Source organism: Phacochoerus africanus, chromosome 9 (genome assembly GCF_016906955.1).
Source record: "Phacochoerus africanus isolate WHEZ1 chromosome 9, ROS_Pafr_v1, whole genome shotgun sequence".
NCBI lineage: Eukaryota > Metazoa > Chordata > Mammalia > Artiodactyla > Suidae > Phacochoerus > Phacochoerus africanus.
Window position 1 is genome coordinate 118,432,720 of NC_062552.1, and position 68,639 is coordinate 118,501,358.

Below are 68,639 nucleotides of genomic sequence, written 5' to 3' on the forward strand. Positions count from 1 at the left end.
TGGGAAATCCTGCTCTTTGTGGTTCTTGATGTCAATGGAAAATAAATCCATCACGACTTATCTGGTCTTTTAATTCCCATATTCTGGACACTGACCCATCCTACCCTCTCACTCCAGTTGTCATGGACTTAATCGTGTGCAAAACTTCGTATATTGAAGCCTTGACCTCCCCCCTCATGACTGTATTTGTACAAAGGGCCTTTAGGGCAGTAACTAAAGCTAAATGAGGTCATAAGGATGGGGCCCTAACCCCACAGAACTGGTGTCCTTCTAAGAAGAGACCAGAGCTCGCTTCTTTCCACCCTGTTCTCTCCCTCTCCCACTCCCCCTCCTCTCCCTTCTGAACTGTGTCCCCCACACGCACAGAGCCCAGGCCAAGTGAGGAATCAGCAGGAAGGCACCATCTGCGAGCAGGGAAGACAGATCTCAACAGATGCTAACCCTGATGTCACCTTGATCTTGGACTTCCAGCCTCCAGAACTGTGAGACACACGTGTCTATTGTTTAAGCCCCTCAGTCTGTAGTACTTTGTTCTGGCAGCTTGAACAGACTAATCTATGCCCTGAGGTACCCTCAGAACTTTCTCTTCCAAAGGTAGCCATCCTCAGCCCCCATTCCTTCAGAGCCCTTCTGAATGGCAATGGGGATCCAGGGGGCACCACAGACGAGCCCCAAATTCTCAATACATTCCTTGAGATCTAAGCCTGGGGCATGGTGCCTGGGGTGTCTCTACAAACACGCACATGGACTGGAGACGTCCTTCAGCATCTTGCTTAGTCCCATGTAGTTTCTTCCTTTCTCTTTGGCTGTACCTGCAGCATGCAGAAGTTCCCGGGCCAGGGATCAAACCTGTGCCACAGCTGCAGCCTAAGCTACAGCAGTGACAATACAGGATCCTTAACCCGCTGTGCCACCATGAAAGTCCTCCCACATAGTTTCATTGGGAACCCGATTGGGGGTATTATTCTAGTTTCTTGTTGCTTTTGTAACCAATTATGACAAACTTAGTGGCTTAAAGCAACACAGATTTACTCCCTTACAATTCTGGAGGTCAGACTCCAAAGTGGGATGTTGGCCAGGTTTTCTCCTGCAGTCCCTTAGCCCACAGCCCCATGACACACTCTTTCCCTCTTCCTGCTTCCCTGGTCACATTGCCTTCAGCATTTTCAGCCTCTCCTCCTGCCTCCCTTATAAGGAGCCTTGTGATTACACTCAGGACACACCTGGGAAATCTGAGGCAGCCCCCACATCTCAAGATCTTTCACTCGGCCACATCTGCAAAGTCCCTTTGGTTTTGTAAGGGCACATTCACAGGTGCCGAGTAGGACCCAGATATCTTTGGGGGGCCATTATTCATCCCATGACGGGTGGGTAACACTGATTTCCATCCTGCAGAACAGAGTTTAGGAATCTTTAGGTTAGGAGAGGAAGGACTCTTGCTTATGTCACAAGACACAATGGACTAAAAGCAAAACCAAGATAGAAGGGGCTAGTTGCCTGGTTAATGCCTCTTCCTATTATCTGTGTGTCTTTGGGCTGGTTACCTAAACTCCCTCTGCTTCCATCTTCTCACTGATTCCATGCAGATGCCAGCACCTATCTTCCGCACTTATCTCTAGATCAGAGCGAAGCTCAATATTATTCCCTTCCCCAGGTGCTTGTAAGGATGAAAAGAGATAATGGGCCATCACCTTGCCCAAAATCATAGGGAAGGGGGAGGTCTCAGAGGCTAAAGAAAGACCCTGTCCGAGGAGCATGAAGATCACTTCCTCTGGGTAACACCTGGTCCTTTCTTTCTTCTGCCAACTCCACACCTCCCATCACCCACACAACCTCCTGTGTCATGGCCACACACCATGCACCCTGGTCTTAGGAAGCCCCAGGCATGGGGACCTTGGGAATGAAACCAGGGTTGAGCCAACACCCTAACATTTGGAAATGCTCTTGAAAGTATGGGGCTGAGTTTTGAATCTCCAGTTTCAAAGTAGAAAAGAATAGTCCAACCAAGCCCATAGAAATCCTAGAGACAGACCTTTTCTATGCAGGGAGCACTGGCCTTGAAGCCGGCCACCTGGGCCCTTAGCCTCACTCGGTCCTTAATTGGTGCATGTGTCTGAAGAGTCCCTTCACCTTTCTGAGCCTCAGTTCAGTTATTGATGCAATAAGAGGGGGAAAATACAGTGAACCCTCATCGCAGCCATTGTGGGACGCTCTCAATCTGTCTAATTTCCACCAGGATGTGGCTGTAGTTTCCATGAGTCCAGCAAGCGAACAAGCCTGAACACCTTGGCCCCTCTCCCCAGATCTGCTACACACTGGCTGCAAGCAACAAAGGGATCAGCCTGGAGACAGGGAGGTTTGAGAGGGTGTCCCTTTCTTTGTGTCTGGAATGCCCGCAGCTGGCCACCTGTCCACCTTGGTCTCCCTGGGTTGCATGTGCCATGGCTGGAAAATGGTGGCCCAAAGGGGGCTTTCGAAGCAGTGAGCCTTGGTCAGAGCTCCAGTGGCTTTGGCTTGGAAGGTCTAGAAGTCCTGCCAGGACAGGACAAGACAGGGCAGGGCAGCTGGGGGCGGGGCCAGAGGAGGGGCGGAGTCAGGGCCCACCGTGGTCACTGACAGATGCTGGCTCCTGTCCAGCCAGCCCTCTGCTTTCTACGGAGCCCGACTGACTGGCGCCTCCGCTGTGTGCACGCTCGGCCACGGGGGACAGAGTAAGTACAGACACGGTGGCCCGAGGGCCCGTGGGCTCGGGGGTGAGGAATGGACTCCGGAGTTATAGCATGTGGTGGGCTTAAAAGCTGGGCAGGTGTCTCAGGATGAACAGGACCATCTCTCCATAGTGGTGGGAAGGGAACCAGGACCTCTGAGGCAGCAGGGGGAGTCCCCCCTACACCCTGCTGTGCGGTCTGGGGGGGCCACCCACCCCTCCACCCCACCCCCGCAGTAAATCTGGCCAAGCCTTAGCCTCCTGGTGCATAAGACACAAATGACCGCACTCTGGCACGGTGTGACCATGAAGATTCAACAAGTGGTAGTTCTCCCCCAAATATGATTTGTTCCCCCCCCCCAGGACTCATCTGGCATGTATGGAGACAGTTTTAGCTGGAAGTAGGGAGGGAGGGGGGCTGCTATGAATTTCCAGTGAGTAGAGACCACGGGGTCTGCCAAATATTCTGCAGCGCACAGGGCAGCCCCCACGACAACGAGTCCTCTGGCTTCAAATGCCAACAGTCCTGAGAAAGCCTGAAATAGCTAGAAGGGACAAAAATATCTGGTACCCAGGACCTGCTCCCTAAACCATAGCTGCTACTGTTTTCTCTGCCTAGAAACATGGACCTTTAGAACCAGGAAAAAAAATATGATCAAATATAGTCTGTTGTGCTGAGATAAGGCCGCCTGCTGGGAGACTGCCATCCAGCGTGGCCATGAGAGCGCCGAGACGCTGTTTGGCCATTTGTTAAATAAACAAAATGTAGATATAAAGCGAGCGGAATTTTCAGTTTTTCTAAGGATGGGGTCCTGGGCAAGAACTGCAACAATGAAAGGAAACTGCTTCCCCGCGGCCAACATCCTTTTCCACCGATGGAGAAGCCACAGCTTGAGGAATAAAGGGGACGGGAGGGAACTTTGGGAGGTGATGGATGTGTTTGTGACCTTGATGGAGGGGGGTTCACGGCTGTGTACTGCTCTCCAGACTCACCGCGTCGTGTACATTAAATATGTACAGCTTTTGGTATGTCAGTCCGACCTCAATAAAGTGGTTTTAAAAAAGAAAGAGACAGGAAAGAAGCTGAGCTTCAGTGGGGAAGTACTTCCAGGTCAACTGGCAAGTTAGCCCCAGGACAGCCAGGGCTTAGCCCAGGATGCCCAGCCTGGCTCATTCCCACCAGTGTGTGGTCTAACACCTCTGAATTACAGAGAAGGAAGTGGGGTCCGTTCATTCATTCATTCATCCGTTCATCCCTTCGCTGATGGAGCTATGAGAGAAGCAATCAAGGCCGCGGTGCCGTGGCTGTGGTGTAGGCAGCCGGCCGCTGTAGTTCCGATTTGACCCCTAGCCCAGCAACTTCCACATGCTGCAGGTGTGGCCTTAAAAAAAGAGAGAGAGAGAAACAATGACAGCCAAGAGGGCAAGGCCAAGGGTGGACAAAGTACCATTAAGAAGTGATGTTTAAGTGGAGGCCTGGACCAGAAGCTGGTCCTGGTGAGAAAGGCCGAGAGAGCTGACTGTGTGAAGGCAGGGACGGATGGGGCTTCTGTGTTAGGAATTGAAAAATAAGTGTGCCCGGCGGGGGTGGGGGGAGGGTGGGGGTGGTGGCAGCGCAGAGCAGTTCAGGGGAGGCTGGTGAGAGCCAGTCAGAGCTGGACCTCATGCGGCCGCGTGGGTTATCACACAAATCAGACTGTGATTTTACCAAGCCAATGGGCAGCAATGATGTGCTTAGGGGAGCGCCTGGACCGTGTTTGTGATGAAGGGGATTCTTCAGGACGTACCTAAGTGTGTAGAATGACACTCGGGGACAGGGGAAATGTGGGGGGAGGTGGTCTAGGTAAAAGACAAAAGGGGTTTCCAGTAGGGTGGTGGGGGACAAGGGGGGAGAGGCAGGAAGATTGCAGAGCTAAAAAGCAACAAGCTTTCGGAGTCCCCGTCATGGCTCAGTGGAAACAAATCTGACTAGCATCCATGAGGATGCAGGTTCGATTCCTGGCCTCGCTCAGTGGGTTAAGGATCCAATGTGGCTGTGGGCTGTGGTGTAGATGGCAGATGTGGCTTGCATCCCACAATGCTGTTGCTGTGGGGTATAGGCCGGCAGCTACAGCTCCAATTTGCCCCCTAGCCTGGGAACCTCCATATGCAGTGGGTGCAGCCCTAAAAATACAAAAAAAAAAAAAATAGGCATCGAGCCTTGGTGATGCCCTGGAGATGGGAGGGAGCTTAGGAAATTCCCTAGGTCACCTACTCCAGAAAACTCTGCCCCCCTCCCCCAGTCTTTAGGATCCTGGGGACGCTGTTTGGTCTTCCCCTCTCTGCCTGGGCTCCTGTCTTGTGTCTCCTCTTGTGATCAGCTGACATCGGAGGACAGACCTGGCTGAACCACACACCTCCCATGGCAGCGTCCGAAGTCCACCTCGATGGGACTTTGTTGCCTAACATTTGGAACAAATGCCAGCAGATTTTGGGTCGGGATGGTGGGGGACCAGGGGGACAACAGCCCAGGGCCTGCCTACCCCATGCCCACCCTCTGTCACCGCAAGTGCTTTGGCCCCAGGTGCCAGAAGGGCTTGATCGATCATCTGTCTTCCCTCTGACCTGTGGAGGCGTCTCTGCAGACACGCTGGCGTCAGGGGCCCAGGAGAGGGTCAGCCAGGCCAGGCTCTGCCGCACACGGTGGGGGCGGCCTCCTGAGAGCCGCCTAATGGAGCCCAGGGCTGACTCGGAGGCGGCTCCACATTGGCCCCAAACTCCATCGCAGCATTTGCACCAGAAGCCCAAGAGGGTAAGGGCAAAGCCTGGCCTTGGAAACTAGGAAAGCTGAAATGAGCACCCCCTGGCCTCTGCTCTCCGAGGTAACAACCTCTCTGACCCTCTGTTTCTTTTTCTGTATGGTTGTGACAAGGTACCAACTCCACGTTGCTGTGGAGGAGGGTAAGTGAACTAATTCAGCTAAACAGGTTAAGACCCACTAGTGGCCACTGAGGAAGGGGAAGCCCATGGTACTCCTTGGAGCCACAGAAGGGAGCCAAGAGGCAGCATGTACACCAGTCAGGGGAATCTGGATTTTAATCCTGGTTCCGTCACTCACTGGCTGAGACAAGCTATTCCAATTTTGGAAGCCTTGCTTTATTTGGCTGTAAAGTGGGTAACGATGGGATGCAGTGATATTTATAGAGTGTCTGATTGGTCCTTGATAAACAGTGGCTTCAATAAGAGAGAAGAGGGACTAAACGGAGGAAGATTTCTGGGTCCCAAACCTGCAGCCCAGGGGAGCCAGGGTGAAGCCAAGGCCCTGCTCTTGAGGGGGACTCATGGGGCAGAAGCAGCTCTGGCCCAACAGGTCGCCAGGGTTTTTGGGGGGCAGGCAGTGGTGGGGCCATAGCACCAAACAGACCTCTGTGTTTTTGTTTTTGTTTTTGTTTTTGTTTTAATGAAGAAACTGCGGCCCAAGAGGGGAAGGGCCAGGCTCAAGGTCAGCAGGCCGGCTGCAGGGCTGGGGCATGGGAGGCCCGGTCTCTCATTCCTGCACCCCGGCCAGCTGCCCCTGGGCTCCATCCAAGCAGGAAACTCCTCTGTGGTCTGTAGCTATTCTTTGAAAGCGTTTCTTTGAGGGTCATTATCAGCTCAGTGGTCATCTGTGTGTGGGGTGGGGGTGGGGGTTTGAATTGCTTCTTCAGCAGCATCTGCGATGGTAATGGTTTTAGCTGCGTAGGAGGGACCTCAGCAAAGGACACAGAGATCTCAGCACCCAGAAGGCAACTCTTAGGGTGGGAACCAAAAGGGAGTATCAGCGTGGGAGACCCAGGCATGTTTCTTAATTCTCCGCAGAGCGGGGGCTGTCTGTGGTCACGCTGAGGCACAGAAGACCAAATCTGGAGACTGTGACACAGGGGAGGGCCAGGGACGTGGGGGAAACTGAAAGGTATGGCAATTTAGAGCATGACCTGTGAGGGTCAGAACTGGGTCTGAGCCCAAGCTCTGCCACTGTTAGTAAATGCTGAGCCTCAGTTGATGCATCTGTGAAAGGGAGCCAGGAGCAGAGCCCGCCTCCGTGGGTGGGCACAAGGCCAAAGGAACTGATGTGTCCAGAGTGCCAGCGACGTACCTGAGCCTCCCACCAGCACAGGGACTGCTGGGCCACTGTATTTGGTTCAGGGTAGCTGCGGGTTCTGCAGACAGAAACTTCCAGATGAACTTCCTCTGTGACTCAGGTGCAATTTGGAGGTCAGGGGTGTGAACGTGACTCCTTGAGTCACTGAGTTTCATTCGGACAAAAGATGGGACTGCAGGCCAGCTCTGCTGACTCCCAAGTTCACCGGTCTCCCCAGCAAGCCGTGTCCAAGGCCACTGTTTGGGGCCCTTGGAGTTGGGTTTTGCATCATTCGTGTGACTCTGTGGCAGTGCCAGGGGACCTGATGACTTGGTGTCTAAAGCAGGAGAATACCCACCCGGAGGGGGTTCCCACCCAACGGGAGCTCTCCTCAGGGGTCAGGCAGGTCAGCTTGGGGTCATGTGAGAACATGTCCCCTGCATGCAGAGAAGGAAGTGGGGGGGTCTCAGCAGGTGGGGGGCTTTGGCCAGTCCCTGCCACACGGCTCACACTCACACAGCTGTGCTGGTCGCTGCTCCAAGCACGTGACATATGTTGACTCATTAAAGCCCCCCAGCCATGCCTGGTGCAGGTTTTGTCATTTCCTCCAGGTGGGTGACTGTGGCTAGGGATGTGACTTGCCCCAAAACACTTTTGGAAAAAGTTTCAGGGCTGAGACTTGAACACAGGCTGCTGGGCTGCAGAGTCTGGATCATTCACAGTGGGTAGACGGTGGGCTTTAGGAGGCCTGGGCACAGGGAGGGTTTCTGAATGGAGGGTTTTAGGGAGTTGGGTATGAGAGAGGGTGAGGCTGGAATGATGGAAGACCTCCTCGGGGCAAGGGAGAGGCAGAGACAGGGAAAGAGAGAGAGAGAGAGAGAGGGAGAGAAAGAGACAGAGAGAGAGAGACAGAGAGACAGACAAAGAGGGAGAGAGAGAGAAAGAGAGAGAGAGAGTGACAAAGAGATAGATACAGAGAGACAGAAGAGACAGAGAGAGAGAGAGAGAGAGAGAGAGAGGGACAGACAAAGACAGAGCAACAGAGACAGAGAGATAGGAGACAGACAGAGACAGACAGAAACAGAGAGGAGACTAAAGAGAGACAAAAGCCCAGGGCCTCTTCATCAGGGATGCAAAGAAGAAGAGATGCCTGGGGGCTCAAACAACATGCATTCATTGTCTCACAATCCTGGAGGCTGGAAGTCCAAGATCAAGGGCAGGCAGGGCTAGTTGCTCTTGAGGCCTTTCTCCTTGACTTGTCCCTGATTGTCTCTCATTGCTTCCTCCTCCCTGTGTCCTCATAGTCCTCACGTGGTCACCCCTCGGTCTGTCTGTCTGTGTCCTAATCTTCTTCTCTCATAAGGACACCAGTCTCATGGGATCTGGACCTGCCTATGACGTCATTTTAACTTTAATCACATCTTGACAGACCCTGTCTCTAAACACAGTCACATTCTGAGGACCTGATGTTATGACTTCAACATATGAATCTGGGGGCATGATTCAGCCCATCATGGAAGAGGAGGGAAGTCTTGCTCATGTTAAGAGGGCACAGTGCCCTCGAGAGAGAAGGGTGCTTCTGATGAAGGACAAGGGTGGCCTTGGGGGTCCCAGAGCAGCCCTGGGGAAGGAGGGGGGACCAGTGACACTGTGTGTTCAGTGACGAACCACTGCAGCCTGGCACCCTGCCCACCAATGAGTAGATGCAGAGAGTGACAAGGACAAAGCTAGCAGTACAGCAGGAACCACTGAATGGAGTTTGAGCTCATAGACGGACACCAGGTCTTGCAAATGTCACACCCCGGGACCAGGTGGCGGTTAAAGGTCATGTATAGAAACAGTGCTAGTTCCTGGCTGCCACAGAGATGCTGACCAGCCAGAACATGGGAGAAGAAGCCTCTGCACCAGGTCCCATTGCCCCACATTCCATCACCTGGTACCTTGATGTGGATGAAAGGAGGCTCCTTGCTCTGGTGGCCAGTCCCCACCTAGGGTCCCGCTCCTCTGCCTGTCCTTCCTCTCACTACCATTAGAGGTCCCCACTCCAGGTCTCTGTCTTCCAGCCCCTACTGGGCTCCCTAAACCCTGACTCCCAGCCTCTCGGGTTCATCATCTCCCTTTGGGCTGCTTGTTGGCAGTGCCATCTTCTGGAATGTCAGCTTTGCATGTTTCTTCCCGTCTTGTCTCTGAGGATGCACTGGCCGCCCACCCCCTCTGAGGGCATCTTCTACTCTTCCTTTCAGAGTGACGGGCGGCCACAATGCGGCTCTGCCTCCTCCTGTGCCTGGTGCTCCTCAGCCCGCGGGGGGCCTCCCTTGGCCGCCACCACTCCCGGGAGACCAAGAAGAGAGTCCTGAAGTTGCCTCCTGCAGTCGCCACGGTGGCCCCTGGCATCAGGGACTTTACCTTTGACCTCTACAGGACCTTGGCCGCAGCCAGCCCGGAACAGAATGTCTTCTTCTCCCCTCTGAGCATCTCCATGAGCCTGGCCATGCTCTCCCTGGGGGCTCAGTCCAGCACGAAGGCACAGATCCTGGAGGGCCTGGGTCTCAACCCCCAGGAGGGCCCAGAGGAGGAGCTCCACAGCACCTCCCAGCGGCTGCTGCGGGAGCTTGGGCAGCCCAGAGAGGATCTCCAGCTGAGCCTGGGCAACGCCCTGTTCACCAAGCCCACCCTGTCCATCCAGGAGGCCTTCCTGGGCACCCTGAGGACTCTCTACCTGGCAGATGTCTTCCCCACTGATTTTGAGGACCCAGAAGGGGCCCAGAAGCAGATCAACAATTATGTGGTGAAGCAAACGAAAGGCAAGATTGTGGACTTGGTTAAGGGCTTGGATGGCACCGAGGTCATGGTTATGGTGAATTACATATTCTTTAAAGGTAAGGCCCTTGGGCTTGAACCTTAACTTTCTCTTTTCAGTTGTTTTTGTTAAAAAAAAATAATAGACAATTCTCGCACACATGAAAAGAGTGGAAGTGGATTTAGTCCTTTTTCGTGCCTGTCAATAGAGTGAAGTCAACAGTCAGCCTCGTAGGGGTGGGTGAGCAGTGCCTTCTTATTGTGAGAGGTGATGCTAAAACCCCCGGATGATGTTTCCTCCACTGGGGAGGAGCTGGTGCCCGTGTGGGCCCCTGGGGACACGTAAAGCACAGCTTCCACACAAGCATGAGTTTGTCAAGGCCATGATGCCAAAGAAACCAACAGCTTGGCTATGCAGGGCAGGGCTGTAGGCATCAGAGGGGCCTTAGAGGGCATTTCCCAGCCGCTCCCGTGTCCTTGGATCTTTACTCCCCTGAGCTCCTTGGGGCTGTTTCCTCAACCAGGAAATATTGGGACAAGAGCCTGTTCCTCTGAGCAGTCTTTCCCTCCTTCCCCAAGCCCTGGCCTCTCCCCTTCTCTGTCTCCCGGATGTTTCTTGTAAATATCCCTAACCATCTCAGCTTGTACACCTGCTTCTCCTTCCAGATACAGAGCCCCTGAGCACCCTGGGTGGAGCCTGGCTGAGGATGGGGAGGGGAGGGGCAGTGGGGAGGAAGGGGAAGGGAAGGAGGAAAGTAGTTAAATCATTAACCAAGCCCTCCTCTTCCTATGGTCACCCATGGTGAGTGTCAAGCTTGGATTCTAAGATTTCTTGTCCCCCTGGTCCAGGGCTAGGCTGCAGAGGACAGCTGTAAAATAAGCTGAGCGAGCCATTGGGGCGAGATCTATATCTGGTAACTGCTAAGAAGATGGGGAGAACGACTTGCATCGTCTTGAACAAAGTGTCCCATATGAAGCAGACAGACCAAGAAGCATAATCAGAGATTTCCCAGCAGGAAAAATCATGTATTTTCAGGAACTTTAGAAACTTCTTTCCCAAACCTCAATCGAAATCCAATACTGAGAGAAGAGTGAAAAACAGAATATATTGGAGTTCCCATTATGGCTCAGCGGTAACAAGCCTGACTAGTATCCATGAGGATTCTGGTTTGACCCCTGACCTCGCTCAGTGGGTTAAGGATCCAGCATTGCCATGAGCTGTGGTGTAGGTTGCAGACAAGGCTCAGATCCCGTGTTGCTATGACTGTGGCATAGACTGGCAGCTGCAACTCCAGTTCGACCTCTAGCCTGGGAACTTCCATATGCCACAGGCGCAGCCCTAAAAAGACAAAAGAAGAGAAAAAAAAAAGAAAGAAAGAAAAGAATAAGTGGCCCAGATATCCTGTAGCTTCGTCAGCCACGTGTATTACCCTCTTCACTTGGTTATTTGACCTTGAGAAACAACATTTGAGAAAATCAAACAAACAACATTAGGGGTGAAGGGCCTCTGAAGACATGAAAACTAACCCTGTGTCACAATGTGGAAGGAAAAGCCCCCCAAAAAGCTCAAGCTTGTCCCCCAAGTTAGGAAAGGGTTTGTCTTCATAACCAAGGGGTCAGCGAGACTGCCCTAGCGAGGATGCTGTCTCTGTGGGGTAGGTTTACTATCTGCACGCTTTTCACTGGCAGCTGAGAATTTCTAATTCCTTTTCCATTTTCGTCTTTAGCGAAGTGGGAGACAAGCTTCAACCACAAAATCACCCACGAGCAGGACTTCCACGTGACCTCAGAGACAGTGGTGCGGGTGCCCATGATGAAACGCGAGGACCAGTTTTACTACCTCCTGGACCGAAACCTCTCCTGCAAGGTGGTAGGGGTCCCCTACCAAGGCAATGCCACCGCCTTCTTCGTTCTCCCTCAAGAGGGCGGGATGGAGCAGGTAGAGAAGGGCCTGAAGGAGAAGACACTGAGGAAGTGGCTCAAGATGTCTATGAAAAGGTATTCATCGCAGCACGCCCAGGCCAGCCTGATCTGCACCCTGCCCGCCCCCCCACCCCCCGCCCCGCAGCAGGGTCACGCAGTGGGGGTGGGGAGGACTCACCCAGCCCTGGAGCTGCCTCCAAGCCCAGAGGCATTGTGTGAAGTCCCAGCCCCCTGGCCAGCCCAACTGGGTTTCCTGATGGGGTCATCAAAGTGGGCAGTGACCCTGGGGACAGCCTAGGTCCAAGTCCAGAGGAGGATGGGTTCCATCCAAGGCAGTGGGCTGGAGAAGTGTTATGAAGCCAAGAGGAGATGGTGGGAGTTGGAGCTCAGTCAGCCAACGCCCTGAGGGAGTCTAAGAAAAGTCCTCTTCTCCTTCCAGGCAGCTTGAGCTTTACCTCCCCAAGTTCTCCATTGAGGGCTCCTATCAGCTGGAGAAAGTCCTCCCCAAGCTGGGGATCAGAGATGTCTTCACCTCCCACGCGGACCTGACCGGCATCAGCAATACCTCCAACATCCAGGTGTCCGAGGTGAGCGCAGAAGCTTCTGAGCACCTGCTTCCACAAATTTGTGCTCCCTTCCCTTCCCTCCCCTCCCCTTCCCTCCTCTCCCATCCCATGCCATGCCATGCCATCCCATTCCAGTCCATCCTATTCTATCCCATTCCATTCCACCCTATTCCAGTCCAGTCTATTCTATTGTATTCATTTTTTTTTTTTGTCTTTTTAGGGCCACATCCACGGCATATGGAGGTTCCCAGGCTAGGAGTTGAATCGGAGCTGTAGCTGCTGTCTTACACCACAGCCACAGAAATGCCAGGTCTGAGCCACGTCTGCAACCTACACCACAGCTCATGGCAACACCGGATCCTTAACGCACCGAGTGAGGCCAGGGATCAAACTGTGTCCTCATGGATACTAGTCAGATTTGTTTCCGCTGAGTCACAATGGGAACTCCCTATTCTATTTTCTTCTATTATATTCCATCCTATTCCTTATTCCATATCTTTCTCTCCCTCCTCTTTTCCCTCAGGAACCAAAGGTTTCACTTTGCATCTTATCCTTTATGCAATGGAAAGCCATACCGAACACTCTGCCTTGGGGGTAGGCATCCTGTCTTAAGCGATCAAACTAAACATCAGGCACTAGCTCCTTCGAGCACAAGCTGTGTGATCTCCAGCAATTGCTTGGCCTTTCTGAGCCTTCTTTCTCTCCATAAACTTGGGGAGTCATACCCTCGCCTGTGAGGTGCCATGAGAACTCAGTGAAAGATGCACGTGACCTCACCTCCGAGCCCTGGGACGCAGTGATTGTTTGCTCACACCATCTCCCATCTGCTCCATGGCTCCATAGCACAGAGACTTTGACAATGATGCTGCAGGCAGAAGCCTGGCCCTTTCTCCCAGTGGTGCTTCCCAGCCTCTGTTGTCTCCCCTGCAGATGGTGCACAAAGCCGTGGTGGAGGTGGACGAGTCGGGAACCAAAGCGGCTGCAGCCACGGGGACCATCTTTATGTTCAGATCTGCCCGGATAAGCTCTCAAAGGATAGTGTTCAACAGGCCCTTTCTGATGTTCATTGTGGAGAACAGCAAGAACATCCTTTTTGTGGGCAAAGTGACCCACCCTTGAGGCGGGGATGTCTCCTGAAAGGCACAGGCTTCCATAGTGAAAGGTGAGGGTGCCTTGTGGCTGTCTATCTGCTAGCAGCTGGTGATTTACACAGGTTTAGTTGACTGATGAGGTTTTCACAGATGATAATAATAATAATAATAATAATGGTAACATTGAAATACTGATGATTGCTTCTTTTCACACAATTGCAAGACATGAATGCCCTAGAGAACATTCGGTACTGCCCTCATCTATTTAATGGAGATTAACACCGAGGCTAGGAGAAGCTGGTTGACTTGCCTGAGGCCACACAGCATGTTGGTGGCCGAGAGAAGCCCAGAGTCCAGGTCCCTGCTGCCCAGCCCAATACCACTGAGCTCTGAGAAGGGTTGTTCCAGTAGCTATTGCCAGCAGAAAGTGTATTCCCAAGCCTAGTACCCCAACTGTCGGCAGTACCAGCTATCAGCTCATTAAGGTTGGCAAAGAACACCAGAATGAGAGTTTGAAATGGGGCTCCTGTCCCAGCTGTGTGACATTGGGTGATCCTGTCCCTCTCTGGACTTTGCTTTCCCTCATAGATACAGTGAAGGGTCAGGTCAAGGATGGAAGGATCCTTGAAATCATATAAAAAGGCTAGAATGTTCCCCAATAATTACAGTTAATTTAGTCCTTTTGAGTGTTGCTCATCCTTCAAAAAAAGCAGGGGGCCAGCAAGGTGGAAATGGCCATCCCAGGATTGTACTGTCCTTGGGATTAATTTTCAACCTCATGGGCTTGGCTAGGAGTGGGAGAAGGGAGGCCTGTTGCAAACACTGAAGACCCTGGTGACTAACTGTGGATTTTAGTGCCAGCAATAACAATAAAGCATTTTGCAAACACTCGGTGTCATTGTCCCTGTGGAAGTAGCTCTGGGAACAGTGACATTAATAGTTTACCCTGTTCCAGGCTGGGGGCTAGGCGCTTCACCTGGATGGTTGCATCTGCCCGCACAATATCCCCATGAGGCAGGCACTGCTATTATCCCCGTTTGACAGATGGGGAGGGCGAGGCTTGCAGAGAACAGGTAGTCTGCCCAGTAGCCCAGTTCCTCAGTGGTGAAGATAGGACTTGACCCTGGGACTGTGGTCCCAGGACCACACTCTCAGCCCTGTGCTCTGCTGCAGAGGAGATGTGACCCAGAAACAGAAGCCCAGGTCAAGTGCATCATGGCAGCAGCTCCCCTGTCATCCAAGTAAGCTCATTCTCCTTCATGAAATCCACTGTGCTTCCTCGTCCATCCAATGAAGGGGATTCGATGCTTTCCAGAATCCAGGAATGAAGGAGCCAATGAGCCCTTCACTCAGTCTCAGACCGTCACCCAATCAGTTGCCCCCAAGTCTGACCCCGAGTGCCTGTCACCCCAACTTGTATGCTCCTAGCTTGCTTTCTGTTGAGCCAGAGCCTTGACCCCAGAGACTCAGCTGGGTGCCTCTTAGGGTCAGAACCCCAAGCTTGACCATCCCCCAAAGTACTGAGCACCTACTATGTGCCAGTGGTGGGGACACTTTACACCTGGGATCTCATTAATTCCTCAACAACCTGCATGGCCCAGCAGTGTCCTCACTGCACAGAGCACTTGCCCAGAGCCCCCCAGCTGGTGACAGCGAGAGGCCAGGCTGAGGGACGCAGATGGCACAGGTGTTGGCTGGTGGCAGGGCAGACAGCTGCCACCAGACCAGGAGGCTTGTCTGCGTTTGTGCTTCCAGCTTGGGATGCCCTGGAAGATGGGGCCTCCTCGTGTCTGCTCCGTGTGCCTTTTCCTTTCGTAACGCCTGGTCTCTTTGAGCAAATATCTCCCTGAGAGTGGACTCAGCCAGTCCAAGGTCAGGGGGAGGCACTGGCTGTGTCCTGTGTGTAAGGCCAAGGTCCAGCACTGTCTAAAGTTCATTCAGCAAAGAGTCACAAAACAACTCCTGTGTGGGGGGATCTGGACAGCTGGGGCAGCCTCTGTTGGTGTCATGGAGGGAAGTGCCCAGTGGCAGGTCATCGTGGCTCATGTAACTCAACTGTCACACAGTCCTGGGAGGAAGAAATTGATATAGCAGCTGAGAGAGAGAGAGGAGAGAGAGATGAGAGAGGGGGGAGAGAGAGAGAGAGAGAGAGAGAGAGAGGAGAGAGAGAGGAGAGAGGGGAGAGAGAGAGAGGAGAGAGGGAGAGAGAGGAGAGAGGGGAGAGAGAGAGAGGAGAGAGGAGAGAGAGGAGAGAGAGAGAGGGGAGAGAGAGAGGAGAGAGGGAGAGAGAGGGGAGAGGGAGAGAGGAGAGGAGAGAGGGGATAGAGAGAGAGAGAGGACAGAGGGACCGAGCACGCACCAGCTTCTGAAGGATCAGGAAAGGAAAGTTTTTGTGGACGGAGTGACACTGAGCTGATCTTGAAGAGTAAGTAGAGCCTCAGAGATGGCAGTTCAGCTCTGGGACCAGGGCCAGGAGTTTTGTCCAGGCAAAGGAAACTTCTGGAAAAGAGCATGAGGTCGAGCGGGTGGTGTGTACAGGAAATCGTGGCGATGTGAGGAGAGCACGGAGCAAAGAGGGGATGGGGCTTGTGGTCCGGTGACAGGGACCCCGAACACCAGGTCTGGGTTTTCTCTTCCCTCTCATCTCGATTTTGATTTTCGCACGGTTTGGTGGTCCCCGCCACACCCAAATCCTTCCCCGGACCCCTCCTGGCAGGTCCCTGCCTCTGCCCTCCGCACATCCGTAGATGCCTCACTCCGCCCTCCAGGGGGCGCTCACACCCGCTTCTCCAGGGGCCCCCATTCGCCCCTTCCTGCAATTGACCTCGTTCATCTGGTAAAATAAGGACTGCAAGGGCACCTACATTACAGGCATGGCTGTCCCCCCAGGCCCCTCTTTCTCAGCCCCTCTGCTCATTCGCTAGGGCCGTAATGATGGTAACAAATAACCATAGACAGGGAGGCTGAACAACAGAAATTTACTATCTGGAAGTCCTGGAGACTGGAAGTCTTGAGAGAAGGTGTTGGCAAGACTGGCTCCTTCTGAGGTCTCTTTTTCTTTTCTTTCCTTTCCCTCTTTTTTTTTTTTTTTTTTCTTTCTAGGGCTGCACCTGCAGCATATGGAAGTTCCCAGGCCAGGGGTTGAATTGGAACTGCAGCAGCTGGCCTATGCCACAGCCACGGTCACACCCGATTTGAGCCATCTTTGTGGCCTATGCCGAAGCTTGCAGCCATGCATGATCCTTAACGCTTTAAGTGAGACCAGGATCCAGCCCGGATCCTCACAGACACTATGTCAGGTTCTTAACCCTCTGAGCCACAATGGTAACTCCTGAGGCTTTTCTTACTCTTGCAGACGGCGGTCTTCTTTCTGTGTCCTCACATGGGCTTCCCTGTGAGTGTCTGTGTCCCATTCTCTTCCTCTCCCAGTCGCCACCAGTCACACTGGATTGGGGCCCACCCTAATTTTAACTTAATCACCTCCAAAGACAGCCGCATTCTGAGGTCCGGGGAGTTATAACTCCAGCATATGAATTGGGGGGGACACAATTCGACCCACAGCAGTCACCCTACCTTTGAGTTCCTGCAGCTAAGGTCAAGTTCATGCCCATTCTTAGGAAGCTACTTCCATTTTCCTCTCTGACCACATGCACTTTGGGGCCCTCCCTGGTGAACTCCACAGCCACCCCGAAGCAGAGTCCTAGGGCCCAGGACTCTCTCCCTGCAGAGACCCAGCAAGAACAACCTCATCTCCAGAGAAGGCTCTTCATGCGCCATTGACAGCCTTGCTCTGACTATACTTGTTTATTTAGCGCTTTGATGCAAAGGCTACTGTTCATGCATACGTCCAGGGAATCAGGCACCGCAAGGGTGTAAGGGTGAGCCCAGCAGAAGCAGGCCCTGGCAATAATCACGGATCACAAACTGTGATGCGGGTAATTCTTTTACCCAGGAATGTTCACTGACTAGCCACTGGCACTGTTCTGGGTGCTGGAGGTAAATGAAGAAAACAGAGATCTCTGCTCTGGAGAAGCTGCATTCTAGTATGGAGAGACAATAAAACTAAAAAAAAAATAACAAAGAATAAAATAGGAAAGTAAAACATTCCCTGGTCCGTTGATGACAGGCGCTGTGGAGTGTCACATGCTCAGTGACATCCGTCTATGCACCGAACCCAGGAAGTGAAGAATAGTAGCGATTGGTGGAGAGACCTGACACCCACATCCTTGACTGTGCGGTCAAGGTCACCTTCACCAGTGATGTGTGGGGTTGATATCCTGTGTCCTCTGAAGTGGGGTGATGAGAGGGGAACATCTCCTCCGTGGGATCGGCCCCCAAACATGTAACCTCACTGGGACCCTGAGAAACCACCACTCAGCAAAATACCTGACCAGGAGTGCTCCTCGAGAAAGTCAAGGCCAGGCAAAACAAGGAAAGCCTGACGCTGTGAACGGAAGGTTTGTGTCCAAACCCTCAGAATGCATGCGTTGAAAGCCTCACCCCCGATTGCTAGAAGGTGGGCTCACTGGGGGGTGATGAGAGGGTGGCACCCTCATGATAAGGATTGGTGCCCCTCCGAGAGACCCAGAGTGCTCCCCTGCCTCTTCCCCTGTGGCGGCAGGAGCGGAAACGAGCCCTCACCTGACCATGCCGGCTCCCTGACCGCCAGGCTGGACACCCAGCTTCCAGAACCGCAGAGAGTACATTCGCGCCGTGTATAAGCCACTCCGTCGCTGGTGTCGTGTTATGGCCTCCCAGACGGACTAAGACATCGAGACGCGGTCCCAGGCCAGAGCAAACTCAGGGGACCCGGAAACTAAATGGAATGCGGTTTCCCGGATGGGATCCACAGGAGAAAAAGGACATTAGCGAGAAACCGGGTGAAGTCCGAGTAAATCTGTACCACAACGAGGTTCATTGCTTAGTTTTGAGAAATAGATCATGGTTACATAAGACATGATAAAAAAAAAAAAAGGAAAAGATTAAAAAAAGGAGTTCCCATCATGGCTCAGTGGTTAACAAACCTGACTAGTATCCCTGAGGACACAGGTTCGATCCCTGGCCTCGCTCAGTGGGTGAAGGATCCGGCGTTGCTGTGAGCTGTGGTGCAGGTCACAGACGCAGCTTGGATCTGGCATTGCTGTGGCTGTGGTGTAGCCTGGCAGCTGCAGCTCTGATTCGACCCCTAGCCTGGGAACTTCCTTGTGCCACAGGAGCGGCCTTAAGAAGACAGGAGAAAAAAAAGAGTGGCTGTAGCATGAATGAGCAGCTAGTGGCCTCAGGCCAAGGGCTGAACACTCGAGACAGGTGCCGTGGCCTCACTCAGGCTCCAAAGGCTGGTGTCCCTTCAGCTTCTGACTTCACTCCATGCCATCATACTGCTGGGTTTCTTCAGCCTTGGAAAGAGGCTCCTAAAGACCTTGGCCCTGACCCCAGTAAAGCCAGAATGCACCTTCCACCTTCCCCACGGCGGCCCACCCGGGTCAGTTACCAACCCAGCTTCCTGGACCCGTGAGTCAGTAGAAATGGATAAGAGGCCAGAAGAGGACTTCAGGTAAGGCTTGACTGGGACTCAGGCTGAAGCCCAAGGCAGCGTGAACAAGCAACGGTCTCCCTTGCTCGCTCCCTGATGGGCAGGGGGCGAGCTGGTCCCTTACTCAGGGTGAGGGCAACCTGTGGGTGGGGCCGGAGCGGGGGGCTTAGGTGTCTGCCCACTCCCTGGTGGTGCTGAGGGCAGGGGCAGGCGCCGTCCTCTGCTTCTGCTCCTGACACTTCGGGAGTGGCTGTTGGGTTTGGGGGCTGTTCGCCTCTTGTCGTTCGTAAGTGCCCCCAGTAGGCACGTGCATGTACGCGGTTCCTGTCAACCCTTAGCGATCCTTGGTATTCTGTGGCTGGAGGGGACGTTTGTCTAGGTGCCATCACGGCAAGAAAGGGTCCCAGGGCCCAGCCGGTCTCAGGTCCATTTCAAGTCAAAGAAACCTGCCCAGCCACAGCGTTGGGGTGCAGGGTCGGCCACCCCAAATACACCTCAATGGCACACTGATTATTCTGAATTCAGTTACTCAAGAAATGGCCAGTGCGGGAGGGGCACTTTGACCCTCCTCTCGGTGTCCCTGAAAGCAGGGGGGGAGAAAAGGCACGCTCCCAGAGTTCCCGTTGTGGCCCTGTGGTAATGAACCCAACTAGGATCCACGAGGTTGCACGTTCGCTCCCTGGCCTCGCTCAGTGGGTTAAGGATCTGGCATTGCTGTGAGCTTGTGGTGTAGGTCCCAGACGTGGCTTGGATCCCGAGTTGCTGTGGCTGTGGTGTAGGCCGGCAGCTGCAGCTCCAATTCGACCCCTAGCCTGGAAATCTCCATGTGCCTCGGGCGTGGCTCTAAAAAGCAAAAGCACAAAAAAAAAAAAAAAGAAAGAAAGAAAAAAAGAAAGGGGCCCGCCCTTCATCTGGAGGTAGAAGGACGCCCTTACTGTCAGAGACAGGGAATTTGAGGCCAAGGAGCCTGTGCAAACAAACCTTGTTACTTCTTGAATGTGCTGTCCCAGGCCCCACAACGCTGTTTACATTTTTCGCTAATCGAGTATTTCTTTGTCCTATCAACTCCTCACATATTTATTGTTTCTCAGTCTAAAAAGTATGAAGGCTACTGTTTTGGTCACCTTTTAGCTTCCATTTCTGTGAGACCACCATGCACAGGAATTAAAATTTCTTTCTTTTTCTCAGCAGCGTCCTTTTGAGTCTCCCCTTTGCTTCAGCAGGACGCAGTAACACTCAGCTTCTGCGACTATACTTCCTTTCACCAAAGCACATAGGTATATAAAGCGCGCGCGTGTGTGTGTGTGTGTGTGTGTGTGTGTGTGTGTGTATCAAATGTCCTGACTTCCACACACGCTGCGATGGGAAGAGGCCTTCAAGCGAGGATGAGATCATTTCCAAGAGGGACTTTTGTGTTGGGTCGGCAGCAAAGTCCACCTGGACATGGTTGAACGTGCCAGTCCCTCTAGCGCCATCCACATGTCCCAAGCAGTCCTCATTTAAGGGACAGTATTTGCCATGGCGCTTGTAACAGCATGGGAGTGTGCGGTCTGCTGATGACGGCGTTTGCTTTAGGAAGCAGTTGCGAATGCCACCAGTTGTTCTTCTTTCACAAGGTCCTACTTGAGTCACTTAAAAAAAAAAACCTCTTTGACATTGTCCATTTGAAACAAACCAGGTCTGGAGTTCCTGTTGTGGCCCAGTGGAAACGAACGCAACTAGGATCCGTGAGGATGCCGGTTCCATCCCTGGCCTCGCTCCGTGGGTTAAGGATCCGGCGTTGCGGTGAGCTGTGGTGTAAGTCGCAGACGTGGCTCAGATCCCGAGTTGCCGTGGCTGTGGCGTAGGCTGGTGGCTATAGCTCCAGTTCCATCCCTAGCCTGGGAAGCTCCATATGCTCTGCATGCGGCCCTGAAAAGCAAATTCGATAAATAAACAAGTAAGTAAATAAATGAATAAGATGAAAAATGAACCAGGTCTTTGGAACAGTGTTTCCTTCTTTCATAAAGCAGGAGGGTTGCGCATTATTTTATAATTTAATTTCGGTTAACTTCATTGTATTTGTGAGTTTAGTTGTATCAGCTTATATTCGGAATACCCACATGTATATAGATAGGTGTGTTAATTAATACACATACAGGGTACAAAAGCTTTTTCAAGTGTGGACTCTTTTAAACACCCAGAAATATAGAAAATAGTACAACAGATGCCCGTGGGCTCAAAAACCAAAGAAACGGGTGACTTAACAAATGAAAAGAAAATGTGTTCCTTTATCTCCAGTTAATATCTCTCATGTCAATTTTATTTTAAATCTTTAAATTTCTTTCTTTCTTTCTTTCTTTCATCTTTTTAGGGCCGCACCTGTGGCAAATGGAAGTCCCCAGGCTAGGGATGAAATTGGAGCTGCAGCTGCCGTCTATACCACAGCCGTGGCAACACCCCATCTGAGCCGCATCTGCAAACTACACCGCAGTTTGTGGCAACGCCAAATCCTGAACCCACTGAGTGAGGCCAGGGGTCAAACCCACATCCTCACAGAGACAAGGTTGGGTTCTTAACCCACTGGGCCACAGCGGGAACTCCATCATGTCAACTTCATTATTGGTTCGGCCACCAGAACTCAAGAGGGGGAAATTTCTACCTGCCCAGCAGAAGTCACAGGTGGGAGTGGTGAATGACAGAGACAAAGTTCCCATTCGGCTGGGACCCCAGCTCCCCTAGAGGACACAGACTTCCCTGCATAGATCCACAGACAACTGATAACTTAAAAAGGCAATGACTCCAGTACCTATACAGGAATTATAACCCCAAGATTATACTTTTCTTTATATGCTCAAGCACAGAGATGTCTTCCTATTTTTTACAACAAAGAGCCTGGGAGAACTACCATGTGACCCAGCAATTCCACTCCTGGGTATATATCTGGAAAAAAAAAAAAAACCACTCATTCGAAAGATACATGCACCTCCAATCTTCATGGCAGCATTATTTGCAGTAGCCAAGACATGGAAGCCACTAAATGTGCATCAACAGACGCATGGATAAAGATGTATGTGTATATACAATGGAGTGCTACTCAGCCACAGGAAATAACGAAAATTTGCCACTTGCAATAACTGGGGTGGACTCGGAGGGTGTTGTGCTATGTGGAATAAGGCAGAGAAAGACAAATACTGTCTGATACCATTTATACATAGAATCTAAAAAATACAGCAATGTAGTGAACATAACAAAAAGGAAAGAGACTCACAGATTTAGAGAACAGACTAGCTGCCAGTGGGGAGGGAGAAGGGTCAGGGGCAACATAGGGGGAGGAGATTAAGAGGCGCAAACGATGACCATGAACCATGCTCTAAGGACATACTGTACAAGGCAGGCTATTTAGTTCGCACATTTTAGCAACGCAAGTGGCGTATAACGCTTCCCTTGGTGAATCCCTATAGTGACTACCTCTATCCTGGAACCTGGGGGATAGGGTACCTCAAGTACCCTTTAAAAAAGACAAGGCAGAAAGAACAAGGTAAAGTGGAATGGAAAAAGGGAAGAAAAAGGAAGAAAAACATGGGAGGTGTACTTCAACTGAAAGAGGCAGAAAGAACAGCGACAATTAGAATGTTGAAAAAAAAGTAGAAGATGGAGAAGAAAAAAAGGAAAAAGCAGGGGAGGGTAGAGGAGCCGGGGTTTGGCATCGGGTTGAATGTTCCCAAACTCCACCAACTCCATCTCAGGGTCCTTGGATAAGTCATGAGACTAAGACGTCAAAATTTTTCCTTTTTTTAAAAAAAAAAATGTTATTGTAGTTGATGTATAATGTTCTGTCAATTTCTGCTGTACAACGAAGTGACCCAGTCGTACATTGCATATTATATGTATAACGTCAGAAAAAGAACATATATGTGTGTGTGTGTTTCCTCACATTATCCTCTATCTTGTTCCATCACAGGTGACTAGATATAATTCCCGGTGCTAGACAGTAGGGTCTCATTGCTTATCCACTCCAAACGCAATAACTGCAGTCCAGCCCACTCCCTCCCCTTCTGCCAGGCAACCGGGTAGCAGTTCTCCATGCCCATGAGTTTGTTTGCTTGTTTTTTTTCCCCTGTGGATAGTTTCGTCTGTGCCACATATTAGATTCTGGATGCAAGAAATACCATATGGTATTTGTATCTCTCGTTCTGACTTACTTCACTTAGAATGAGAGTCTCTAGTTCCATCCATGTTGCTGCAAATGGCATTATTTCGTTCTTTTCATGGCTGAGTAGTATTCCATTGTGTATGGAATATGCAATCCATTCATCTGTCAGGGAACATTTAGGGGTGTTTTTGTCCGGGCTATTGTGAACAGTGCTGCAGTGAACAGAGGGATGAAGGTATCTTTTTCTTCGTCTTTCTTTTTTTGCTTTTTAGGGCCACACCCAAGGCATCTGTATGGAAGTTTCCAGGCGAGGCATCAAATTGGAGCTACTGCTGCCGGTCTACACCACAGCCACAGCAACACCATATCTGAGCCACATCTGCAACTTACACTGCAGTTGATGGCAATGCTGCATCCTTCACCCACTGATCCAGGCCAGGGATTGAACCTGCATCCTCATGGGTACCAGTCGGGTTTGTTACTGCTCGCTGAACCACAGCGGGAACTCTCAGTGTATGTCTTTCAATGAACGTTTTGTCCAGATATGTGCCCAGGAGTGGGATTGCTGGGTCATACAGTAGTTCTAAATTTAGTTTTCTGAGGTACCTCCATTCTGTTTTGATCTGAGAACAGAACTGACTGTGGTTAGCTTTGCTTCTGTTCTGTGTCATAATTTCCTTATGACCAGGCCCCAAAGGACACAGTGAATCAACCATCCTTGCATGAGCAGTGCTTATGGAATTGAAAAAAAAAAAAAAAAAGCCTGTATGAATACGTTGGACAAAGCAGGGCAATGAAGGCTGTAAGAACTCAGAGAATGAGCTGAGAGATGGCCAGAGGTGTCATGCATGGGGCCCTGAGTCTTTGTCTGGAACTCCAGGGGACGGAGGGCCCCCAGGACACGTGAGCCCTCCTTGGGCATCCTCAGTGGCACTTAGGAAAGATAGAACATGCCCACCTTCACATGAAATGGAGGCTTAGACTAAGTCAGTTCAGTTTAAGGAAATGATGGCTCTTTGGGGGGGCTGGGGAATTGGGGGACACTCACGTAAAATTGATAGTCATTATGGTCAGTGTCCATTCTTATTTTCCCTCAAAGGCACCCCCCCACCCCAACTTTTAGCTAGAACCCAACGTAGAACTCCGCACTGCCCAGACTCGGCCAGCTACGTGTGGCCCTAGGATCGAGCTCTGGCCAATGGAACGGAAGTGGACATGACTTCTGCGTGGGGGCCAAGCAGAACATGTAGTTCAAAGCCAAGTTTGTGCCTATCCCTGCCGCCTTCCTTTTAACTGGAAGGTGGAGCAGCCATGAGCCATCTGAGTCGTGGCAAACAGACCTCAGGAGTAGCAGAGCAGCAGGAGAGAAGAAGTCTCGGCGCCCAAACAGGTGGCACCACCATGGCACCCCACTGCCTGCATCTGGACTTACAGGAAAGATAGATAAACGGTAGACTTGTTTCAGCCTCTATGTTGTTGGAATTCTGTGTAGCTTAAAAACATGTAGCTATTCGAGAAAAATCTGATCCCGAAAGGACGTCGACTGTCATTTCGGGAAGGATGGGACCAAACTCCTTTTAGACCCATCCCTGCTTTACAGTCGGCAGATGTCGCCCAAGCACTCAGGGGACCATCCTGTCCTGGTAAAGCTCCCCTTTGGGACGGTTCGCGTCAGCTTTAGCCAGACCGTGGTCAGGGGCGTTTCGTAGCTGCGTTTCCGGGGCGAGGCGGCGGTGCAGCCGGAGAGAGTTACCGTCAAGGGCTCGAAGTCACGCAGCTGGTGAGTAGGACTTCCCGATTCAAGTTTCCCTCATGCCGAAGCCACACCCTCGCCACGAAGCCAGTGGCTCCCAAACGCTGCTCCGCGGAACCCCCGGACGTCCTCGGTCTGTCACGTGTTGTCGTGGAGGGAGGGTGGGGACAATGAGAACTGAAGGAGGAGACTTTTCCCATGAGCCGAAGAGGGGCCTGGGATGAGCTCAGAGGGAGTCTAAGGAGACCTCGGGGCCAGGGGTGAAGGCCGGGCGGCTGTGGCAGTGAACCAGCAGTGAAGGGCAGCTGGACCAGGACGAGGGACACAGCAGGGCTCCAAAGGCAGATGGCGCCAGAGACCAGCGGCCCGGGTCACTGGTACCCTCTGCCCCCTGGGGGCGCTCAGGCTAGCGTCCCTTCTCTGGGAATGGGAATCAAGCCATACGCAAAGGGTATTATTATTACCTGTTAAAAACATAGTTGAATTTGTGTTGGGAGATTCCTATCACATCCACACGCTAATCAAGGAAAAGTGACATCAACACACCAGAGTGTGAGCTGGGGGTGTCCCAGAGTGACGCAAGAATGGGGAATACTGTCCTTTTCCGTTCTTTTGTCTTTTGATGGCCAAACCTGCAGCATATGAAAGTTCCCAGACGAGGGGTCGAACCAGAGCTGCAGCTGCCGGCCTACTCGACAGCCAGAGCCATGCTGGATCCGAGCCACATCGGTGCCCTACGCCACAGCTTGCAGCAACGCGGGATCCTTAACCCACTGAGTGATGCCAGGATCCGACCTGCACCCTCATGGATACTAGTCCGGTTCTTAACCCCGATGAGCCACAAGGGGAACTCCGTGGGGAATATTTTCCAATTCCTCCACATTCTCTGCTTTCACATGGTCCTTAATGAGGGACTCATAAGCGGGGGAAAAAAGGAACAGAAACCATAATCTTGGAAATAAAAAAGGGTTATTTTTAAGTGTCCCTGTTTATCTACTCTGAGCTTTCACACATTTCTCAGTAAGTATTTCTTAAAAAAAAAAGAAAAAGCTGTCAAGGGAAATGTCCAAAATTTACTTCTTTTTTTAAGGTACAAAAAGTGATCGGTTTGTGTAACTAAGTTATTCAAATAGTAAATGCTGTTACCAGAAATGATCAGCTGCCCATTTCCAGTCTGAGGACGGAACACTGTGTTGTCACTGCAAACATTTCCCAAACAGGGGAGGGGACCTTTGCGGGGATAAATGGGCAGCGGCCCCTGGAAAGCCCAGCATTGCGGGCAGGTGGCGGCTCTGGCTCCACTCAGCGCATCCCGCTCTGTGAGGCAGGTAAGCCCTGATGCTCCCACTCGGGGACACAGGGGCCCCTTGGCAGGAGGTTCTAGGCCTTGGCCCGGGGCCAGTGGCAGGTGGGCAGGAGGGAGGCAGGACGTGTGTCCAATGCGAGGACGGCTTTGCGCCCTCTGAGGACCTGTCCTGCCTCTGGGGCTCTTTTTCATCCTGCAAAGGGAGGGACCTGCCCCAGGGCTCCGGGGGTCCCTTCAGGCTCTGCCTCTGTGGGATGCTGCTTCGAGCCAGCTGTGCCCCTCATGCAGCTCTGCCCCCCCTCCCCTGCCAGGGCCAGACCTCCGTGAGTGCCACGAGGTGGTCTCCCTGCCTGGCACAGGGCACTGCTCTGGGCAGAGCCCATGGGGTCTCCAGGGAGACCTCCAGGGCCCCGGGCCAAGCCGACAGGCAGGTGCGTCTGTCCAGCCACTGAAGGGACAGACCCGCAAAAACGCAGCCAGCCCTCCAACCTGGCCTCGCAGACACGGGCTATTTCTCCAATAAATTTTTTGGGGGGGGAAATGGCTTAACTCTTTTTGAAAGAAATGGTTGCGTGAGACCAAAGGAAACAAAGAGTGGTGGCGATTTATTGCCTCTCTCCTGGGCTTGTCCAACAGCCTCTCCGCTGGCCTCTGCAGGAGACTCAGCTCAGCTCCCTCGCCTCCCCCTCCCTCTTCTGCTTTTCTCTCTCTTCCCCTCCTCCCTCCTAACCCCCCGCCATCCAAACATCTCTTCTAAATTCTGCGCTGAGTGGGCAGAGGCTGAAGGGAGATAATCCTGTTTCTTGAGGTCACCACCGTTGAACTCAGCCTCGTTCAGGCTTTTGTGCAGAGGCACTGAAGCCCTGTCCCCAGGGACCACAGCTTGGAGATACTGAGAGGCTTGCAGGTACTGAGAGGGGGTGGCGTGGGGAGGAGGTGACAGCCCGAGAATTCCTCTTCTTGGCCAGGCATCACTTATGTCACCTGAGCCATTCAACATGTTGCACAGAAATGGGATTTGGGGCTCAGAGAGCCTTAGTCACTTGCTTGTCACCACAGAGCCATCACAAGCGATCACAATGAAACCCTCATTCACGTCTCTGAGACCCTGAGGCCAGGCCGCTTCCTCCCCACCTGGAGGCATTTCCACGCTGATGGTGGAGACACCCACCATGTGGGCACCTGGCAGGGACTGGAAAGAACACTCCAGCAACCTGGGCCTTTCCCCCGGCCCCTAGCAGGGCCACCTAGGCTCCAGTTCTGCTCCCGATGCCTTTGGGGGCCCCGCTCCCTGAACCCTCACTGTGACCAGGCACCACGACGTGCCGGCCTGCCTGAGGTCACACTTGTCATCAAGAGGCCAGGAGGGGCCCTGTGACCCCTGAGTCAGGGCAGGGCTCCTCCCTGGGCTTCCACCTGGGGACACCCAGGGGACCTAGCGGAAAAGGAGCCCCTGCCTCCCAGTCCCCTCTGAGGGTGTCTGCTCCCCCAACAGGAGGGGGACAGGTTCTCCCTGGACAGCACCTCCCCCATCACCAGCTTCCCCACCTCGGACGGAGCCTGGCACCCCGGCTTCTCACCCTCGCTCCTCCGCGTGCCCGCTGTGGGACCTGGGAAAAGCCCCTTCCCCTCTCTGGGCCCAGTTTGTCCACTGGGGAGCCTGGGAACCATTCTCGCACTTGCTCAAAGGCTGAGAGGGAGCCCAGAGCAGCCTCCTGGATGATGGGAGCCCAGGAGTGCCTCCCCCTGGGAGGTGACAGAGCAGCAGAGACAGCAGAATATGCAGGCCACACAGGGGAAAGGGGAGGTGCTCGGGGCAGCTTCTGGCCTCTGAGACCTAAAGGAGTTTTGCTTTTCAGACATGAGGGCAGAGGGCATGTCCCTCTTCCTGGCTCTGGGGCTCCTGGTGGCTGGGCTCTGCTCCAGGGTCCACTGCCTCCCAGCGGATGACCTTGCCTCAAAGATTGTGACCCTGAAGGACCAGATCAAGAAGCTGCCAGCGCCCAACACCGCCGTCGTCTCCAGCAACACCGACTTCGCCTTCAGCCTCTACAAGCAGCTGGTTTCTTTAGACCCCAGTAAGAATGTCATCTTCTCCCCGCTGAGCGTCTCCATGGCCTTGGCCTTCCTGTCTCTGGGGGCCCGAGGCCCCACCCTGACAGAGCTCCTGGAAGGCCTCAAGTTCAACCTCACAGAGACCCCCGAGGCAGAAATCCACCAGGGCTTCCAGCACCTCCTGCAGGCCCTCAGCCAACCCAGCAACCTGCTGCAGCTGAACGTGGGCAACGCCATGTTCATTGGTGAGCGGCTGAAGCTGCTGGACAAGTTCGTCCAAGAGGCCCGTGAGCTGTACCACTCCGAGGCCTTCTCCATCAGCTTTAAGGACTCCGATGCTGCCGTAAAGTTCATCAACGACTATGTAAAGAATAAGACCAAGGGGAAAATTGTGGATTTGTTCAAAGAACTTTCCCCGGAAACAGTCCTGGTTCTGGTGAACTGCATCTACTTTAAAGGTGGGTGCCCTGTTTGGGTTCAGAGGGAAACACATGAAGTCTTGTAACTTCGGGCTTATTTCTGTCTTGCCTCAGCCAGTGTGTCCTTAGTTAAAACATTACTGGGCAGGGGGCGGGGGGGCTGCCCTTGGCCGAGGGGGGCTTGGCACCGAGGCTGTGTCCCAAACATAGGATGTGTCTATTTGGGGTTTTTCCAAGTGGCGGTTTTTGTTGCGGAAGCTAAGGGCTCGGAAGCCTCCTAAGCCTTTGCCTGGGGCAGAGGGAGACCTGTATGCTGGCTGCAGTTTTGCCTGGCTGGCAGGTGGAGGGAGCTTTGCTTTCAGATCCCTGGGGCGGGCGGGACGCCAGGTTCCTGAGCAATGAGACGCTTTTGGACACGCTCAGGAAGGGTTGCACTTGGCACACCGCGGCCTGTGCCTGACCTGGGTCAGGTTGAAGGGGACTTGGGTTCTGGGGGCAGAGGTGGGGTTGGCAGCTGGCCTCCCCCTGAGGCAGCCTCTGGGGAGCCCGGCCACCCCCGGGGTTTCAACTGTGCTCCTTGATACGTAAGCGAGTGGGCGTGGCAAGGCCCTCACGGGGAGGAAGCCTCAGGGAAGAGGAGCAGCCAGGACAGGAGGTTCTCCCAGTTTCCGGTTGGTCCAGGGCCCCTTCCCACGGATAGAAACTGAGCCTTGCCCACCTCAGCCCGGGACTCGATGATGATGAGCGGGAAGGCAGATTTCACACCGGAAGCCAGCAGCGCACAGAGAGGACCCGGAATAGATAAGGACACCAGGGCCGCTGAGGCCGGGGCGGTCAGGGGCCTAAGAGACACTGGCTGTGGGGAGGCAGGTTAGTCCCGAGCCAGGGGCTCCCGCTGGGCTCTGGCAGCGGCCAGGGCCTGCCTGGGTTTTCCTCTGTAAATGAAGGCACAGAATCGCATGTCTCTGGGAAACCATCCAGATCCGTCTTGGGATGTTTGATGTTCGAATCTCCTGTGCTTTCCTGCCCTCCCTCCCTGCCTTGTCCTGTCCTGCGAATCTGTCCCCCCACCCACCTGCCCCAGGGACACCCCAGGCAGCTCAGCTTTCCTTCCACTCATGGGCACACAGGGAAGGCTGGGAACAAAGCCGGAAGTGGGGAGACCACACACTCAGGGAAGCCCCAGGGCTCTGCTCTGCTGGAGAAGCCCCCCACTGAGTGCTCCAAACTCCCGGGGTGGGGAGACCCGAGCCTTCTCCTCTGCTGACCCTGCCCTGCCCTCCCGGGCCCCACGGGGCTCCTGCTCCAGCCTGGTCCCCAAGCCTGGGCGAAGGAGTGCCCTCCATTCCAGGCCAACGCCTAACCTCTGGTCACTCATGCTGTTCCCACAAGGACCAGCATGTCCCATTTGTCCCCAGGCCCAGCCTGCGCCCACCTCTCCCCTGCCCCCCACATCCCTCTTGGTTCCTCACGTAGCACAGTTACCCAGGCTTCCTTCCTGGCCCCTTCTCCCCCCGACCTGTGGGGATCACCCCATCCCCAAGGGCGTCCCCACCTGCCCAGGAGGATGTGCAGACCTAGGAGGCCGCCCCTAGGGGCACGTGGGGGTGTTGGTGTGTGGGGGTGTCTTCACCCCCAGGGAACAGGGCAGAGGGGGCAGAGGTAGGCAGCCCTTGCATCTCAGACTCTCGACTCTCCCTCTGCCTCCAGCCCAGTGGAAGATGCCCTTTAATCCCAACTTTACCACGGAGGCAGATTTCCACGTGAGCAAGAACAGGACGGTGAGGGTGCCCATGATGGGCATTATGGGCCGGACCGTGCCCTACTTCCGGGACGAGGAGCTGGCCTGCACGGTGGTGGAGCTCCCGTACACCAGCAACGACAGCGCCCTCTTCATCCTCCCTGACGACGGCAGGATGGCGGCCGTGGAAGCCAAGCTGCTCCCGGAGACGCTGAGGAGGTGGAGAGCCTCCCTGCACCCCAGGTGACTGTCCCCAGCACCCGGTGCTTTGCAGGGGGCGGGGGGCACCTGCCTCCTGGGCCCTTCCCTCTTGTCCTGGACTCCTGATGCCCAGCACTCGGGGCCTCACTCCCGTCCTGGGCCGGGGGCAGAGGCGGGAGAGCCCAGCCGGGAATGACCTTGCCCCTTGGTGCCTGCGTGGCCTTGGCCTGAAGTTTTCCTTTGTGTAAGGGGCCGAGGCGCCTCGCACTCGGAGAAGAACCGGACTTCAGGCATCTTCCACACCCCCCCCCCAACCCTCCCACGCGTTGACTCTGCCTCTGCCAGTCTGAGGGGGGCGCCGGGTCAGAACCCTGACTGGCATCCGGGCTCAGGGGAGGCCGGCTCTGAGGTCAGCTCCGCGCGGGCTCCGCAGGATCACTGAGGACCTACTATGTGCAGGGGCTAATTTAGATCCCGAGGGGAGGGTGGCAGACGAAGCCTTAACCCCTGCCCTGGCGCGGCTTAGTGCGTAATTGAGGAGACGGACAAGGAGCAAATGAAATGAATTCTCTGGTGTGTCGAAAGGGAAGGAATGGGGAGGGGGGCCTAGGAAAGTAAAATAAAAGGATTAGGAAATTCGACCCCAGACGTCGTTTGAGACTTTAAATAGGGTGACCGTCAGATGACGTTTGAGGTGAGGAATTGAGCCCCGAGACCATGTCAGGGAAAAGCATTCCTGGCACGGGGAACAGCCTGTGCACAGCCTCGAAGGCAGGAGGAGCCTGCTGTGACTGAGGACCAGGGAGGCCAGAGCAGCAGAAGCAGAGGGAGGGAGGGGGCAAGTTGGGAGAGGTCAGGGCCCCCGGGGAGGTCAGGTTCTGTGGGGGCTGCAGAGCCCTTGACTGCCACCCCCCTCCCCCCGCCCCCGCAATGTAAACGGAGAGTCAGCACAAGGTCTGAAGTGAGAGAATGACTGATTGGGTCACGTTCCAGCGGGATCCCCTTGGGGGCTGAGTGGAGACCAGTCTGCAGAGACAAACCTGGAGGCAGGGAGGCCAGCCTGGAGCCCAGTGCAGTCACCCAGGGGCAGCAGCTGGGGCTGGACCAGGAGGGAGCCAGGAAGTGTGAGAAGCAGGTGGATTCTGGATAAAATGTGGGCAGACACACAGGCCAGAACGTGGAAGAACAAGAGGACAACAGAGGGAGAGGCAGTGCTGGCCCTGTGTCTGCAAGAGGCACAGGGAGGGTGTGTGGGCAGCAGTGCAGGGGGTGGTGGGGGAGAGCTCCAGCCCCAGAGGCCCGCTCCCAGGCTCACAGTCCCCCAGCCACTCCCTCTGCTTCTCTGGGGCTCAGCTCCCTCCTGAGAGGGACAGTCCTTGATCCACTGTCCTGAGTGGGAGGTTCGGCAGATCCAAGGGAGTAATGGGTGTGGAAGGCAAGAGGGGGCCCTTCGATTCGTTGATTGATGTCCCCAAGGCCCTTGGATGCAGCCCCCAGCCCTCCATGTCCCCCCAAGCCCCTGCCCAGCCCTCACTTCCCTGCCCCCCACACTGTGGGGCAGCCCCTCTTTCCTCCCTCTTTGCTGCAAGTGCATCCGCCTGCCCCCCGTCCTCCTGGTTCCCAGCCAGCTCCTTCCCACCTCTGGGACTCGGGCTCCGTGGCACCTCCTCCAGCAAGCCCTCTCGGTGCCCGTGGAGCCAGTGGCCACAGCAGAGTCTCCCAGCAGCTGCGGACTCCCTGTTGGACTGAGGGAGGTTCCCGCTGCCCTGCAGGCTCCCAGGGAAGAAGCAGGACCAGGCGTGGGCACCGCCCCAGCCCCAGCCTTGGTGACTGCCTGGCCTGATAGACTCCTGCAGAGGTGAACGGAGGCCTGACGGGTTCAGGAGATGTAGCCTGGGGGGTTAAGAACCCGAGGAAAGGAACCTTCTTTTCTGGGGTAAGGCGGCAATGGGCGTGGAGCCAAGGAGGCTGTGCTGTGAGGGGTGATCAGTGGGACAGCCTCCCGAGCAGAAGTTCACGTTTATTTTCTTGTTTCCTAGACGGATAACTGCCCTCTACCTGCCACGGTTTTCCATCTCCGGGGACTATACGCTGCATGACATCCTTCCCCAGCTGGGCATTAAGAAAGTCTTCAGCCGCCAGGCTGACCTGTCAGGAATCACAGATCAAGTGCGCCTGCAAGTTTCCCAGGTCAGTCTTCACACTGGACAGTCCATCTTCCTCATCGGAGGGTGAAAAGCGAGGGCCCGAGAGACGCTCGGGTAAACCAGAACTGGCAAAGTCATTGCCTTTCTTGTAACTCAGTCCCCCTCCCTGGGTGACTCTCATGTTGTGGCCAGGTCCCCATCTGACCTGACAGGTGATGTGACCCAGAAGCCTGCCATGCGGAAGGACCCGGGGAGATCCAGCTGGGGACCCCCCAGGCCAGGCCCCATCGTGCACAGCCTGAAGAGGCAGATGATTAAACTCCTGTACCCCTCCAACTTTTCCCCTCAAAAGGAAGATCATGCTTCCTGGCTGGTGTGCGGTGCCTAGCAGAGCGGGTCAGAGGAAAGAGAGGATAGCACTGGCCATAGAGCCGTCTTGATGCAAACACACGAAGAGCCCACGGGAAGAACATCAGGGGCCCTGGCACGGAGACCTTGGAAGCAGAGTGGTCAGAGAGAATGGGGGTGACCGGGCAGCCCCCAAGTCTCCCCTGCATCCCACCTGCCAAAGGATGCCCGTGTGCCGAGGGGCCGCGTGGTCCCGGGCTGGGAAGCCGCCACATCCTCTGCAAAGTAGCCGAGGCCCCAGGGACACGGAGCTGAGGCTGGACACGTGCAAAAGGCACCCCAGCCCATCTGCTTCTTGGCCGTGGACGGGCCGTGGACGGGCCGTGGACAGTTGTCCGTAGGAAAAGGGGCTTCCTTGCCTCCTGCAGCTGGGCTGGGGGTGGGGGGGCAGCACCGTCTCTGGTTTAAGAGAGAAGGGAGCCCCTGCTCTTTGCCTCTGTGACCCCTGGGCAACTCGCTTTGAGCCTTGGAGCCTCAGTTTGCACACCCGTGCATCACAACTGCGTGACCCCACTGAAAGGTCTGTCGGGGGAACAAGCAGATTGAGCAGGCTGACGGCACAGTGACAGGCCAGCAGCTGCTGCTGGATGAGTGTCAGTCCCCTTAGAGGAGTTCTCTGGTGGGTAATGACTGGTGTCCCCGCAGGTGGTCCACAGAGCTGTGCTTGACGTGGACGAGGAGGGCACGGAAGGAGCTGCTGCCACGGGAATCAGCATAGAAGTCACATCCATAGAGTTTTTGACGGTGCGTTTCAACAGGCCCTTTCTGTTTTCCATAATTCACAAAGACACCCAGAGCATCATCTTTTCAGGGAAAGTCACCGACCCCTCCCCTCCAAGTGCCAGGTCTCCTCATTAAGGAGCTGGGTGCCCTGGTCCCTGGGGCAGCCTGGCACCACCTGCTCACCCTTGGGAAGGTGACAGTCGCCCTCTGGAGGCTCCACATGCCCAGGAGGTCTGTGCCCTGCTCCGTGGAGGCTCTGAGACCTCCCACAGCAATAAAGCATCTTTCTGAGCTGGACTCCTTCCTTCCTGTGCTTCTCTGCCCTGATCTGCCCATCTCCACCCCTGCTGCCCCCCGGGCCCCGAGGCTGAGCTCCCAACCTGCCACACACGCTCCGTTCCCAGACCCTGGCCCCTGGGCTTCGGTCTCAAAAGCAGGCCCAGGAGCAGACTCTGGACTCTGACCAAGCCCACTGGACTCAGGCCCAGAACTGGGAGGGGCCCCTGCTGCCCGACGCCCACTTCCAGGGCTCTGGCCCCAGGGCCCAGGAGGGGCCCCCAGGCTGACCCCGGCAGGGGCTCCCAACCCTGACCTCTCTTGGCCCTGCCCCTGCACCCCTGGCTCCTGCAGCTGAGCGGGCCTCCCCCCTCCCCCACGCTCTCCCCTCTGCCCCCAGCCCCCCAACCTGGGGACGGGAACTCCTTCCAGGTTCCTGGGCGAGCGGCACCCCCCTGACCAGGTCTGTGTCCTCCCCTGACAGAGGATCCCCCACCCAGAGTGGGGGTGCGAGGGAAGAGCAGCAAACACCCTCCCCCTCGCAATAAAAGGAACCCCAGGGTCCTTCACCCCCCTGATGTGACCAGGGGCTGCCTGGTCTCCAGGCACACAGCTCCAGGCACTCATGCTGACGCCACCCAGGACTGAGGGCTTGAGGGCTCTCTGCCAGGCAGGCTGCTCAGACCTCCCCCTGGAATAACCCGTGTGTGCTTGTGATGAGCACCTGAGATGCCTGCTACACCTCGGCCCATTTTACAGACGAGGCAACTGAGGGACGGAGAGGCTCCGTCATTCCCCCCAAGGCCACACTATGGCTCCTAATTATGGCCGGCAGGACGTTATGCCAGCTTCCTAGATCAGAGGAACACTCGGAAGCACAAAGCCATCTGCCCATAGATTTTCACAGCGATGTCATTCGTGGGAAAAATCCAGGGGGTGAAGTGACCAGGGCTTCGGTGTGGCACAAGTCCTATGGGACAGTTAATAGAGGAGATGTGACCCTGCCACTAATCTGGGCTGCACAGGGTGCACCCAGCACGCTGGCACCCAGCGTCCCTGGAAAGAGCACAGTGCCTTGGGATGGGAGGAGGTGGGATGGCACCCAGACCAGGTGGAAGGTGAGTCAAAGTCAAGATTTCTCCTTTGAAGAGCGGGTGGAGGTGTGTGTGTCTTCGCAGGACGTTCTGGGGCCTCTTCAGGTGTAAAGCCTCTGCTGATTTCCAGTGTCGGGGCAGAGTCATTTGCTGAGTGACATTTGCCCAGGGGTGGGGTAGGCGGAGGCATGAATTTGGAGGGGACCGGGGTGTCGTGCAGGTCTGCCAGGCCCTGCAACAGGACAGACTGCGCTTGATTGCCCGAATTCCTGGTGGCTCCACCTTCCTATTCGTGGGTCTCTTTTTCCCTTTTGCTTTTCTTTTGCTTTTCGTTTCTTTTTTTGATTTTTTAAGACTGCACCCACAGCCTATGGAAATGCCCAGGCTGGGGTCAAATCAGAGCTGTAGCTGCTGGCCTACGCCACAGCCAGAGCAACACAGGGTCCTTAACCCACTGAGTGAGGCCAGGCATCAAACCTGCATCCTCATGGATAGTAGTCGGGTTTGTTACCAGTGCGCCAGGACAGGACTCCCTCCCTTTCTAGCAGCCTCCTCCTCGAGTTGGAGAAGGTCTCCTGCTGGGTCCAGAGGGCCGAAGACACAGCCTGGAGAGAGACGCGGTCACGCGTCTTGACTCAGTGCAGCGGGACACAGCCGAGGGCAGAGGAGCTGAGGGTGAGGGATGTGGTGTCACTAGGATGGGCACGAGAGGCCTGTTGGTTGTGAATGTGGTGGAGCCAGGCCACTCTGCCCCCACACAGGGCTGTTCCTCCTTGGCCCTCAATGTTCTTACCTGAAACTGGATTCAGTAATAGAGAGAGAGTGTGCGTGTGTGTGTGTGTGTGTGTGTGTGTGTGTACACCTGAACATGTGGAAGAAAACAGGAAGCCTCTAAAATATTTGCTCCCGAATCCTGTGGTTCCAGAGGCAGTAAAAATGCTCCAAGAGTGTCTTTTGCTTGTGAATTACCTTCTCGTGTGCCTGAATCCAGGTCCTGGTGGCTGTTTGCCCCTTGCTTGGGGCCTCCTGGCATCACCCTGGAGGAGGCTCTGACTTGCCCCGGCTTAGGGTCTGTCCCTCCTGCCCTGGGTCCAGAGGAGCAAAGAGCGGGGCTGCAGTCCAGGGCGCAGCCTCATCCAGGTCTGGGTGTTGCTGGGAGAAGGCTGATCCTCCCTAAAGGGGGCACCTGGGCTCCAGATCTTTGAGCCTGGGGCCAGTTCTCCTCTTCTCCTTCCCATGGGACCAAGAGGAAGAAGAAGGACCCACCTGTTGGTCACGCAGTGCTGGCCTTTTAAAAATATATATATGAATAAATATCTATATGTATATACATATGCAGGTATTCACTGAATTCTTTATCAATTCAGCTTTGTTTTAAAGTTGTGTTTGTACGGTTTTTTATTACTCAATGAATTAATTACATTTATAGTTGTACAAAGATCATCGAAATCCAATTTTATAGGATTTCCATCCCACAACCCCAGCGCATCTCCCCACCGTCCAAACAGTCTCCTTTGGAAACCATAGGTTTTTCAAAGTCTGTGAGTCAGCATTTGTTCTGCAAAGAAGCTCATTCTGTTCTATTTTTCCAGATTCCACATGTCAGTGAAAGCACTTGATTTTGGTGTCTCATTGTCTGAATGACTTCACTTACCATGATAATTTCTAGGTCCATCCATGTTGCTAAAAATGCTCATATTTTGTTCCTTTGAATGGTTGTAATATTCCATTGTGTCTATGTACCACACCTTCTTGATCTACTCCTCTGTAGATGGACATTTAGGTTGTTTCCATGTCTTGGCTATTGAAAATAGTGCTGCAATGAACAGTGGAGTACATGTGTCTTTGCGAGTCGTGGTTTTCTCTGGATAGATGCCCAGGAGTAGGATTGCTGGGTCAAATGGTAGTTTTCTGAAGCATCTCCATACTGTTTTCCACAGTGGTTGCATCAATTTACAATCCCACCAACAGTGTAATAGGGTTCCTTTTTCTCCACACACTCTCCAGCACTTATTGTTTGAAGACTTTTTGATGATGGCCATTCTGGCTCGTGTAAGGTGGTACCTCGTAGTGGTTTTTATTTGCATTTCTCTAATGATGAGAGATGTTGAACATCTTTTCATGTGTTTTTTGGCCATCTATATGTCTTCTTTGGAGAATTGTCTGTTTTGATCTTCTGCCCATTTTTTGATGGGGTTGTTTGTTTGTTTTGGTATTGAGCAGTAGGAGGTGTTTATAGATTTTAGAGATTAATCCCTTGTCAGTCCATTCATTTGCAAAGATTTTCTCCCATTCTGTGGGTTGTCTTTTCATTTTGTTTAGTGTTTCCTTTGCTGTGCAGAAACTTTTAAGTTTGATTAGGTTCCATTTGTTTATTTTTGTTTTTACTGTCATTACTCTAAGAGGTAGATCTGAGAAGATGTTGCTGTCATTTATGTCGGAGAGTGTTTGGCCTATGTTTTCCTCTAAGAGTTTTTAGTGTCTGGTCTTATATCTAGGTCTTTAATCCAGTTTGAGTTTATTTTTGTGTATGGTGTTAGGGAGTGTTCTCATTTCATTCTTTTCCATGTGGCTGTCCAGTTTTCCCAGCACCACTTATTGAACAAGCTGTCTTTTCTCCATTGTCTATTCTTGCCTCCTTTGTCATAGATTAGTTGGCTGTAGGTGCGTGGGTTGAATTCTGGGCTTTCTATCCTGTTCCACTGATCTATACTTCTGTCTTTGTGGCACTACCATATGGTTTTGATGACAGTTGCTTTGTAGTATAGTCTGAAGTCCAGGAGCCTGATTCCTCCAGCTCCATTTTTCTTTTTCAGGATGTCTTTGGATATTCTGGGTCTTTTGTACTTCCAAACAAACCTTAAAATATTTTGTTCAAGTTCTGTGAAAAATTTCCTTGGTAATTTGATAGAGATTGCATTGAGTCTGTATATCGTCTTGGGTAGTATAGTCATTTTGATAATATTGACTCTTCCAATCTAAGATCATGGGATGTCTTCCCATCTATTTGTGTCATCTTTGATTTCTTTCATCAGTGTCTTATAGTTTTCAGAGTACAGGTCTTTTGTCTCTTTAAGTAGGTTTACTCCTAGGTATTTTATTCTTTTGGATGTGATGGTAAATGGGATTGCTTCCCTAATTTGTCTTTCTGATCTTTCATTGTTGGTGTATAGAAATGCCATCAATTTCTGTGTATTAATTTTGTATCCTGCGACTTTGCCAAATTCATGGATGAGCTCTATCAGTTTTCTGGTAGAGTCCTTAGGATTCTCTAGGTATAGTATCATGTCATCTGCAAATAGCGATAGTTTTACTTCTTCCTTTCCAATTTGGATTCCTTTTATTTCTTTTACTTCTCTGATTGCTGTGGCTAGGACTTCCAGAACTATGTTGAAGAGTAGTGGTGAGAGCAGACATCCTTGCCTTGTTCCTGATCTCAAGGGGGAATTCTTTCAGCTTTTCACCATTGAGAATGATGTTCACTGTGGGTTTGTCATATATGGCCTTTATGATGTTGAGGTACGTTCCCTCTATGCCCACTTTCTGAAGGGTTTTTATCAGAAATGGGTGTTGGATTTTGTCAAAGGCTTTTTCCATGTCTATTGAGAGGATCATATGGTTTTATTCTTCAGTTTGTTAATGTGGTATATCACACTGATTGATTTGCAGATATTGAAGAATACTTGCATCCCTGGGATAAATCCCACTTGGTCATGATGTACAATTCTTTTGATGTATTGTTGGGTGTGGCTTGCTAGTATTTTGTTGAGGATTTTTGCATCGATGTTCATCAGTGAAATTGGCCTGTAGTTTTTTTGTGGTATCTTTGTCTGGTTTTGGTATCAGGGTGATGGTGGTCTCATAGAATGAGTTTGGGAGTGTCCCTTCCTCTGCAATTTTTTGGAATAGTTTCAGAAGGAGAGATGTTAGCTCTTCTCTAAATGTTTGATAGAATTCGCCTGTGAAGCCATCTGCTCCTGGACTTTTGTTTGTTGGAAGTTTTTTAATCGCAGTTTCAACTTCAGTTCTTGTGATTGGTCTGTTCATCTTTTCTATTTCATCTTGGTTTAGTCTTGGAAGATTGTACCTTTATAAGAATTTGTCCATTTCTTCTAGGTTTTCTGTTTTATTGGCATATAGTTGCATATAGTAGTCTCTTACAATCCCTTGTATTTCTGTGATGTCCGTTGTTATTTCTCCTTTTCCATTTCTAATTTTATTGATTTGAGTCCTCTGTCTTTTTTTCTTGATAAGTCTGGCTAAGGGTTTATCAATTTTGTTGATCTTTTCAAAGAACCAGCTTTTTGTTTCATTGATCTTTTCTGTGGTTTTCTTTATTTCTATTTCATTGATTTCTGCTCTGATCTCTATGATTTCTTTCCTTCAACTAACTTTAGGTCTTGTCTGTTGTTCTCTCTCAAGCTGCTTTAGATGTAAAGTTAGCTTGTTTATTTGAGATTTTTCTTATTTCCTGAGGTGGGCTTGTATTACTATAAGCTTTCCTCTTAGAATGGCTTTTGCTGCATCCCATAGGTTTTGGAGTGTCATATCTTTGTTGTCAATTGCTTCAAGGAATTTTTTAATTTCCTCTTTGATTTCTTCTGTGATCCATTGGTTGTTTAGTAGCACGTTGTTGAGTCTCCACGTGTTTGTGTTTTTTGCAGTATTTTTCTTGTTGTTGATTTCTAGTCATATAGCATTGTGAATGGAAAAAATGCTTGATGTGGTTTCAATATTCTTAGTTACTGAGGTTGGATTTGTAGCCCAGGATGTGATCAGTCTTAGAGAATGTTCCATGTGCACTTGAGAAGAATGCGTATTCTGTTGCTTTTGGATGGAATGTCCTATAAATATCTATGAAGTCCATCTGGTCTAATTCTTCATTCAGGGCCTGTGTTTCCTTATTGATTTTCTGTCTGGATGATCTGTCCATTGCTGTAAGTGGGTGTTAAAGTCCCCCACTATGATTGTGTTATTGTCAATTTGTCCTTTTAAGGTTGTTGGCCGTTGCCTTATATAGTGTGGTGAACCTATGTTGGGTGCATAGATATTTAAAATTGTATGTCTTCTTCTTGGATTGATCCTTTGATCATTATGTAGTGACCTTCCGTGTCCCTTAAAATATTCTTCATTTGAAAGTCTATCTTGTCTGATATGAGTATTGCTACTCCAGCTTTCTTTTGATTCCCATTCACATGGAATATATTCCTCCATCCTCTCACATTCAATTTGTATGTGTTCCTAGAAGTGAAGCAGGTACTTGAAGATAGCATATATGTGGGTCTTGTTTTTTTTGTATCCATTCAGTCAGTCTATATCTTTTGGTTGGGGTGTTTAGTCCATTAACATTTAAGGTAATTTTGATAAGTATGTTCTTATTGCCATTTTATTAATTGATTTGGATTTGTTTTTGTTGCTCTTTTTTATACCCTTCCTCTCTTGTTCTCTCCTCTTTTGGTTTGATGACTATCTTTGGTGTTGTATTTGAGTTGATTTTTCTTATTTGTTTGTGTATCAATTGTAGATTTTTGGCTTGCAGTTACTCTGAAGTTATGATATGAGTCTATTTATATATATATATATATGAGATTGTTTTAAGTTGTTGGTTTCTTAATAGCAAGGGCATCTCCAGAGTCCTGCCTTTGTACCCTCCCCTCCCCAGATTTCTGATTTTGGTGGCATAATTGTGCCTGGATGATTTTGTATCTTTACTGTATATATACCTTTACTGGCAAGCCTTGTCATTTGTGGTATTTTTGTTTCCTGTTGCTGTCTTTCCTTTTCTGCCTAGAGAAGTTCCTTTAGTATTTGTTATAAAGCTGGTTTAGTGTTGCTGAATTCTCTCAACTTTTGCTTATCTGGGAAGGTTTTGATTTCTCCTTCAAATCTGAATGAGAGCCTTGCTGGGTCAAGTAATCTTGGTTGGAGGTTTTTTTCTTTCATCAAGTGAAGTATATCATGCCACTCTCTTCTGGCCTGCAGAGTTTCTGCTGAAAAATCTGCCAATAACCTTATTGGGGTTCCCTTGAATGTTATTTCTTTCTTTTCCCTAGCTGCTTTCCATGTTTTCTCTTTGTCTTTAATTTTGGTCAGTTTGATTAATATGTGTCTAGGGGTATTACTCCTTGGGTTTATTTTATATGGTACTCATTATGCTTCCTGGATTTGAGTGAGCAGTTCCTTTCCCATGTTAGGGAAGCTTTTGGCTATTATCTCTTGGAATACTTTTTCTGTCCCCTTCTCTCTCTCTCTCTTCTCCTTCTGGCACCCCTATAATATGGATGTTGGTGTGTTTAACGTTGTCCCAGAGTTCTCTGAGCCTCTCTTCATTTCTTTTCAATCTTTTTTCTCTTTTCTGTTCCACATTCATAATTTCTACTAATCTATCCTCCACCTCGCTTGTTCATTCTTCCGCCTCCAGTATTCTGCTGTTAGCTGCTTCTAGTGAATCTTTTATTTCAGCTATTGTATGTTGCATCTCTTCTTGTTTAAGTTTGATATCTTGTATCTCTTTGCTCAGTGTTTCCTGTAAGTTATCCATCTTTGCCTCCAGTTTATTTCCAATGTCTTGCATCATCTTCAGCATCAACAATCTAAAGTCTTTTTCCTGGAGGCTAAGAATCTCCTCCTCGCTTAGCTGATTTTCTGGGGTTTCTTCATTCTCCCTCAGCTGAGTTATAGTTCTCTGTCTTTTCATTTTTATAGGTTTTTGGTGTGGTGACCTTTTTACAGATAATAGAGTTGTAGCCTCTCTTACTTCTGGTGTCTGCCCCCCTTGTGGCTGAAGTTGGTATGGGGGGCTTGCTGTAGGCTTCCTGATGGGAAGGGCTGATGCCTGCCCACTGGTAGGCAGAGCTGATTCCTATTCCTCTGGTGGGTGGGGCTTAGTCTCTAGATGGGATTAGAGGTGGCCGTGTGCCTCAGGGGTCTTTATTGAGAGGCGGAGCTGATCCCACCTAGGTTGTTGTTTGCCCAGGGGCTTCTCAGCACTGACATGTGGGGCCATATTTTCCCAAAATAGCCCCCTCCAGAGAAAGGCAGCTGCTGAATATTCCCGAGAGCTTTGCCTTCCATGTCCCTCCCTCACAACAAGCCACATTCAGCCCTGTTTTCCCAGGATGTCCTCCAAGAACTGCAGTCAGGTTTGACCCAGATTCCTATGGAGATTTTGCCTTGGGACTCAGTGCACGTGAAAGTCTGTGTGCGCTTTTTAAGAAAGGGGTCTCCGTTTCCCCCAGTCCTGTGGAGCTCCTGTGCACAAGCCCCACTGGCCTTCAATGCCAGATGCTCCAGGGGCTCTTTCTCCCAGTGCCAGATCCCCACACATGAGGGTTTGATGTGGGGCTCAGAACTCTCACTCCTGTAGGTGAGTCACTGAACCAGTTAGTTTCCAGTCTGTGGGGCTTCCCACCCGGGAGGTATGGGGTTGTTTACATCACATAGTCACCCCTCCTACCTCTGGATGTGGCCTCCTCTTTTTCTTCTGGAGTAGGGTATCTTTTTTAAGGTTTCCGGTCCATTTGGGTGGAGACTGTTCAGCCTTTTGTTGTGAATTTTGTTGTTTTTAGGAGAGAAGTGGAGCTCTAGTTCTATTCCGCCATCTTAATCCCATCTTCATTTCTTTCAAAAAAGGATTTTCCAGCTCAGTGAGCGTAAAACTCCCTGGGGAGCCTCTTTGAGATGAAGGTGTTCTGTGCTCAGACCAGGAGATACTATGTTAGGACAGAGGTGAGTCAGAGACCCTGCATTTATGAAGCTCAACTTCTTTCAGCCCAGACGCAATCCTGCTGCAGGAGGGCAGTGCTCTCCTCTCTGAGTCACCCTGTGGGCAAGCACTGGATTAAGGAGCTGGGCTTCCCTTCCTCTGGCAGGTCCGGGAGGCATGGATCAGGGCAGGCCGCACCCAAGGCAGCGAGCTCTTTACTTTTCCCCAAAAGAGCCATTAAGTCTGTGTCCCTCCCTCCTGCACCACGCTCCTAATTCAGGAGATGGCTTGAGCCTCCTCATATGTGTCCAGAGCTCTGTGGCTCCCCAGGGGTTTTCACAGCCACTCCACCCTTTTGGTCCTCATCTGTGTGTCACTGATGATGATGCTAAGATTAACTGTCCCATTTCACAGATGAAGAGACTGAGTCTTTTTCCTTTATTTCTTTCATTTTTTTAATTGGCTGCAGCTGTTGCATATGGAAATTCCTGGGCCAGGGTTTGAATCGGAGCTGCAGCTGTGGCCTATGCCACAGCAATGCAGGATCCTTAACCATTGAGCAAGGCCAGGGATCAAACCCACCTCTGCAGAGAGGCAATGTCAAGTCCTTAACCTGCTGGAGCACAACAGGAACTCCAAGCATGTTTTTTGTTGTTGTTTGTTTATTTTATTTTATTTTATTTTATTTTATTTTGGTTTATAGGGTGCCAGCCTACACCACAGCCACAGCAACACAGGAGCAAGTCTCATCTGCAACCTACCACACAGCTCATGTCAACACAAAATCCTTTAACCCACTGAGAGAGGCCAGAGATTGAATCCAAATCCTCATGGATGCTAGTCAGGTTCATAATCTGCTGAGTCACAGCAGGAACTCTGAGGCTGATTTTGTGTGTGTGTGTGTGTGTGTGTATGTGTTTAGGGATATACCCACAGCATATGGAGGTTCCTAGGCTGGGGTCCAATTGAAACTACAGCTGCCGGCCTATGCCACAGCCACAGCAATGCCAGATCCAAGCCTCGTCCGTGACCTACACCATAGCTCACGTCAATGCTGGATCTTTAACCCACTGTGCAGGGCCAGGGATGGAACCCACATCCTCATGGATCCTAGTTGGGTTCATTAACCACTGAACCACAACGGGAACTCTGAGACTGATTTTCCTGAAGAAGAGAAATTACTTTCCTGAGCCTGGAAGTCATTGTTCATATACGCATCTATGGATGTCATCTAATGTTATACACAAATGAGTCCACACACACACTAAGTATGACATTCTCATTATTGTGCCAAGTACTCTGCATGTTTTATTTTTGTTGAGAAGTCTTTTGCAACCTAACAAGTGAGATCCTATTGTGTCCACTTGAGAGAGGAGACAACTGGGGCACAAAAAAGTTAGGGAACTTGTCTCAGGTCTCAAACTCTCCCCTCCAGACCCACACCTACATTCAGAGCAGCTTATGGCACAGTGATACATTTTTTCCTCTAAAATGAACCACCTCTGGAGAGGTTAAGGAGACCACCAGGAACCAGAGTATTTATACATCATAAATAATTTTCTTATACTAATAATTTTCTTGTAATAATATTCATCCTCATTTTACAAACAAAAACTCAGAAGATGAGGGCGTTCCGGGACTCAGTCCCCTGAGGGGCACACAGGAAATAAAGGAGAGGCCTGAGTGAGTTATGGAGATAAGCTGGAGTGCAGAGTAGGGATGGATTCCCCATCCCCATGGGCTGCCCAAAGGGTGACCCCCTGATCATTCTCACCTCTCTCCCAGGGTGACAATGGCATTTCTCCTCCCATTGCGGGTGTATTGTTTAATGCCCACATATGTGCCATTGCTCAAAGAAATTCTCCTTCAAAAAGGGAAAAGGTGGAGGAATCACATTTCCTGCTTTCAAATTATATCACAAAGCTATAGGAATCAAACAGTATGGCACTGGCATTACAAAGTCCTATAGATACCAGAACAGAATTAAGAGCCCAGAAATGACCTCTTGCCTGTATGGTCTACTAATAGTTGACCAGGGATATAAGACCACTTGGTGGAGAAGAGATTGTTTCTTCAATAAATGGTGGTGGGAAATCTGGATAATCACATGCAGAAGAATGAAATTGGACCCTTATCTTACACTACTCACTTGCTCGAGATGGATGAAAGCCTTAAACATAACCCAGGAAATTAAACCCTTCAAGAAAATGGGGGGAAGTCTTCTTTAACATGAGACTTGGCAAGGATTTGTTGGCTATGACACTAAGACAATGAGCTCAGAAGCAAAAGTAAGTGAGTGGGACTACTCTAAAGCTTTGCACAGGAAATAAAATCATCTACAAAACAAAAAGGACATAGGCAAATTGCAGAAAATATTTGAAAACCATCTATCTCATAGGGAGTTACTACCAAATATATATAAGGAATGCATTCGACTCAGTAGCAATAAAATAAATCATCTGAATTTGAAAATTAGGGCAGAGGACCCGTTAGACACTTTTCCAAAGATAATACACACAAGGCCAACGAGTATATAACACGTGGTCAATAGGCGTAAATATCAGGGAAATGCAAATCAAACCCTGAAAGAGAAATAATCTCATCCCAGTTAGGAAGGTTCTATTCAAAAGCGATTACAAAGGTTGGCCAGGATGTTGAGACATGAGAACCCTTGTACACCACAGGTGGGATGAAAACTGGAAGAGTCGCTATAGGAAACATTATGGAGATCCCTCAAAAACCGAAAATAGAACTTGCATGGAATCCATCATTCCACTTCTAAGTATAGAGTCAAAGGAAATTAAATCATTCTCACAAAAACATCTACGTTCAACTGTTGATTTCAGCATTCTACCCAATAACCAAGAAAGGAAAGCAATCCAAGTGCCTAAGTACAGACAGATAGAAAGATGTCACAGGGACCTGGGATGCCACAGCATGCGTCAGGATTGGCCCATCAAAGCCAGCACTGCGTGACCAACAGGTGGGTCCTTCTTCTTCCTCTTGGTCCCATGGGAAGGAGAAGAGGAGAACTGGCCCCAGGCTCAAAGATCTGGAGCCCAGGTGCCCCCTTTAGGGAGGATCAGCCTTCTCCCAGCAACACCCAGACCTGGATGAGGCTGCGCCCTGGACTGCAGCCCCGCTCTTTGCTCCTCTGGACCCAGGGCAGGAGGGACAGACCCTAAGCCGGGGCAAGTCAGAGCCTCCTCCAGGGTGATGCCAGGAGGCCCCAAGCAAGGGGCAAACAGCCACCAGGACCTGGATTCAGGCACACGAGAAGGTAATTCACAAGCAAAAGACACTCTTGGAGCATTTTTACTGCCTCTGGAACCACAGGATTCGGGAGCAAATATTTTAGAGGCTTCCTGTTTTCTTCCACATGTTCAGGTGTACACACACACACACACACACACACACACACGCACACTCTCTCTCTATTACTGAATCCAGTTTCAGGTAAGAACATTGAGGGCCAAGGAGGAACAGCCCTGTGTGGGGGCAGAGTGGCCTGGCTCCACCACATTCACAACCAACAGGCCTCTCGTGCCCATCCTAGTGACACCACATCCCTCACCCTCAGCTCCTCTGCCCTCGGCTGTGTCCCGCTGCACTGAGTCAAGACGCGTGACCGCGTCTCTCTCCAGGCTGTGTCTTCGGCCCTCTGGACCCAGCAGGAGACCTTCTCCAACTCGAGGAGGAGGCTGCTAGAAAGGGAGGGAGTCCTGTCCTGGCGCACTGGTAACAAACCCGACTACTATCCATGAGGATGCAGGTTTGATGCCTGGCCTCGCTCAGTGGGTTAAGGACCCTGTGTTGCTCTGGATGTGGCGTAGGCCAGCAGCTACAGCTCTGATTTGACCCCAGCCTGGGCATTTCCATAGGCTGTGGGTGCAGTCTTAAAAAATCAAAAAAAGAAACGAAAAGCAAAAGAAAAGCAAAAGGGAAAAAGAGACCCACGAATAGGAAGGTGGAGCCACCAGGAATTCGGGCAATCAAGCGCAGTCTGTCCTGTTGCAGGGCCTGGCAGACCTGCACGACACCCCGGTCCCCTCCAAATTCATGCCTCCGCCTACCCCACCCCTGGGCAAATGTCACTCAGCAAATGACTCTGCCCCGACACTGGAAATCAGCAGAGGCTTTACACCTGAAGAGGCCCCAGAACGTCCTGCGAAGACACACACACCTCCACCCGCTCTTCAAAGGAGAAATCTTGACTTTGACTCACCTTCCACCTGGTCTGGGTGCCATCCCACCTCCTCCCATCCCAGGCACTGTGCTCTCTCCAGGGGCGCTGGCTGCCAGCGTGCTGGGTGCACCCTGTGCAGCCCAGATTAGTGGCGGGGTCACATCTCCTCTATTAACTGTCCCATAGGACTTGTGCCACACCGAAGCCCTGGTCACTTCACCCCCTGGATTTTTCCCACGAATGACATCGCTGTGAAAATCTATGGGCAGATGGCTTTGTGCTTCCGAGTGTTCCTCTGATCGAGGAAGCTGGCATAACGTCCTGCCGGCCATAATTAGGAGCCATAGTGTGGCCTTGGGGGGAATGACGGAGCCTCTCCGTCCCTCAGTTGCCTCGTCTGTAAAATGGGCCGAGGTGTAGCAGGCATCTCAGGTGCTCATCACAAGCACACACGGGTTATTCCAGGGGGAGGTCTGAGCAGCCTGCCTGGCAGAGAGCCCTCAAGCCCTCAGTCCTGGGTGGCGTCAGCATGAGTGCCTGGAGCTGTGTGCCTGGAGACCAGGCAGCCCCTGGTCACATCAGGGGGGTGAAGGACCCTGGGGTTCCTTTTATTGCGAGGGGGAGGGTGTTTGCTGCTCTTCCCTCGCACCCCCACTCTGGGTGGGGCATCCTCTGTCAGGGGAGGACACAGACCTGGTCAGGGGGGAGGGGCTCACCTAGGAATCTGGAAGGAGTTCCTGTCCCCAGGTTGGGGGGCTGGGGGCAGAGGGGAGAGCGTGGGTGGTGGGGGGAGGCCCGCTCAGCTGCAGGAGCCAGGGGTGCAGGGGCAGGGCCAAGAGAGGTCAGGGTTGGGAGCCCCTGCCATGGTCAGCACGGGGGCGGCTCGTGGACCCTGGGGCCAGAGCCCTGGACGTGGGCATCGGGCAGCAGGGGCCCCTCCCAGTCCTGGGCCTGAGTCCAGTGGGTTTGGTCACAGCCTAGAGCCTGCCCTTGGGATGGCTGGTGAAGTCCAGGGGCCAGAGTCCAGGGGTGTAGACTGTGTGGGAATTCAGGGGCTCAGCCTCTGGGCCCAGGGGGCAGCAGGGGTGGAGATAGGCAGATCAGGGCAGAGAAGCACAGGAAGGAAGGAGTCCAGCTCAGAAAGATGCTTTATTGCTGTGGGAGGTCTCAGAGCCTCCCCGGAGCAGGGCGCAGACCCCTGTGTGTGTGGAGCCTCCAGAGGGCGACTGTCACCTTCCCAAGGGTGAGCAGGTGGTGCCAGGCTGCCCCAGGGACCAGGGCACCCAGCTCCTTAATGAGGAGACCTGGCACTTGGAGGGGAGCTCTAGGCTTGACTGGGGTCGGTGACTTTCCCTGAAAAGATGATGCTCTGGGTGTCTTTGTGAATTATGGAAAACAGAAAGGGCCTGTTGAAACGCACCATCAAAAGCACTAGGGATGTGGGTTGTATGCCGATTCCCGTGGCAGCAGCTCCTTCCGTGCCCTCCTCGTCCACGTCAAGCACAGCTCTGTGGACCACCTGCGGGGACACCAGTCATTACCCACCAGAGAACTCCTCTAAGGGGACTGACACTCATCCAGCAGCAGCTGCTGGCCTGTCACTGTGCCGTCAGCCTGCTCAATCTGCTTGTTCCCCCGACAGACCTTTCAGTGGGGTCACGCAGTTGTGATGCACGGGTGTGCAAACTGAGGCTCCAAGGCTCGAAGCGAGTTGCCCAGGGGTCACAGAGGCAAAGAGCAGGGGCTCCCTTCTCTCTTAAACCAGAGACGGTGCTGCCCTCCCACCCCCAGCCCAGCTGCAGGAGGCAAGGAAGCCCCTTTTCCTACGGACAACTGTCCACGGCCCGTCCACGGCCCGTCCACGGCCAAGAAGCAGATGGGCTGGGGTGCCTTTTGCACGTGTCCAGCCTCAGCTCCATGTCCCTGGGGCCTCGGCTACTTTGCAGAGGATGTGGCGGCTTCCCAGCCCGGGACCACGCGGCCCCTCGGCACACGGGCATCCTTTGGCAGGTGGGATGCAGGGGAGACTTGGGGGCTGCCCGGTCACCCCCATTCTCTCTGACCACTCTGCTTCCAAGGTCTCCGTGCCAGGGCCCCTGATGTTCTTCCCGTGGGCTCTTCGTGTGTTTGCATCAAGACGGCTCTATGGCCAGTGCTATCCTCTCTTTCCTCTGACCCGCTCTGCTAGGCACCGCACACCAGCCAGGAAGCATGATCTTCCTTTTGAGGGGAAAAGTTGGAGGGGTACAGGAGTTCAATCATCTGCCTCTTCAGGCTGTGCACGATGGGGCCTGGCCTGGGGGGTCCCCAGCTGGACCTCCCCGGGTCCTTCCGCATGGCAGGCTTCTGGGTCACATCACCTGTCAGGTCAGATGGGGACCTGGCCACAACATGAGAGTCACCCAGGGAGGGGGACTGAGTTACAAGAAAGGCAATGACTTTGCCAGTTCTGGTTTACCCGAACGTCTCTCGGGCCCTCGCTTTTCACCCTCCGATGAGGAAGATGGACTGTCCAGTGTGAAGACTGACCTGGGAAACTTGCAGGCGCACTTGATCTGTGATTCCTGACAGGTCAGCCTGGCGGCTGAAGACTTTCTTAATGCCCAGCTGGGGAAGGATGTCATGCAGCGTATAGTCCCCAGAGATGGAAAACCGTGGCAGGTAGAGGGCAGTTATCCGTCTAGGAAACAAGAAAATAAACGTGAACTTCTGCTCGGGAGGCTGTCCCACTGATCACCCCTCACAGCACAGCCTCCTTGGCTCCACGCCCATTGCCGCCTTACCCCAGAAAAGAAGGTTCCTTTCCTCGGGTTCTTAACCCCCCAGGCTACATCTCCTGAACCCGTCAGGCCTCCGTTCACCTCTGCAGGAGTCTATCAGGCCAGGCAGTCACCAAGGCTGGGGCTGGGGCGGTGCCCACGCCTGGTCCTGCTTCTTCCCTGGGAGCCTGCAGGGCAGCGGGAACCTCCCTCAGTCCAACAGGGAGTCCGCAGCTGCTGGGAGACTCTGCTGTGGCCACTGGCTCCACGGGCACCGAGAGGGCTTGCTGGAGGAGGTGCCACGGAGCCCGAGTCCCAGAGGTGGGAAGGAGCTGGCTGGGAACCAGGAGGACGGGGGGCAGGCGGATGCACTTGCAGCAAAGAGGGAGGAAAGAGGGGCTGCCCCACAGCGTGGAGGGCAGGTGAGTGTGGGGGGCAGGGAAGTGAGGGCTGGGCAGGGGCTTGGGGGGACATGGAGGGCTGGGGGCTGCATCCAAGGGCCTTGGGGACATCAATCAACGAATCGAAGGGCCCCCTCTTGCCTTCCACACCCATTACTCCCTTGGATCTGCCGAACCTCCCACTCAGGACAGTGGATCAAGGACTGTCCCTCTCAGGAGGGAGCTGAGCCCCAGAGAAGCAGAGGGAGTGGCTGGGGGACTGTGAGCCTGGGAGCGGGCCTCTGGGGCTGGAGCTCTCCCCCACCACCCCCTGCACTGCTGCCCACACACCCTCCCTGTGCCTCTTGCAGACACAGGGCCAGCACTGCCTCTCCCTCTGTTGTCCTCTTGTTCTTCCACGTTCTGGCCTGTGTGTCTGCCCACATTTTATCCAGAATCCACCTGCTTCTCACACTTCCTGGCTCCCTCCTGGTCCAGCCCCAGCTGCTGCCCCTGGGTGACTGCACTGGGCTCCAGGCTGGCCTCCCTGCCTCCAGGTTTGTCTCTGCAGACTGGTCTCCACTCAGCCCCCAAGGGGATCCCGCTGGAACGTGACCCAATCAGTCATTCTCTCACTTCAGACCTTGTGCTGACTCTCCGTTTACATTGCGGGGGCGGGGGGGGGGGGTGGCAGTCAAGGGCTCTGCAGCCCCCACAGAACCTGACCTCCCTGGGGGCCCTGACCTCTCCCAACTTGCCCCCTCCCTCCCTCTGCTTCTGCTGCTCTGGCCTCCCTGGTCCTCAGTCACAGCAGGCTCCTCCTGCCTTCGAGGCTGTGCACAGGCTGTTCCCCGTGCCAGGAATGCTTTTCCCTGACATGGTCTCGGGGCTCAATTCCTCACCTCAAACGTCATCTGACGGTCACCCTATTTAAAGTCTCAAACGACGTCTGGGGTCGAATTTCCTAATCCTTTTATTTTACTTTCCTAGGCCCCCCTCCCCATTCCTTCCCTTTCGACACACCAGAGAATTCATTTCATTTGCTCCTTGTCCGTCTCCTCAATTACGCACTAAGCCGCGCCAGGGCAGGGGTTAAGGCTTCGTCTGCCACCCTCCCCTCGGGATCTAAATTAGCCCCTGCACATAGTAGGTCCTCAGTGATCCTGCGGAGCCCGCGCGGAGCTGACCTCAGAGCCGGCCTCCCCTGAGCCCGGATGCCAGTCAGGGTTCTGACCCGGCGCCCCCCTCAGACTGGCAGAGGCAGAGTCAACGCGTGGGAGGGTTGGGGGGGGGGTGTGGAAGATGCCTGAAGTCCGGTTCTTCTCCGAGTGCGAGGCGCCTCGGCCCCTTACACAAAGGAAAACTTCAGGCCAAGGCCACGCAGGCACCAAGGGGCAAGGTCATTCCCGGCTGGGCTCTCCCGCCTCTGCCCCCGGCCCAGGACGGGAGTGAGGCCCCGAGTGCTGGGCATCAGGAGTCCAGGACAAGAGGGAAGGGCCCAGGAGGCAGGTGCCCCCCGCCCCCTGCAAAGCACCGGGTGCTGGGGACAGTCACCTGGGGTGCAGGGAGGCTCTCCACCTCCTCAGCGTCTCTGGGAGCAGCTTGGCTTCCACGGCCGCCATCCTGCCGTCGTCAGGGAGGATGAAGAGCGCGCTGTCATTGCTGGTGTACGGGAGCTCCACCACCGTGCAGGCCAGCTCCTTGTCCCGGAAGTAGGGCACGGTCCGGCCCATAATGCCCATCATGGGCACCCTCACCGTCCTGTTCTTGCTCACGTGGAAATCTGCCTCCGTGGTAAAGTTGGGATTAAAGGGCATCTTCCACTGGGCTGGAGGCGGAGGGAGAGTCGAGAGTCTGAGATGCAAGGGCTGCCTGCCTCTGCCCCCTCTGCCCTGTGAAGACACCCCCACACACCAACACCCCCACGTGCCCCTAGGGGCGGCCTCCTAGGTCTGCACATCCTCCTGGGCAGGTGGGGACGCCCTTGGGGATGGGGTGATCCCCACAGGTCAGGGGGCGAAGGGGCCAGGAAAGAAGCCTGGGTAACTGTGCTACGTGAGGAACCAAGAGGGATGTGGGGGGCAAGGGAGAGGTGGGCGCAGGCTGAGCCTGGGGACAAATGGGACATCCTGGTCCTTGAAGGAACAGCATGAGTGACCAGGGGTTAGGCGTTGGCCTGGAATGGAGGGCACTCCTTCGCCCAGGCTTGGGGACCAGGCTGGATCAGGAGCCCCGTGGGGCCCGGGAGGGCAGGGCAGGGTCAGCAGAGGAGAAGGCTCGGGTCTCCCCACCCCGGGAGTTTGGAGCACTCAGTGGGGAGCTTCTCCAGCAGAGCAGAGCCCTGGGGCTTCCCTGAGTGTGTGGTCTCCCCACTTCCGGCTTTGTTCCCAGCCTTCCCTGTGTGCCCATGAGTGGAAGGAAAGCTGAGCTGCCTGGGGTGTCCCTGGGGCAGGTGGGTGGGGGGACAGATTCGCAGGACAGGACAAGGCAGGGAGGGAGGACAGGAAAGCACAGGAGATTCGAACATCAAACATCCCAAGACGGATCTGGATGGTTTCCCAGAGACATGCGATTCTGTGCCTTCATTTACAGAGGAAAACCCAGGCAGGCCCTGGCCGCTGCCAGAGCCCAGCGGGAGCCCCTGGCTCGGGACTAACCTGCCTCCCCACAGCCAGTGTCTCTTAGGCCCCTGACCGCCCCGGCCTCAGCGGCCCTGGTGTCCTTATCTATTCCGGGTCCTCTCTGTGCGCTGCTGGCTTCCGGTGTGAAATCTGCCTTCCCGCTCATCATCATCGAGTCCCGGGCTGAGGTGGGCAAGGCTCAGTTTCTATCCGTGGGAAGGGGCCCTGGACCAACCGGAAACTGGGAGAACCTCCTGTCCTGGCTGCTCCTCTTCCCTGAGGCTTCCTCCCCGTGAGGGCCTTGCCACGCCCACTCGCTTACGTATCAAGGAGCACAGTTGAAACCCCGGGGGTGGCCGGGCTCCCCAGAGGCTGCCTCAGGGGGAGGCCAGCTGCCAACCCCACCTCTGCCCCCAGAACCCAAGTCCCCTTCAACCTGACCCAGGTCAGGCACAGGCCGCGGTGTGCCAAGTGCAACCCTTCCTGAGCGTGTCCAAAAGCGTCTCATTGCTCAGGAACCTGGCGTCCCGCCCGCCCCAGGGATCTGAAAGCAAAGCTCCCTTCACCTGCCAGCCAGGCAAAACTGCAGCCAGCATACAGGTCTCCCTCTGCCCCAGGCAAAGGCTTAGGAGGCTTCCGAGCCCTTAGCTTCCGCAACAAAAACCGCCACTTGGAAAAACCCCAAATAGACACATCCTATGTTTGGGACACAGCCTCGGTGCCAAGCCCCCCTCGGCCAAGGGCAGCCCCCCCCGCCCCCTGCCCAGTAATGTTTTAACTAAGGACACACTGGCTGAGGCAAGACAGAAATAAGCCCGAAGTTACAAGACTTCATGTGTTTCCCTCTGAACCCAAACAGGGCACCCACCTTTAAAGTAGATGCAGTTCACCAGAACCAGGACTGTTTCCGGGGAAAGTTCTTTGAACAAATCCACAATTTTCCCCTTGGTCTTATTCTTTACATAGTCGTTGATGAACTTTACGGCAGCATCGGAGTCCTTAAAGCTGATGGAGAAGGCCTCGGAGTGGTACAGCTCACGGGCCTCTTGGACGAACTTGTCCAGCAGCTTCAGCCGCTCACCAATGAACATGGCGTTGCCCACGTTCAGCTGCAGCAGGTTGCTGGGTTGGCTGAGGGCCTGCAGGAGGTGCTGGAAGCCCTGGTGGATTTCTGCCTCAGGGGTCTCTGTGAGGTTGAACTTGAGGCCTTCCAGGAGCTCTGTCAGGGTGGGGCCTCGGGCCCCCAGAGACAGGAAGGCCAAGGCCATGGAGACGCTCAGCGGGGAGAAGATGACATTCTTACTGGGGTCTAAAGAAACCAGCTGCTTGTAGAGGCTGAAGGCGAAGTCGGTGTTGCTGGAGACGACGGCGGTGTTGGGCGCTGGCAGCTTCTTGATCTGGTCCTTCAGGGTCACAATCTTTGAGGCAAGGTCATCCGCTGGGACGCAGTGGACCCTGGAGCACAGTCCAGCCACCAGGAGCCCCAGAGCCAGGAAAGAGGACATGCCCTCCGCCCTCATGTCTGAAAAGCAAAGCTCCTTTAGGTCTCAGAGGCCAGAAGCTGCCCCGAGCACCTCCCCTTTCCCCTGTGTGGCCTGCATATTCTGCTGTCTCTGCTGCTCTGTCACCTCCCAGGGGGAGGCACTCCTGGGCTCCCATCATCCAGGAGGCTGCTCTGGGCTCCCTCTCAGCCTTTGAGCAAGTGCGAGAATGGTTCCCAGGCTCCCCAGTGGAGAAACTGGGCCCAGAGAGGGGAAGGGGCTTTTCCCAGGTCCCACAGCGGGCACGCGGAGGAGCGAGGGTGAGAAGCCGGGGTGCCAGGCTCCGTCCGAGGTGGGGAAGCTGGTGATGGGGGAGGTGCTGTCCAGGGAGAACCTGTCCCCCTCCTGTTGGGGGAGCAGACTCCCTCAGAGGGGACTGGGAGGCAGGGGCTCCTTTTCCGCTAGGTCCCCTGGGTGTCCCCAGGTGGAAGCCCAGGGAGGAGCCCTGCCCTGACTCAGGGGTCACAGGGCCCCTCCTGGCCTCTTGATGACAAGTGTGACCTCAGGCAGGCCGGCAGGTCGTGGTGCCTGGTCGCAGTGAGGGTTCAGGGAGCGGGGCCCCCAAAGGCATCGGGAGCAGAACTGGAGTCTAGGTGGCCCTGCTAGGGGCCGGGGGTAAGGCCCAGGTGGCTAGAGTGTTCTTTCCAGCCCCTGCCAGGTGCCCACATGGTGGGTGTCTCCACCATCAGCCTGGAAGGGCCTCCAGGTGGAGAGGAAGCGGCCTGGCCTCAGGGTCTCAGAGACGTGAATGAGGGTTTCATTGTGATCGCTTGTGATGGCTCTGTGGTGACAAGCAAGTGACTAAGGCTCTCTGAGCCCCAAATCCCATTTCTGTGCAACATGTTGAATGGCTCAGGTGACATAAGTGATGCCTGGCCAAGAAGAGGAATTCTCGGGCTGTCACCTCCTCCCCACGCCACCCCCTCTCAGTACCTGCAAGCCTCTCAGTATCTCCAAGCTGTGGTCCCTGGGGACAGGGCTTCAGTGCCTCTGCACAAAAGCCTGAACAAGGCTGAGTTCAATGGTGGTGACCTCAAGAAACAGGATTATCTCCCTTCAGCCTCTGCCCACTCAGCGCAGAATTTAGAAGAGATGTTTGGATGGCGGGGGGTTAGGAGGGAGGAGGGGAAGAGAGAGAAAAGCAGAAGAGGGAGGGGGAGGCGAGGGAGCTGAGCTGAGTCTCCTGCAGAGGCCAGCGGAGAGGCTGTTGGACAAGCCCAGGAGAGAGACAATAAATCGCCACCACTCTTTGTTTCCTTTGGTCTCACGCAACCATTTCTTTCAAAAAGAGTTAAGCCATTTTCCCCCCCAAAAAATTTATTGGAGAAATAGCCCGTGTCTGCGAGGCCAGGTTGGAGGGCTGGCTGCGTTTTTGCGGGTCTGTCCCTTCAGTGGCTGGACAGACGCACCTGCCTGTCGGCTTGGCCCGGGGCCCTGGAGGTCTCCCTGGAGACCCCATGGGCTCTGCCCAGAGCAGTGCCCTGTGCCAGGCAGGGAGACCACCTCGTGGCACTCACGGAGGTCTGGCCCTGGCAGGGGAGGGGGGGCAGAGCTGCATGAGGGGCACAGCTGGCTCGAATCAGCATCCCACAGAGGCAGAGCCTGAAGGGACCCCCGGAGCCCTGGGGCAGGTCCCTCCCTTTGCAGGATGAAAAAGAGCCCCAGAGGCAGGACAGGTCCTCAGAGGCCGCAAAGCCGTCCCTGAATTGGACACACGTCCTGCCTCCCTCCTGCCCACCTGCCACTGGCCCTGGGCCAAGGCCTAGAACCTCCTGCAAAGGGGCCCCTGTGTCCCCGAGTGGGAGCATCAGGGCTTACCTGCCTCACAGAGCGGGATGCGCTGAGTGGAGCCAGAGCCGCCACCTGCCCGCAATGCTGGGCTTTCCAGGGGCCGCTGCCCATTTATCCCTGCAAAGGTCCCCTCCCCTGTTTGGGAAATGTTTGCGGTGACAACACAGTGTTCCGTCCTCAGACAGGAAATGGGCAGCTGATCATTTCTGGTAACAGCATTTACTATTTGAATAACTTAGTTACACAAACCGATCACTTTTTGTACCTTAAAAAAAGAAGTAAATTTTGGACATTTCCCTTGACAGCTTTTTCTTCTTTTTTTAAGAAATACTTACTGAGAAATGTGTGAAAGCTCAGAATAGATAAACAGGGACGCTTAAAAATAACCCTTTTTTATTTCCAAGATTATGGTTTCTGTTCCTTTTTTCCCCCGCTTATGAGTCCCTCATTAAGGACCATGTGAAAGCAGAGAATGTGGAGGAATTGGAAAATATTCCCCACGGAGTTCCCCTTGTGGCTCATCGGGGTTAAGAACCGGACTAGTATCCATGAGGGTGCAGGTCGGATCCTGGCATCACTCAGTGGGTTAAGGATCCCGCGTTGCTGCAAGCTGTGGCGTAGGGCACCGATGTGGCTCGGATCCAGCATGGCTCTGGCTGTCGAGTAGGCCGGCAGCTGCAGCTCTGGTTCGACCCCTCGTCTGGGAACTTTCATATGCTGCAGGTTTGGCCATAAAAAGACAAAAGAACGGAAAAGGACAGTATTCCCCATTCTTGCGTCACTCTGGGACACCCCCAGCTCACACTCTGGTGTGTTGATGTCACTTTTCCTTGATTAGCGTGTGGATGTGATAGGAATCTCCCAACACAAATTCAACTATGTTTTTAACAGGTAATAATAATACCCTTTGCGTATGGCTTGATTCCCATTCCCAGAGAAGGGACGCTAGCCTGAGCGCCCCCAGGGGGCAGAGGGTAGCAGTGACCCGGGCCGCTGGTCTCTGGCGCCATCTGCCTTTGGAGCCCTGCTGTGTCCCTCGTCCTGGTCCAGCTGCCCTTCACTGCTGGTTCACTGCCACAGCCGCCCGGCCTTCACCCCTGGCCCCGAGGTCTCCTTAGACTCCCTCTGAGCTCATCCCAGGCCCCTCTTCGGCTCATGGGAAAAGTCTCCTCCTTCAGTTCTCATTGTCCCCACCCTCCCTCCACGACAACACGTGACAGACCGAGGACGTCCGGGGGTTCCGCGGAGCAGCGTTTGGGAGCCACTGGCTTCGTGGCGAGGGTGTGGCTTCGGCATGAGGGAAACTTGAATCGGGAAGTCCTACTCACCAGCCGCGTGACTTCGAGCCCTTGACGGTAACTCTCTCCGGCTGCACCGCCGCCTCGCCCCGGAAACGCAGCTACGAAACGCCCCTGACCACGGTCTGGCTAAAGCTGACGCGAACCGTCCCAAAGGGGAGCTTTACCAGGACAGGATGGTCCCCTGAGTGCTTGGGCGACATCTGCCGACTGTAAAGCAGGGATGGGTCTAAAAGGAGTTTGGTCCCATCCTTCCCGAAATGACAGTCGACGTCCTTTCGGGATCAGATTTTTCTCGAATAGCTACATGTTTTTAAGCTACACAGAATTCCAACAACATAGAGGCTGAAACAAGTCTACCGTTTATCTATCTTTCCTGTAAGTCCAGATGCAGGCAGTGGGGTGCCATGGCGGTGCCACCTGTTTGGGCGCCGAGACTTCTTCTCTCCTGCTGCTCTGCTACTCCTGAGGTCTGTTTGCCACGACTCAGATGGCTCATGGCTGCTCCACCTTCCAGTTAAAAGGAAGGCGGCAGGGATAGGCACAAACTTGGCTTTGAACTACATGTTCTGCTTGGCCCCCACGCAGAAGTCATGTCCACTTCCGTTCCATTGGCCAGAGCTCGATCCTAGGGCCACACGTAGCTGGCCGAGTCTGGGCAGTGCGGAGTTCTACGTTGGGTTCTAGCTAAAAGTTGGGGTGGGGGGGTGCCTTTGAGGGAAAATAAGAATGGACACTGACCATAATGACTATCAATTTTACGTGAGTGTCCCCCAATTCCCCAGCCCCCCCAAAGAGCCATCATTTCCTTAAACTGAACTGACTTAGTCTAAGCCTCCATTTCATGTGAAGGTGGGCATGTTCTATCTTTCCTAAGTGCCACTGAGGATGCCCAAGGAGGGCTCACGTGTCCTGGGGGCCCTCCGTCCCCTGGAGTTCCAGACAAAGACTCAGGGCCCCATGCATGACACCTCTGGCCATCTCTCAGCTCATTCTCTGAGTTCTTACAGCCTTCATTGCCCTGCTTTGTCCAACGTATTCATACAGGCTTTTTTTTTTTTCTTTTTCAATTCCATAAGCACTGCTCATGCAAGGATGGTTGATTCACTGTGTCCTTTAGGGCCTGGTCATAAGGAAATTATGACACAGAACAGAAGCAAAGCTAACCACAGTCAGTTCTGTTCTCAGATCAAAACAGAATGGAGGTACCTCAGAAAACTAAATTTAGAACTACTGTATGACCCAGCAATCCCACTCCTGGGCACATATCTGGACAAAACGTTCATTGAAAGACATACACTGAGAGTTCCCACTGTGGTTCAGCGAGCAGTAACAAACCCGACTGGTACCCATGAGGATGCAGGTTCAATCCCTGGCCTGGATCAGTGGGTGAAGGATGCAGCATTGCCATCAACTGCAGTGTAAGTTGCAGATGTGGCTCAGATATGGTGTTGCTGTGGCTGTGGTGTAGACCGGCAGCAGTAGCTCCAATTTGATGCCTCGCCTGGAAACTTCCATACTTATGCCTTGGGTGTGGCCCTAAAAAGCAAAAAAAGAAAGACGAAGAAAAAGATACCTTCATCCCTCTGTTCACTGCAGCACTGTTCACAATAGCCCAGACAAAAACACCCCTAAATGTTCCCTGACAGATGAATGGATTGCATATTCCATACACAATGGAATACTACTCAGCCATGAAAAGAACGAAATAATGCCATTTGCAGCAACATGGATGGAACTAGAGACTCTCATTCTAAGTGAAGGAAGTCAGAACAAGAGATACAAATACCATATGGTATTTCTTGCATCCAGAATCTAATATGTGGCACAGACGAAACTATCCACAGGGGAAAAAAAACAAGCAAACAAACTCATGGGCATGGAGAACTGCTACCCGGTTGCCTGGCAGAAGGGGAGGGAGTGGGCTGGACTGCAGTTATTGCGTTTGGAGTGGATAAGCAATGAGATCCTACTGTCTAGCACCGGGAATTATATCTAGTCACCTGTGATGGAACAAGATAGAGGATAATGTGAGGAAACACACACACACACACACACACATATGTTCTTTTTCTGACGTTATACATATAATATGCAATGTACGACTGGGTCACTTCATTGTACAGCAGAAATTGACAGAACATTATACATCAACTACAATAACATTTTTTTTAAAAAAAAAAAAGAAAAATTTTGACATCTTAGTCTCATGACTTATCCAAGGATCCTGAGATGGAGTTGGTGGAGTTTGGGAACATTCAACCCGATGCCAAACCCAGGCTCGTCTACCCTCCCCTGCTTTTTCCTTTTTTTCTTCTCCATCTTCTACTTTTTTTTCAACATTCTAATTGACGCTGTTCTTTCTGCCTCTTTCAGTTGAAGTACACCTCCCATGTTTTTCTTCCTTTTTCTTCCCTTTTTCCATTCCACTTTACCTTGTTCTTTCTGCCTTGTCTTTTTTAAAGGGTACTTGAGGTACCCTATCCCCCAGGTTCCAGGATAGAGGTAGTCACTATAGGGATTCACCAAGGGAAGCGTTATACGCCACTTGCGTTGCTAAAATGTGCGAACTAAATAGCCTGCCTTGTACAGTATGTCCTTAGAGCATGGTTCATGGTCATCGTTTGCGCCTCTTAATCTCCTCCCCCTATGTTGCCCCTGCCCCTTCTCCCTCCCCACTGGCAGCTAGTCTGTTCCCTAAATCTGTGAGTCTCTTTCCTTTTTGTTATGTTCACTACATTGTTGTATTTTTTAGATTCTATGTATAAATGGTATCAGACAGTATTTGTCTTTCTCTGCCTTATTCCACATAGCACAACACCCTCCGAGTCCACCCCAGTTATTGCAAGTGGCAAATTTTCGTTATTTCCTGTGGCTGAGTAGCACTCCATTGTATGTACACATACATCTTTATCCATGCGTCTGTTGATGCACATTTAGTGGCTTCCATGTCTTGGCTACTGCAAATAATGCTGCCATGAAGATTGGAGGTGCATGTATCTTTCGAATGAGTGGTTTTTTTTTTTTTCCAGATATATACCCAGGAGTGGAATTGCTGGGTCACATGGTAGTTCTCCCAGGCTCTTCGTTGTAAAAAATAGGAAGACATCTCTGTGCTTGAGCATATAAAGAAAAGTATAATCTTGGGGTTATAATTCCTGTATAGGTACTGGAGTCATTGCCTTTTTAAGTTATCAGTTGTCTGTGGATCTATGCAGGGAAGTCTGTGTCCTCTAGGGGAGCTGGGGTCCCAGCCGAATGGGAACTTTGTCTCTGTCATTCACCACTCCCACCTGTGACTTCTGCTGGGCAGGTAGAAATTTCCCCCTCTTGAGTTCTGGTGGCCGAACCAATAATGAAGTTGACATGATGGAGTTCCCGCTGTGGCCCAGTGGGTTAAGAACCCAACCTTGTCTCTGTGAGGATGTGGGTTTGACCCCTGGCCTCACTCAGTGGGTTCAGGATTTGGCGTTGCCACAAACTGCGGTGTAGTTTGCAGATGCGGCTCAGATGGGGTGTTGCCACGGCTGTGGTATAGACGGCAGCTGAAGCTCCAATTTCATCCCTAGCCTGGGGACTTCCATTTGCCACAGGTGCGGCCCTAAAAAGATGAAAGAAAGAAAGAAATTTAAAAATTTAAAATAAAATTGACATGAGAGATATTAACTGGAGATAAAGGAACACATTTTCTTTTCATTTGTTAAGTCACCCGTTTCTTTGGTTTTTGAGCCCACGGGCATCTGTTGTACTATTTTCTATATTTCTGGGTGTTTAAAAGAGTCCACACTTGAAAAAGCTTTTGTACCCTGTATGTGTATTAATTAACACACCTATCTATATACATGTGGGTATTCCGAATATAAGCTGATACAACTAAACGCACAAATACAATGAAGTTAACCGAAATTAAATTATAAAATAATGCGCAACCCTCCTGCTTTATGAAAGAAGGAAACACTGTTCCAAAGACCTGGTTCATTTTTCATCTTATTCATTTATTTACTTACTTGTTTATTTATCGAATTTGCTTTTCAGGGCCGCATGCAGAGCATATGGAGCTTCCCAGGCTAGGGATGGAACTGGAGCTATAGCCACCAGCCTACGCCACAGCCACGGCAACTCGGGATCTGAGCCACGTCTGCGACTTACACCACAGCTCACGGCAACGCCGGATCCTTAACCCACGGAGCGAGGCCAGGGATGGAACCGGCATCCTCACGGATCCTAGTTGCGTTCGTTTCCACTGGGCCACAACAGGAACTCCAGACCTGGTTTGTTTAAAATGGACAATGTCAAAGAGGTTTTTTTTTTTAAGTGACTCAAGTAGGACCTTGTGAAAGAAGAACAACTGGTGGCATTCGCAACTGCTTCCTAAAGCAAACGCCGTCATCAGCAGACCGCACACTCCCATGCTGTTACAAGCACCATGGCAAATACTGTCCCTTAAATGAGGACTGCTTGGGACATGTGGATGGCGCTAGAGGGACTGGCACGTTCAACCATGTCCAGGTGGACTCTGCTGCCGGCCCAACACAAAAGTCCCTCTTGGAAATGATCTCATCCTCGCTTGAAGGCCTCTTCCCATCGCAGCGTGTGTGGAAGTCAGGACATTTGATACACACACACACACACACACACACACACACACACACACACACACATGCGCTTTATATACCTATGTGCTTTGGTGAAAGGAAGTATAGTCGCAGAAGCTGAGTGTTACTGCGTCCTGCTGAAGCAAAGAGGAGACTCAAAAGGACGCTGCTGAGAAAAAGAAAGAAATTTTAATTCCTGTGCATGGTGGTCTCACAGAAATGGAAGCTAAAAGGTGACCAAAACAGTAGCCTTCATACTTTTTAGACTGAGAAACAATAAATATGTGAGGAGTTGATAGGACAAAGAAATACTCGATTAGCGAAAAATGTAAACAGCGTTGTGGGGCCTGGGACAGCACATTAAAGAAGTAACAAGGTTTGTTTGCACAGGCTCCTTGGCCTCAAATTCCCTGTCTCTGACAGTAAGGGCGTCCTTCTACCTCCAGATGAAGGGCGGGCCCCTCTCTTTTTTTCTTTTATTTTTTTTTTTTTTTTTGCTTTTGCTTTTTAGAGCCACACCTGAGGCACATGGAGATTCCCAGGCTAGGGGTCGAATTGGAGCTGCAGCTGCCAGCCTACACCACAGCCACAGCAACTCGGGATCCAAGCCACGTCTGGGACCTACACCACAGCTCACAGCAATGCCAGATCCTTAACCCACTGAGCGAGGCCAGGGAGCGAACGTGCAACCTCGTGGATCCTAGTTGGGTTCATTACCACGGGGCCACAACGGGAACTCTGGGAGCGTGCCTTTTCTCCCCCCCTGCTTTCAGGGACACCGAGAGGAGGGTCAAAGTGCCCCTCCCGCACTGGCCATTTCTTGAGTAACTGAATTCAGAATAATCAGTGTGCCATTGAGGTGTATTTGGGGTGGCCGACCCTGCACCCCAACACTGTGGCTGGGCAGGTTTCTTTGACTTGAAATGGACCTGAGACCGGCTGGGCCCTGGGACCCTTTCTTGCCGTGATGGCACCTAGACAAACGTCCCCTAGACAAACGTCCCCTTTCTTGCCGTGATGGCACCTAGACAAACGTCCCCTCCAGCCACAGAATACCAAGGATCGCTAAGGGTTGACAGGAACTGCGTACATGCACGTGCCTACTGGGGGCACTTACGAACGACAAGAGGCGAACAGCCCCCAAACCCAACAGCCACTCCCGAAGTGTCAGGAGCAGAAGCAGAGGACGGCGCCTGCCCCTGCCCTCAGCACCACCAGGGAGTGGGCAGACACCTAAGCCCCCCGCTCCGGCCCCACCCACAGGTTGCCCTCACCCTGAGTAAGGGACCAGCTCACCCCCTGCCCATCAGGGAGCGAGCAAGGGAGACCGTTGCTTGTTCACGCTGCCTTGGGCTTCAGCCTGAGTCCCAGTCAAGCCTTACCTGAAGTCCTCTTCTGGCCTCTTATCCATTTCTACTGACTCACGGGTCCAGGAAGCTGGGTTGGTAACTGACCCGGGTGGGCCGCCGTGGGGAAGGTGGAAGGTGCATTCTGGCTTTACTGGGGTCAGGGCCAAGGTCTTTAGGAGCCTCTTTCCAAGGCTGAAGAAACCCAGCAGTATGATGGCATGGAGTGAAGTCAGAAGCTGAAGGGACACCAGCCTTTGGAGCCTGAGTGAGGCCACGGCACCTGTCTCGAGTGTTCAGCCCTTGGCCTGAGGCCACTAGCTGCTCATTCATGCTACAGCCACTCTTTTTTTTCTCCTGTCTTCTTAAGGCCGCTCCTGTGGCACAAGGAAGTTCCCAGGCTAGGAAGGGTCGAATCAGAGCTGCAGCTGCCAGGCTACACCACAGCCACAGCAATGCCAGATCCAAGCTGCGTCTGTGACCTGCACCACAGCTCACAGCAACGCCGGATCCTTCACCCACTGAGCGAGGCCAGGGATCGAACCTGTGTCCTCAGGGATACTAGTCAGGTTTGTTAACCACTGAGCCATGATGGGAACTCCTTTTTTTTAATCTTTTCCTTTTTTTTTTTTATCATGTCTTATGTAACCATGATCTATTTCTCAAAACTAAGCAATGAACCTCGTTGTGGTACAGATTTACTCGGACTTCACCCGGTTTCTCGCTAATGTCCTTTTTCTCCTGTGGATCCCATCCGGGAAACCGCATTCCATTTAGTTTCCGGGTCCCCTGAGTTTGCTCTGGCCCGGGACCGCGTCTCGATGTCTCAGTCCGTCTGGGAGGCCATAAGATACCAGCGACGGAGTGGCTTATACACGGCGCGAATGTACTCTCTGCGGTTCTGGAAGCTGGATGTCCAGCCTGGCGGTCAGGGAGCCGGCATGGTCAGGTGAGGGCTCGTTTCTGCTCCTGCCGCCACAGGGGAAGAGGCAGGGGAGCACTCTGGGTCTCTCGGAGGGGCACCAATCCTTATCATGAGGGTGCCACCCTCTCGTCACCCCCCAGTGAGCCCACCTTCTAGCAATCGGGGGTGAGGCTTTCAACGCATGCATTCTGAGGGTTTGGACACAAACCTTCCGTTCACAGCGTCAGGCTTTCCTTGTTTTGCCTGACCTTGACTTTCTCGAGGAGCACTGCTGGTCAGGTATTTTGCTGAGTGGTGGTTTCTCAGGGTCCCAGTGAGGTTACATGTTTGGGGGCCGATCCCACGGAGGAGATGTTCCCCTCTCATCACCCCACTTCAGAGGACACAGGATATCAACCCCACACATCACTGGTGAAGGTGACCTTGACCGCACAGTCAAGGATATGGGTGTCAGGTCTCTCTACCAATCGCTACTATTCTTCGCTTCCTGGGTTCGGTGCGTAGACGGATGTCACTGAGCATGTCACACTCCACAGCGCCTGTCATCAACGGACCAGGGAATGTATTTTACTTTCCTATTTTATTCTTTGTTATTTTTTTTTTAATTTTTATTTATTTATTTATTTTTTGTCTCTTTGCTATTTCTTTGGGCCGCTCCTGCGGCATGTGGAGGTTGCCAGACTAGGGGTCAAATCGGAGCTGTAGCCACCAGCCTACGCCAGAGCCACAGCAACATGGGATCTGAGCTGCGTCTGCAACCTACACCACAGCTCACGGCAATGCTGGATTGTTAACCCACTGAGCAAGGGCAGGGACCGAACCCGCAACCTCATGGTTCCTTGTTGGATTCGTTAACCACTGCGCCACGACGGGAACTCCTGTTATTTTTTTTTAGTTTTATTGTCTCTCCATACTAGAATGCAGCTTCTCCAGAGCAGAGATCTCTGTTTTGGATCTGGCATTGCTGTAGCTGTGGCAGAGGCTGGCAGCTGTAGCTTCAATTGAATCCCTGCCTGGGAACCGCCATGTGCTGTGGGCGTAGCCCTAAACACACACACACACACACACACACACACACAATGAGCCTTGGAGTTCCGGTTGTGGCTCATCAAGTTATGAATCTGACTAGTATTCATGAGGATTTTGATTCAATCCCTGGTCTCGCTCAGCGGGTTAAAGGTTCTGGCGTTCATGTGAGCTGTGTTGTAGGTTGCAGATGAGACTTGCTCCTGTGTTGCTGTGGCTGTGGTGTAGGCTGGCACCCTATAAAGCAAAATAAAATGAAATAAAACAAACAACAACAACAACAACAAACATTCTTGGAGTTCCTGTTGTGCTTCAGCAGGTTAAGGACTTGACATTGCCTCTGTGCAGAGGTGGGTTTGATCCCTGGCCTTGCTCAATGGTTAAGGATCCTGCATTGCTGTGGCATAGGTCACAGCTGCAGCTCTGACTCAAACCCTGGCCCAGGAATTTCCATATGCAACAGCTGCAGCCAATTAAAAAAATGAAAGAAATAAAGGAAAAAGACTCAGTCTCTTCATCTGTGAAATGGGACAGTTAATCTTAGCATCATCATCAGTGACACACAGATGAGGACCAAAAGGGTGGAGTGGCTGTACAAACCCCTGGGGACCCACAGAGCTCTGGACACATATGAGGAGGCTCAAGCCATCTCCTGAATTAGGAGCGGGATGCAGGAGGGAGGGACACAGACTTAATGGCTCTTTTGGGGAAAAGTAAAGAGCTCGCTGCCTTGGGTGCGGCCTGCCCTGATCCATGCCTCCCGGACCTGCCAGAGGAAGGGAAGCCCAGCTCCTTAATCCAGTGCTTGCCCACAGGGTGACTCAGAGAGGAGAGCACTGCCCTCCTGCAGCAGGATCACCTCTGCGGTGAAAGAAGGTGAGCTTTGTAAACGCAGGGTCCCTGACTCACCTCTGTCCTAACTCAGAATCTCCTGGTCTGAGCACAGGACACCTGCATCTCAAAGAGGCTCCCCAGGGAGTTCTTAAGCTCACTGAGCTGGAAAGCCCTTTTTGAAAGAAACGGAACACGTGGCATTAAAGTGGGACAGAGGGTGAGGTCCCCATCTCTGGAGGTATGCAAGCAGAGGCACCAAGGATTCCGTGTGCAGAGACTGATGGGATGCCTCCTATGTGTAGGTCAGCAGGGGAGGCTCCCCAGAAGCGTCGGGGTGGGATGTGAGTGGGGCCCTGATTCCTGGAAGGAGATTCCCCACTGGAGAAACGCTCTCTGGCCTCTGAGGAGCACGTGGCCCCTGGGACTGCTGTGTGTGGTCCCGAGTGGGTCCACCCAGGCCTCAAGCTTGCCCTGGGTCTGCCTCCCTACATTCTCGTGGGTGGGTCTCTGGGCCTCCACCTGGTCCCGGGTGGCCCCTGGGCCCGGGCTGCTGAACGTGCGCTGACCATGGTCAGATGGGGCTGGGGTCCTGCCCAGGGAGTGTGGGCGGCCGATCCCAGAAGCGGTCCTGGACCTCAGCCTGGGGCCCCACAGGGAGGTTGACCCAGGCCCTCTAGGAGGTGGGTCCTGCTGGCTGCTGGGGCCCCAAGGAGGGTCATGGCCAAGGCCAAAGTGACGGTGACTGGGGAGAAGACAGTGTCTGTAACGAGTCCTCTGGTCAGTGAGGGGAAGAACCAACGCAAACGCGGCCTCCGGGAAAGCCTCATGCATCGGGTGTGATGTGTCAGGTACTGACGGGCACAGAGCAGATGGGCTCCGGCGGTCCCTTCACCGGATGCTCTGCTTTGGTGAAGGACTCAGCATCTTGACAGTTCTATGGCTTTATCCTCTTCTCTTATTGAATATGTATTTCTTCACTCACCCATTCGTTAACTAAACAGCAAGCAAATCTCACCTGAGCAACGTGTGTCAGAGGAGGCCCTCAGAGGAGAGGCTGCAGGAGGCAGGATGTTGCTGGAAGGCTTCCTGGAGGAGGTGGCCCCTGAGCTGAGATGGGCAGTTTGATCAGGAGAGAGCCAATCCAGCAGAGAGGGGTCCGTGGTCAAGGTCATGGGGGCAGCCCCACACTCACCTGAAACTGAAAGCTTTGCCTGAACCTTAGAGGAGCTGGGGACAGTCAGCAGGTCTGCATGGCCTTGACCCGGAGGCTCGTCCCTGCAGGAGGGATAGTGACAGGTGGCCTCCTGGGGGGACACAGACTGTTCTGAGACTCCCATGTCCCAACACCTGGCCTCAGCACATCAACAGGAAGGAAAATGACTGGCCCCTCCATGGGGTGTGTGTGTGTGTGTGTGTGTGTGTGTGTAAATCCCCGCGTGGAGGAGAGAGAGCTGTGAGCAGGGAGGCTCTGCGCCTGGGGCTGGGGGCCTGGGCTGAGTGTCCGCTGTTTGCAGCCTGACTCCCCGAGTCTCCGGTTCCCGCTTTGCCTCCTGGGAGCTCAACGTTACCATGAAGCTGAAGCCTAGTGATGCCCTGGACGTGCTTTACCCCAGGGAAGGGCTGAGTCATTGGAGCGATGCTCTGGCCCCTCCTGGTGTCACTCTCTCCCCTGGCACAGGTCTGGCTGCAGATGCTGTGCCTGTCACAGGAGCCCAGGCCACGGGTCCTGCCACCTAGGACGGGGTGAGGACTCTCAGGGAAGTGCTGTCATCTGCATTTGAGAGCTAGGACATGGCGGGTTTTCCACTCAATTGCCTGCGGTCACACAGCTGACACTTTGAGGATTCAGGTTAGCCTCCTGCCAAAGCAATGCCTCTGCACGAAGCCAGTGGTTTCCAAACTGTTTCCATGGAACCTCTAAGGGTCCCCAGAGGTCGCCAAGGGTTGTCATGGATGGAGGGCTGTGATTAGCTCAGGGAGGAGTCTAAGGACACCTCAAGGTCAGCGATGGGCAAAGCCATTTCTTAGGGTGAATCCATAATGAAGGGCAGCAGGAGGAAGGGCCAGGCAGGCGGGTCCCCAAAGACACTTGGCGCCAGGGACCAGAGGCCCAGACCCTTGTGCTCTGATAAACACTGGGGCGCCTCAAGCTCACACCCGCTGTGACAACGGGGGAGGGGGACCTCAACATGCAGGTCAGCTACAGAAAACATGGATCCTGCACCGTCAAAGCAGAGCTGTGTGGGTGGAGACTCATAGTGCAGACACACACGTGCACACACACCCTTCAAAGAAGAGTGGCTTCTAAAAGAAGCACAACACAGTGTTAGCTGGGGCTCCCTCAGCGTGACCCGATTTTGAGAAATATTTTCCAGTGTTCTTCTCTATGTTCTCTGGGATTTTACATGGTCCTCGGGGAGGACTTCATAAATAAGAATAAAAAATGAACAAGAATCAATATATCATGAAAAACCAATTCGTTAGGATTTTGTGTGTGTGTATTGTGAGGGCCTCACTGGCAGCATATGGGGGTGCTCAGGCTAGGGGTCGAATCGGAGCTACAGCTGCTGGCCTACCCCACAGCCACAGCAATGCAGGACCCAACCTACCCCACAGCTCAAGGCAACGCTGGATCCTCAACCCACTGAGAGAGGCC

At 52.9% G+C, this 68,639-nt stretch overlaps 3 protein-coding genes across 3 annotated transcripts; 2 read left to right on the forward strand and 1 right to left on the reverse strand.

Moving 5' to 3' along the window:
- The first annotated feature begins 2,607 nt into the window (after positions 1-2,607).
- On the forward strand, positions 2,608-14,073 carry SERPINA5 (serpin family A member 5). Its single transcript, XM_047795633.1, has 5 exons — positions 2,608-2,711; positions 9,050-9,685; positions 11,333-11,603; positions 11,968-12,115; positions 13,025-14,073. The coding sequence occupies exons 2-5, from the start codon at positions 9,067-9,069 to the stop codon at positions 13,211-13,213; spliced, it is 1,227 nt and encodes a 408-aa protein (XP_047651589.1). The 5' UTR covers positions 2,608-2,711; positions 9,050-9,066; the 3' UTR covers positions 13,214-14,073.
- Positions 14,074-25,880: 11,807 nt separating this feature from the next.
- LOC125135655 (serpin A3-8-like) lies at positions 25,881-33,903 on the forward strand. The gene is made up of 5 exons (XM_047795976.1): positions 25,881-25,934; positions 27,772-28,425; positions 30,097-30,370; positions 32,368-32,518; positions 33,529-33,903. Exons 2-5 carry the CDS (start codon positions 27,774-27,776, stop codon positions 33,739-33,741), a joined length of 1,290 nt encoding a protein of 429 aa, XP_047651932.1. The 5' UTR covers positions 25,881-25,934; positions 27,772-27,773; the 3' UTR covers positions 33,742-33,903.
- A 14,094-nt stretch (positions 33,904-47,997) lies between these two features.
- On the reverse strand, positions 47,998-56,040 carry LOC125135657 (serpin A3-5-like). Its single transcript, XM_047795978.1, has 5 exons — positions 55,987-56,040; positions 53,496-54,149; positions 51,561-51,834; positions 49,397-49,547; positions 47,998-48,386 (listed from the first exon to the last, which is right to left on the reverse strand). The coding sequence occupies exons 2-5, from the start codon at positions 54,145-54,147 to the stop codon at positions 48,192-48,194; spliced, it is 1,272 nt and encodes a 423-aa protein (XP_047651934.1). The 5' UTR covers positions 54,148-54,149; positions 55,987-56,040; the 3' UTR covers positions 47,998-48,191.
- Between the last annotated feature and the right edge of the window lie 12,599 nt (positions 56,041-68,639).

Excerpts from the sequence above, each read along its gene's own strand:
- SERPINA5 (XM_047795633.1), top strand. The coding sequence starts at position 9,067 with ATGCGGCTCTGCCTCCTCCTGTGCCTGGTGCTCCTCAGCCCGCGGGGG. Across the intron at positions 9,686-11,332 it reads GAATTACATATTCTTTAAAG|CGAAGTGGGAGACAAGCTTC; the intron begins GTAAGGCCCTTG and ends TTTCGTCTTTAG. Across the intron at positions 12,116-13,024 it reads CCAACATCCAGGTGTCCGAG|ATGGTGCACAAAGCCGTGGT; the intron begins GTGAGCGCAGAA and ends TCTCCCCTGCAG.
- LOC125135657 (XM_047795978.1), bottom strand. The coding sequence starts at position 54,147 with ATGAGGGCGGAGGGCATGTCCTCTTTCCTGGCTCTGGGGCTCCTGGTG. Across the intron at positions 49,548-51,560 it reads AGAGCCTCCCTGCACCCCAG|ACGGATAACTGCCCTCTACC; the intron begins GTGACTGTCCCC and ends CTTGTTTCCTAG. Across the intron at positions 48,387-49,396 it reads TGCGCCTGCAAGTTTCCCAG|GTGGTCCACAGAGCTGTGCT; the intron begins GTCAGTCTTCAC and ends GTGTCCCCGCAG.
- LOC125135655 (XM_047795976.1), top strand. The coding sequence starts at position 27,774 with ATGAGGGCAGAGGGCATGTCCCTCTTCCTGGCTCTGGGGCTCCTGGTG. Across the intron at positions 28,426-30,096 it reads GAACTGCATCTACTTTAAAG|CCCAGTGGAAGATGCCCTTT; the intron begins GTGGGTGCCCTG and ends CTCTGCCTCCAG. Across the intron at positions 30,371-32,367 it reads AGAGCCTCCCTGCACCCCAG|ACGGATAACTGCCCTCTACC; the intron begins GTGACTGTCCCC and ends CTTGTTTCCTAG.